At 54.1% G+C, this 66136-nt stretch overlaps 9 protein-coding genes across 9 annotated transcripts; 4 read left to right on the top strand and 5 right to left on the bottom strand.

Moving 5' to 3' along the window:
- Positions 1-12254: 12254 nt before the first annotated feature.
- On the bottom strand, positions 12255-13826 carry MIND_01252700 (uncharacterized protein; the record flags this gene model as incomplete). The annotated part of the gene is made up of 1 exon (XM_037369012.1): positions 12255-13826. The coding sequence occupies one exon, from the start codon at positions 13824-13826 to the stop codon at positions 12255-12257; it is 1572 nt and encodes a 523-aa protein (XP_037214980.1).
- Positions 13827-27995: 14169 nt separating this feature from the next.
- MIND_01252600 (uncharacterized protein) lies at positions 27996-30606 on the bottom strand. The gene is made up of 4 exons (XM_037369011.1): positions 30076-30606; positions 30003-30021; positions 28157-28189; positions 27996-28104 (listed from the first exon to the last, which is right to left on the bottom strand). Exons 1-4 carry the CDS (start codon positions 30154-30156, stop codon positions 28067-28069), a joined length of 171 nt encoding a protein of 56 aa, XP_037214979.1. The 5' UTR covers positions 30157-30606; the 3' UTR covers positions 27996-28066.
- A 2482-nt stretch (positions 30607-33088) lies between these two features.
- Positions 33089-34076, bottom strand: MIND_01252500 (uncharacterized protein; the record flags this gene model as incomplete). Its single annotated transcript, XM_037369010.1, has 5 exons — positions 33089-33643; positions 33684-33762; positions 33815-33902; positions 33965-34031; positions 34071-34076. The coding sequence occupies 5 exons, from the start codon at positions 34074-34076 to the stop codon at positions 33089-33091; spliced, it is 795 nt and encodes a 264-aa protein (XP_037214978.1).
- A 1100-nt stretch (positions 34077-35176) lies between these two features.
- On the bottom strand, positions 35177-38309 carry MIND_01252400 (uncharacterized protein; the record flags this gene model as incomplete). Its single annotated transcript, XM_037369009.1, has 14 exons — positions 35177-35210; positions 35262-35539; positions 35589-35671; positions 35722-35731; positions 35783-35895; positions 35943-36236; positions 36291-36588; positions 36642-36766; positions 36830-36841; positions 36895-37625; positions 37674-37798; positions 37850-37887; positions 37945-38042; positions 38092-38309. The coding sequence occupies 14 exons, from the start codon at positions 38307-38309 to the stop codon at positions 35177-35179; spliced, it is 2457 nt and encodes an 818-aa protein (XP_037214977.1).
- A 1088-nt stretch (positions 38310-39397) lies between these two features.
- Positions 39398-42298, top strand: MIND_01252300 (GMC oxidoreductase; the record flags this gene model as incomplete). The annotated part of the gene is made up of 20 exons (XM_037369008.1): positions 39398-39460; positions 39514-39582; positions 39636-39661; positions 39714-39784; positions 39844-39854; positions 39915-39991; positions 40040-40150; positions 40198-40462; positions 40515-40669; positions 40719-40785; positions 40839-40857; positions 40914-40933; positions 40982-41047; positions 41096-41118; positions 41170-41352; positions 41399-41447; positions 41500-41732; positions 41783-41887; positions 41939-42043; positions 42094-42298. 20 exons carry the CDS (start codon positions 39398-39400, stop codon positions 42296-42298), a joined length of 1923 nt encoding a protein of 640 aa, XP_037214976.1.
- A 4666-nt stretch (positions 42299-46964) lies between these two features.
- On the bottom strand, positions 46965-51362 carry MIND_01252200 (uncharacterized protein; the record flags this gene model as incomplete). The annotated part of the gene is made up of 10 exons (XM_037369007.1): positions 46965-47247; positions 47298-47647; positions 47830-48048; positions 48094-48399; positions 48452-48998; positions 49050-49219; positions 49266-49506; positions 49559-49791; positions 49843-51012; positions 51060-51362. The coding sequence occupies 10 exons, from the start codon at positions 51360-51362 to the stop codon at positions 46965-46967; spliced, it is 3822 nt and encodes a 1273-aa protein (XP_037214975.1).
- Positions 51363-51645: 283 nt separating this feature from the next.
- Positions 51646-53427, top strand: MIND_01252100 (uncharacterized protein; the record flags this gene model as incomplete). The annotated part of the gene is made up of 8 exons (XM_037369006.1): positions 51646-51926; positions 51975-52157; positions 52206-52308; positions 52355-52629; positions 52678-52810; positions 52859-53023; positions 53068-53225; positions 53283-53427. 8 exons carry the CDS (start codon positions 51646-51648, stop codon positions 53425-53427), a joined length of 1443 nt encoding a protein of 480 aa, XP_037214974.1.
- A 3583-nt stretch (positions 53428-57010) lies between these two features.
- MIND_01252000 (uncharacterized protein) lies at positions 57011-61828 on the top strand (the record flags this gene model as incomplete). Its single annotated transcript, XM_037369005.1, has 5 exons — positions 57011-57102; positions 57167-58488; positions 58955-58984; positions 59040-60874; positions 60926-61828. The coding sequence occupies 5 exons, from the start codon at positions 57011-57013 to the stop codon at positions 61826-61828; spliced, it is 4182 nt and encodes a 1393-aa protein (XP_037214973.1).
- A 3663-nt stretch (positions 61829-65491) lies between these two features.
- On the top strand, positions 65492-66121 carry MIND_01251900 (uncharacterized protein; the record flags this gene model as incomplete). The annotated part of the gene is made up of 2 exons (XM_037369004.1): positions 65492-65896; positions 65945-66121. 2 exons carry the CDS (start codon positions 65492-65494, stop codon positions 66119-66121), a joined length of 582 nt encoding a protein of 193 aa, XP_037214972.1.
- Between the last annotated feature and the right edge of the window lie 15 nt (positions 66122-66136).

Genomic DNA, 66136 nt, shown 5'->3' with positions numbered 1-66136 from the left:
CTTATTGGGTTGACATTATTGTAATAGGTTTTGGAAAATCTATTACATACAATGTGGGCATGAATATGGGCCTGGCATGCGACGCCGTATGTAGGTATCAGTAGGATAGGGAAGAGTGGTCGAGGAAGTGAGACTATGGGCAGCTAATCAGTGAAAACGAAAACAAAACAAAAGGGACGACGTACGAGACGATAGGGCGCGCTACGGGAGACGAGCTAAGCATGGTCAGTAGATGGAGTTGGACGGCAGCAATGTACGCACGAAGGCACCACCACCGGGAATGGAGGACGACGGCGGTTGGTCGACCTGTGGTTTACGGTAAGGGTGTGGGCGCGCCTGGTGCTTACTGTGCTGGTCGTTAGCGTTGACGGTATGCCAGGCACGACTCACAGGGAGGACGGAGTTGGAGACATTACGGTGAAGGGGAGAGGGAAAGAGAAGAGGACGAACCTGGAGCGACCGGGGCTGCTTAAATAACGTGTTTATCGATTGAAATGACGCGTCGATGATGCAGTTTTTCTTCCAGTTTTTCATCGATAGCTTTCGTTGAACCGAGCAGCATATGTAATACCCGGCAGCCCGGGCCCGACGGCTTTGTTGACACAGCCCGAGCTGCCCGAGCTGCCCAGAGTTGCCCCAGACTGCCCAGAGTCGTCTAGCGTTGCCCTGCGTTGCCCAGCGTTGCCCAGAGTGCAGAGAGGTATTCGACATGGTGGTTAGAAAGAGACCGAGGATTTGCCGGCATAGTGTGACAACAGTGACGCGGGCATCACGCGTGGCATCACCACGTGGTTGACATCGATCTTTTGTCTGCACGACGACCACAATGGCGACGGAGCAACCGCCTGACGCGCATCTGACTCCGGGGCAAAGCGGGGCGCCATTCGCGGGAGAAGATAACGGCGCCACCGTCAACGAAGCGTCGCTGCCGACAACCCTAAACCCGCAGCTGCTGCTTGGTGTCCCTGTGGCGCCCGCTGGAGCCGCTCCTGGCGCCCTGAATCCGCTCCTGTTCACAGACATGTTTCCTGCCCCACCCGCTGCCGCGAATTTCGATTGGAGCGTGCCCGTGCAGGCAGCCGGCGATGACCAGGCTTTTGGGTCTGAAACCGGCTCTGCGACCGAGCTCGAGGTGGCGCAAACGCTTGAGCAAGAGGTTGAGCAAGATGCAGGCCAATCTGGGGGAGACGAGTCCGAGCCCGAGCCTGCCCGGCCTGCACCCATGTCCGCGGCAGAAAAGCGCAAACGCAGATCGCCGTCCCCAGAAGTGGCCGAAAAGGGCTCGAAGATTGTCATTCCCCGCGTCGCGCCAACCGACAAGAAAGGGGAGCACATATCGGTCAGAAACGGTGCATGGCTGGTACATTTACCGCGGCTTTCGCTGACTAGCGTCTCAGTGGTGTGCATGGAGTGTCAAGCTCGCTCGGCGGATTGCCTCTGGCCCGGGGGCAAAACCCCCAACAGCGAGACCAACACCAAAGATCCAAAGTGCCTACGTTGCTCCAAGAAAAAAGTCAAATGTGTCGTTGCTCCAAAAGCGGTCGTCCAGAAGAAGAAGACACCCGCTCCCCCTTCTCAGCGTCGCGCCCCAGTACCAGCCACGCCCGTGGCCCCTAACAAGGTCGCAGCAAGGATCTTGAAGGTGCAGGAGCGCGAAAGGAAGAACATGCCTATCCCCCCTCCACAACGTCGTGCTACAACACCAGCCATCGGCCTTGCGGCGCGCGACAAGAAGAAAGCACCTGCCCAGCGTCGCAGCCCCACCATTGATGTTCCCGCTCGCGACACGAAGCAAATGTCTGCCCCCTCCAAAGCGTCGCGCAGCCACACCAGCGCATCTAGGTCTGAAAGCGGCTTGGAGGCGCGTCAGGCGTCAGATGGAAAAGCGCTTGAACACCCTGACCAGCCACGTATTCAACCTCTACGACGAAGCTGAAACCATTGGGGAGAAGCAACATGGCCATATACTCAAAATTTCGGCTCTCGTGAGTGGTAGCGGGAAGCAGCAGCAAATGAGAAGCAAGTTGGTCGATCAGCTGAAGCTTATGGAGAAGGACATATTCGCGTACCGGGCAAGGTTGCGTAAGGAAAGGATGAGCTTAAAACGCGCTGGTACGTGCCTACTCTGTTTAGCTTTCCCGCTTGTTGACTTGCCGGTAGAGGAGGCCTACGACAAGACGCCTACGGTCGCCCCGCCCAATGTCGGCGGCTCCGGCCTAAGCAACAAGGAAAAGCAAAGTCTTGCGCAGGCACAAGAGAGCGACGACGAGTCGGAGGAGCAGTCTGAGGAGCAGTCTGAGGAGGAATCCGACGCGAGTGAACACGGCAGACCGGCAAAGCGAGTGCGCCAGTAGAATACGCAATTTGTTGGTAGCAGAATAAGCGCCCGGCACGTGCCGAAGAAGCGCCAAACACAGCTTTTTTCTCTTTTGTTCTTGACCACCATGTCGCAATACATGCCCACGTCCGCTACTGCGTACGGCAAACGCCAATGGCCCCATCATCCTCAGCGAGTGGTAGTCATGGTAGGTGCCGGTGTCACGGCTTCTCGCCGTGCTGTTGAGCTGTGCATATAGCTCGAAGGAGTCGTCAATGGCGAGGCATATGAGAGTGGGCCCGGCGAGGTCCGTTGGGATGCCACGTTCTCGGGACCGTTTCGATGGTTCGCTCGCAAGGTGGACGAAGATATTCGCTTTCTGCGGTGAGCATGCCGCCGCGCTGTTGCTGCCGATTCAAATCGATCGTTACCTAGATTCATCTACAATGGGCGGGTACTGAGCGAGTACGACACGCCAGAGAGTGCTGGGTTCGGCCGCCAAGGTGAGTGCCATGTTGTTTCCGCGGGCAAACCCACTGACCAGTGCCAGGCACGATTGAGGTCGTGCTCGCGGACATGGTCGAGCTGCGGGCAAGTGTAACTGCCGCTGCCACTCACTGCGGTGCTTACGGGATGTAGATGGAGGGGCCTATTCCCGGAGACGAGGTCATCATGCTCAAGGTTGGCCGCAAAAAGACGTTTGGCGAAATCCGCGCGCTCTATACTCTCCGGCTGGAAGAACAATGGAGCTTGGAGCCCTTCGTGTATGTTGTCCATGCCCTGGTACTGCCGTGGACTGACCAAATAGCTTTTATCTGGATAATGTGCGTGTACAGGACCATGAGTCTCCAAAGTCGCTGCGCTTGCCACCTACTCCCGGTCAGTCTACGGCTATGCTCGGACCTGACTGACCACCCCTCAGTCGTTTTCAAAGTAATGCTCTGAGTGCTGTTTTGTTGCTAGAAGTTTCGAATAAATTTGCTGCTGACGTGATTACGTTGACGTGATTACCGGCGGACCATCGGGGGTCCCGTAAGCGCCCATAAGCGCCCGTTAATGTCAGCATCCACAGCATGCCACGCGGCCTGTCCCTTGTTCTTGACTCCCATGAATGCGTTCCAGCGTGCCCCCGCAGTATCCTTGCAGGTATCTAAACGTGTATCGCAAGCCATCCGCTGATCACGCAGTTCCGCAACTGGGACAGCACTGCGGTTATGGACCTGGTGGTTCTAAGAAACGAAAGGCTGGAAAAGGTGCTGTTGTCGTACGCAAGAGAACAGCTGGAGGAAGACATCCAATATCTTTGGTGTGTGCTTGTGCTAGTATCCAGCAGTGACTGAGCACCCTTGCAGCTTTGCCGTCGGCAACCGCTCTTTGACGATTCATCATACCCCCCAAGAGCTCGGCCTCGAAAGCGGAGGTGCGTCGCTTGTCTGGTAATCGACTATGGCTGAGCCCGGCCAGATATTGTTTATGTAGCTCGTGTGGCCAGAACCGAAATCAACGTGGGTGTCGTTGCTGCACGCTTGTACCTTCCTGACGCCACAGGTTATGTGGGGCGACACTGGCGAAAGATTCATCCATATAAGCGCCAGCAGGAAGACACGGTTCCTGCGTATGAAGAATCTCCTGGCCCAGATAAGATGCAGGGACCCCGACGAGATCCGGTGAGTTGCCCTTCAGACGTCGACTCGGCATGACCGTCTCTTCTAGCCTTTACCACAACAACATTCAAATCGGCGACCAAGAGACCAGTCGAACGCTCCGGCTACCCCCGGAGGTGGACATCCAAATGTTTGACGAGGAGAAGGAGGCTTTTTTCCCGGAATAATGTACATAAACAGCTTTTTGCCCGTAAGCGCCGATGAGACCGTAAGCGCCCGTAAGACCGTAAGCGCCGGTAAGACCGTAAGCGCCGGTTATCGCCGTCATCAACACGTGTCCCTCGCTCATTGCTCTTGACTCCCATGTCGCTGCCCCGACGGTGGAACGAGCTGCCAAGCGTTTGCTTGAAGGTATGTTGGCAGACTATCGACGTCCATCCACGATGTTGATTAAATAGTTCCGCAACCCAATCGACAACAGTGAATCTACGGTGGTGGCGATTGAAGCAAAGACACTGGCCGAGGAGCTGCGTCGGTGCGCGCAAGAAAACCTCTCAAGGAGGATATCCGATACCTCTCGTGCGTGTTGACTGGGGTCGGTGGACGTTGACCGAGCCCGCAGCAGCTTTTCCCGCCCGTGGCGTGCCGCTAACGGAGGATCATGCGCCAAAAGAGCTCGGCCTGAAGGATAAAGGTGCGTAGTGTGCCCATCTATTGGCCATAGCTGACTGGCCTAGATGTCGTCGACGTCTTGATTTCGGGGAAAACCATGCTCCACGTCGTGTGTCCCGCCTATGCCGACGCACTCTGTAATGTCCGCCATAGCTTTTCTGGGGCGAGACCGATGTCCTTGTTGCAAAAGTAGAAATCAAGCGTGATGCCGGGTTCTTGCCAGTCAGGAAGGACGTTGCAAAGGACCTCGAGATGGAGTGGCAGGACATCGAGTGAGTTTTGACATTCCCCGCGCTGCCGTCGGTAACCCCCATGCTGTAGGCTCTACTACGACAATATCCTCATCGAAGACGAGCAGACTAGCCGCAAGCTTCGTCTGCCTCCAGTAGCGACAATTCGACTATTCCCATGTAACTAGACATATGAAAATTTTCTATGCGCTGTCATTCCGTCATGGCTGTCAAGCTTAGTCATCCAATCTTTTTCTTCCTCGTACTTCGATGTCGGCCAGCTCACCGTCCAGTAGCGACATGTCCGCCAGCGAAGACGAGATGGAGGACGTTTTCAACGATAATTACATGCCTAGTGACATGGTGGAGCTCAATACTGGGTCTCCAGCGCAGGCCAAGATTCAGTACAAGGTGCGTGGCCGACCACTGCCTGTTTTTCCTCTTCATCGTTTTTCTCCAGATCCAGCGTGGACTAGGCTTCGCGCGGGTGGGACCGCAAGATGTTTCATTCCCGAAATACCACGTTTCGGCGCGTCGTCAACTGGTATGCTGAATTTATGGACAAAGATCCTAAGCGGCTACGGTTCGTCTTGTCCCAACGTGTCAGAGCTTGGACTGACGTGTCTGACAAGCTTCTGGTTCGCGGGGCGCCGTATAGAGCTGCACGAAAGCCCGGAGAGCTTGGAAATGGTGGACGGCGGTGTGTGTTACGCGCTTTTGACTGTCATACCCCGCTGAATGCAGGCTAGACGTGATCTGGGTAACGCCTGAAGCCTCCTATATGGTTTCCGCAAGTGCTAGCCTAGGCTCCGACCACACATGGCTGATTTTGTGCAGGTTACGGACGACAAAGGGGCCGGTCATGGCTTCTGGAGACTTATGCCCACGACACGCATGCATGTCGTCCAGCGAGCCTTGGCCAGAAAGCTCAATGTCCATCCTCAGGACATTCTGTGTCGCCTGCTTCTCAATATACCTCCTCCTTGCTGACCTGCGTATCAGATTCTACCATGAGAATCAGGTGTTGGATGGGCGCCGCACGCTGGCTGGCGAGCTCAACTTCTCGCCCAAAAAGTGTGCTTTGTCCGATAAATTGTGCAGTTGCTGATGACCACAATAGTGCGCTTCGTCATCAAATCGTCTTAATGCTTTGTGTTGCTGTATTGTCTTGTAGAAATCGTGCTGTGTATCGTTGTTGTTCTGTAGCCTAATGTCATAATCCAATGAATCGAAAGCAAAAAAAAGTACTGCCGTGTATTTTATCTCACCAAGGTCTTATCTAGGTTCGAACTAGTGGTAAGACTCGCACACTGAGAGTGCAATACATTGCTAGCTTACAGTGTACATGGTAGCTATAGCCCAAAGTGAGACCGAAGATGCCAGCGATCGAGACTGCGATCGATCGCGTTGAGAGCGCGTCAGCGGGTGACGTCATGCTAACCGTGCCCGGTACCTGGTTCCCGACCCCGACATGTCGCTCCTCGTCACATGTCGGCCTACGCGTTGGGCGGGAGGTCGGCAGACGATGGGCGGGAAGGAGAAGCGGCGGTGACGGCGCAGACGCGCGTCGGAGGGTGGAGAGGCATTGCCTCAGCTCGATTACCAAGTATGGCGGGAAACGGGCAAGGTCTCGGCTCGGGAGAGGGCGGGAGGGGGGGGGGGTGAAAGCAAGGCGGGCGCGGGTGGAGCCGAGACGCGAGCGTGTGGGGGCCGATGGCGTGGGCGCGTGTAGCCCCACCTTGTCCGAATCTCCCTGCGCGACCGCAAGCCGAACGAGTAAGAACTCGGTCGGCATCGGCCGACGCTGATGAGGCGGGAGGGCGGGTGGCAGTGGGCGGGAGGGGCGTTGGGCGCGCCGGTGATGCGGCACGTGGTAGGGGCCCTTTACACGAGCCCAGTTTCCCAATTTGGTGGGGAACGGGCGTGAATTGGGTGCGGGAGAGGCCGGGAGGTGGGGGGAGGGTGAAACCGGGGACGGTGCGCGCAGGAGCGAGGCTGCGAGTGATCGGTGTGGGCCTGCGTCATTGAATGACGTCACGTCGTCCGATCGCAGGCCTCTGAGCCCGAGCCCGACGTGTGACTCCTAGTCACGCGTTGGCCGACGATGGGCGGGAGGGCGGACGGCGGTGGGCGGAAGGGACCGCGGCGGGACGGTAAAGCGGCGGGGTGGAGGGATACATTACACGAGCTTAAACTCCAAATTTGGAGTCAAACGGGCGGGAATTGGAGCCGGGAAGAGCCGGGAGGTGTGGGGAGGGTGAAACCTGAGACAGGTGGCAGCGGACCGAGCTCTGGCTCGATCGGGTGGGGCCTGCGTCATTGTATGACGTCAGGTCGTCCGATCGTGGGGCCCCGATCGCAAGCCCATTGTGTGACTCCCCGTCACACGTCGGCCGACGAGTGGGCGGGAGGGCGCGACGACGACGGCGGGAAGGCGGCTGAGTTGGGCCGCGGGAGTTGGGCGGGAATGTGGAGGGGGTATACGCGACCCCGCCTGTCGAATTTGGAGCCGAGCGGGCCAGGATTGGCCGAGAACGACCGGGGCCGGGTTGGGGAGTAGGTTGGAAGCAGCGGGCGGGACGGCGGGGGCCAAGGGCTCGACCGTTCGGGCTGAAAATTTCAGCAGTTGTCGGGGCAATACGTTCGAGCTGAACGCTGCGTTTTGGCGGGCAACGAGCAAGAACTGGGGGCGGGGTAAACGGGGGAAGGTGGAAGGTGGTCGATTTGGCAAGTGGCGGCGGGCAGGAACGAAGCGGTGGTTGCCCGCGGTTTTCGCGCTATGGAGACCGATGCTAGAGCCCAGTATACTGCCGCAGTTTGGCGGGAATCGGCCCGGAATTGAGCTCGGGGTGGGCGGGACAAGTTTCAGCCCTTTGTGGGCGCTGTTTCGAACGACGCGGGAGAACGGCGGCAGCGGCGGGCTCGCGAGTGGACGCGATTTGAAGGGGAAGGGCGTCCCGGACGCTGTTCGGAAGATGGGGCGGAACGGTGGAGAACTGGGGGCTGGAGGTCGAGGACAAGTTTGGGTGAGTTGTCACCCACCTGCCGGATTTGAAGACTCACCTGCCTTTTCCAGCACCCATTCCCGCCCTCTACCTTCCTCTGCCCCCCCTCCCGACATCTCTCCCTCGCTCTCCCGCCCTTCTACGCGCCGCTACGCGCTCGTCGTCGCCCGTGGTGGTGGTTGAGAAGAGAGAAGGGTGGCGTGAGAGCCCGGCCTCGGTCGCCGATCCGGAACGCCGGGCTGGAGAAAATAGAGTGCGCGGGGGTGGTATGTGTGTTTGGGGGAGAGAGAACTGCCCGGGGATGTGGCGGGAAGGCGGGAGTGTGTGTGTGTGGGCGGTAGGTGGGCAGGCGCAATGAGCCGTGGTGGGAGACGCTTCAGCGCGTGGCTGGGCGGTGGCCTGTGTGCGGGGAAGGTGTGTGCGGGTGGGCGCGTTGGGGCCATCAGCTGTCAACCGAACATGTCGGGCTCGCGTGGTAGTGGGAGGTGCTGTTGCGGTAGAGGCCATCAGCTGTCAACCCTACATGTCCGGCTCGCATGGTAGTGGGAGGTGCGTTTGCGCAGATGCCCTCCCGCACACACGGAATTGGCTGAGCGGGCACCAACGCGTGGCAGGGAGGTGCGCTGTGCGTGTGTGCGCAGGGACGCCGCCGCTGCCGCGCAGGAGGAGGAAGAGAAAGCGGCGCCGGTGTATGCCGGAGACGGCCGGCGCTGTGCGCGCGAGGGGCGCAGGCGCAGGCGCAGGGGCCATCAGCTGTCAACCCTACATGTTCGGCTCCCGATCGATCGCTAGGTGTGGAGTGACTTGCCTGCGACGCGGGCGGAAGTGATCGGTGCGCTGTCACTGACATTTGCGTCGCTGACAGGCGCCGGCCAGAGACGTGATGGCGGGTCGGAATAGTACTAGAGTTCATTATTCTTGAGTGCCATTTAGGTACTCACACTGGCTGCTACCTAAATGAGTCTATCTCAAGCCAAAAATAAATATGTTGACCTGTAGTATCCTAGTGGTAGAGCAGTTAATCGTTATCTAGTCTTTTCCTGTATATATTTGTCAGCCTGATTATAAGCAGAACGACTGGATGCTATAAGAGAGAGAGAAAAAAATACTGATAATTCACTTGATAGGAATAGATTATCTCTGTGCCAACTTGGCTGCAGGCCTGTTACAAGCATTCAGATGACCTGGTAGGTTACTTTCAACTGTATGGTATATGGGCCCTGGAAAGTACAAATTGGTCTAAATATATAAATGGTAATGCACACTGAAATTGGCAAAGAGATATTATAGCAAATTGTGCTAACCAGGCAAATGTGGCTACTGCCATGGCAGAGTTACCTAACTGCATGGAATACGTGCTTTAGTCATGTCTGGTGATTTGCCACCGTCTCCTGAATAAGTACTAGTGTATTAAATATCAATGAGCAATGTGCAATAAAGTGTTGCATTATAAATTCACTAAAACACTAGGGATTACCCCGGGCTCTGTCAGCAATGTCACATGTGACCCTCTCATGATCATATCTGAGGTGTCTTCCCCAAAAAGGAAACAGAAACTAAGCACTCAATATACCAAAAATAATGTCTCCAAATATAATAGAGCAAGACCCACAAGAGCAAATGAGGTGACACGGGATGTGACGGATGTTGGTGGAAGGGTCGGAATATTCATTTCAGACATCCTGAGACAATTTGGATGATTTCTAATGCTTGGTCATAAGACCAGGTTAGCATTATTAAAATGTGGTTATGAATGCTTATACTAGGGCAACAGAGCGCCATATGATCGAATGAGAAATTCTGTAAACAAACAGAACATATCTGAGCCCTTCTACCCAAAAGTGAATGCTTGACTGTGCAGAATAAATTCAGGAAATATAATAGAGCAGTTTCACTATAGTATTGAGCAGCAGCAGGGTTTACGGTGCCACAACAGAGAGCAATATGACCATACAAAAAATGGAGGATGTTCAGGGATGGTATCTGAGCTCTGTTACTCAGAAAGGAAAGAAAAGTGCAGGCTTGTCCCTTGCAGAATAAGTTAGAGAAATTTAATATAGCAACCTCAGTAGTGGCAAGACTGGTGACAGGTGATGTGACAGATATAGGTGGAATTGTCGGAATATTTATTTCAGACATTCCGAGAAATTTTGGATCAATTCGGACACCCAGTGAATAGACTGGTTAGCATTTACTAGAAAGTACTAAGATATAGTTATCAATGCTTACACTGGGGCAATGAAGTGCCATATGGTCAAATAAAAGTTGAAATTGTAAACCAAATGACCATATCTGAGTTCTCCTACCCCAAAAGGAAAGGACAGTGTGTGTGCTTAACCTTGCAGAATTAAATGAGAGAAATATAATAGAGCAGCAGTGAGTAGGAGCAAGAGACAGGACTGGCAATATAACATATGTAGAGGGGATTGTTGGGAGATGTGCTATAAGCATACTGATAATCTCGTGTCACACTATGTTGTACAATTGTCACGAGTATCGTCTTTTCACTATAACATATGGCAGAAGGCATACAGTGCCACAGCAAAGGGCAATGTGACCATACAAAAAATGGAGGATGTTCAGTGATTGTATCTGAGCTCTTTTACCCAAAAGGGAAAGAAAAGTGCAGGCTCAACCCTTGCAGAATAAATTAGAGAAATATAATACAACAGGCTTGGTAGCAATAACCCAGGTGACAGGTGCGGTGACATATACAGATGGGAAGGCCGTAATATAATGTAGAATTGTTCTGACAAGTCCGGGGGATATAGTGAGTGCCTCTAGTCTCACAGGAATTATTTTATCAAGTTCACAATATTTTTATTGCTGTTAAGCAGAACAGGTGGCCAAATGTAAAAATGTTACATATTCAAATATACATATGATACAACCATCCTGATGAATATCGTCAAATACCACCCAGAGATACCCACATCAACTTTGATGTAAACGCTGGGAAATCCTTAGTTAAGGTGACTACACTCTGAAATATTGACTTCCATGAGTCCAGAACATTTGAATGAAAATCCTATCTAAAATGGTGCAAGGTACATGTCCAAGTACACTTCATCACTCAAATTTACAATCAAGTAATGACAAACAAGTGAACAGAAGGTCTACTACATAATGGAAGTGCACACTAGGTAGAGTGGTAAGCGCAGTCAGCTGGCAGTTATGCCCACCCTAAACGCCGCAGTTTTGTGCACAATGTAGCACGCAGCCGCCTGCCAGAATTGTGGAGACACCCAACGCAAGCCCCAAGACCAGATATAACAGCACATAGCACAGGACTGGACTCGGGAGATGACTGCCAATGTTTTCTTTGGGGAATACAGTGAGCGAGAGGGCATGCCGATGAGCAGAAAGGGATGGCCCACCGGCGTCTGTTCGATCGTGGAGACGTCCTGTACAAACCCCAGGACCAACTGAGAGGGAACGGTGTGTGCGTTTGCGCTGTAAATTGGACCGTCTGAGGAGACACCGTGTTCGCGCTGGACGCCGCAGTTTCATGCCGAACGGTGGGGAACTGAAGCGCGCATCGGCCGACACCGTGAATGAGCAGGGGGCGCATATGAGCTGGAAGGAAAGGCACTGGCGGCACCAGCCTCTTCTGGATAGTGGAAACACCCTGCACGAACCCCAGGACCGGATATGGAGGCAAACGGCGCCGAATTGAGCCCAGGAGACCAGTGCCGACGTGGGGGTAGGTGAAGCGGCAGCCAGGCGGCAAGAGAGAACGTTGAGGTCGTTCTGGCTCCAAATTTGACAGTTTGGCACAGCCCCCCGACCGCGCTGAATGCCGCAATTTGGCGCCAAACTGTCCAGAACTGAGCCCGTGCTGGCCGACACAGCAAGGAGGAAGGGTGCACCGATGAGCAGGAAGGGGCGGCGCTGGCGGCGCCGGCGCCTGTTAGATCGAGCGGGCATGCCATACGAGCCTCGAGACCGAGTTTGGGGTCGAACGCCGCAGAGCTGGGCCCAGGAGACGAGTGCCGACGCTTTGGCTAGGTGTGGGCGGCAATGTGGCGGCGTGAGACAACGGCGCGGCGGTTTGTGCCGCCGACTTGAACAGTTGGACGGGCACCTCGTTCGTGTCGAACTCCGCAATTTGGTGGGAAACGGCCCCGAATTGAGCGCGGGGTGACCCAGGGAAGTTGGGGCCACCCGAATTTGGGAAGTCTAGGGGCTTTTAGCTCGAGCCTCTGCTACCGCTTACTGCGGACATACTTACTTACCCAACAATTGAAACATGATGTACAGTTTCGCCTAAGAGGAGTGACGAGAATAAAAAACTCAAGCACTATTATTCGGCTCCCTTTTCAGGCCCGCAGCGACATCATAAACATGACCGCCACGACCAATACTATTACTATACTCTGGCACACGCTACACCAATAATAATTGAAAGATCTTTCGTGGTCATGGGCTACTCCCACTGGTGATGTACCCGCAGTTTAGCAAGCTGCTGTGGATTTCCGACGACCTCGACACCCCCTACGAGCCTGCGCAGCCCCCGGAGTGAGGTGGTTACTTTTTCCTCTGCCGACCAGCTCACAGCAATCTTGATCTCCGGGGCCCTGTTGCTCCCCTGGCCCTCAGGCTGCCGATTGATGCGCTCCGCAATCCAGCGGTGTATCGGAGCCATGGCGTCTCTGGACATCCCATGGACGCAGAGCTGCTTGAGGGCCGGCAGCAGCATGCCGGGGCGCTTCGCCTCGATGTCCTCGCAGCGCTCAAAGTCGGGCTTGGTGCTGCGCGGGCGGAGCTCCGTATCAGCATACTCGATCGTCACGCACCGCGCAAAGGGGAACAACAACAGGAAGTCGGCCATGCTGGATTCGCGCCACCCGCCGAACTCGACGTCGAGCAGCGTCACGTTCCCGATGCGGCACTGGGAGCGCTCGATGAGATGGCGAAATATGGTCACGTCATCGTCGTCGAGCTCCTGTGCAATCGTGAGCGAATGCAGGAGCGGCAGACAAAGATAGTTGAGGATGCTAAGGGGATCTGTGGAAGGGCCGTCGCAGGTGAGATTCTGAAGGTGGGCGAGCTCGAGCGGCTCTTCTGGAGCTGAAAACTGCTCGCTGTCTTCGAAGATATTAGCATTTGGGTTGAGGAGGGTCAGGGAGACAAGGCACGGCGTCGCCGTGAGCGCCTGAAGCGTGTCGTCGAGAGAACATTGGGAGATGCACAGCACTGTTACTGCTCTGAGCGCCGAAACCTTGATGACCGAAAGAATCGGGAAGGACATCCATAAGGTGGCGGCTGGTGTTATAGACAGATGTGTCAGCCGGGGGCATCGTTTGAATATGGACTCGGACTCCCCATTGCCAGTGGCAGTATCGGCCCGGGCAGACGCGGGAGGTTGGTAGATACAAACGTTGGACAGCGACAGGCGTTCCAGGATCAGAGGCTGATCGAAAACTCTTGAGTCTGGCGGCGGGATGAGGAAGAACAAATTCCCATTGGCAGGCCGGCGATAGGCACGGTAGTCGGACCCGACTGACGGGGAGATCCCCAGAGACACCCGGCGCCAACGAGACGCATGATGTGCAATAGCATCCATAACAGCTTCGTTAGAAGTGTTATCCACGTCGGGACGGAATAGGATGGAAATATCGAGGGGCAGCGCCCGCGACTTGGGCAGCCAAAGCGCCGCAAGAAGCTCCTCTGGCCAGCGGAGACGCACGCAGTCGAGAGCGATCCGGCTCCAAAGCGCGGCTTGGCCATGCGCAATGCGTCGCCATGCACGACACACACTGCCGATCGCAAGGAGGAAGCTCACGAGCTTGCTGTCGCCGGTGGATTTCGCTGCCCAGTGGAAAATTTCGCCCGTGACTTCCGGTGCAAGCGTGAGGACAGGGTAGACGAGCTGTGTCTCCAGCAAGGATATTTCGGTTTGCAGTGTCGCGGCCGCCTGATAGAGGTGTTCAAGCCGTCTCCGGATGTCTACGTTGCGCGAGGTAGGAGCCTGCGCCGTTGCGTGGCTCGTCGTCATCGTCGCCAAGAGCAAAGATCGGCCACGTCACATGCCCGCCAGCCAATCTTCCTTCTCTCTTTTCCACCACGACCATACCCACCATTTGCGACTCTTCCCCGCTTGGTGGCACTCGAGGTGCGCCGTTTGGGATTGGATGAAGCTGTGGAGGACGTCTAGTTTGACCTAACGGTGCGTCCTTTGTCGTTTGGCGCTTCCTGTCGCTGCTTGGCTGACCGTTCCGCTCAGCACGGGCCTGCGTGCGCTGCCTCCTGCGACGCCACTAGGAGGGAGGATGCTAGGGTGGAGGGAGCTGAATGCAAAGTGCTCAGAGCGGGACCGCGGGCCCGGACAAGAGTGTGTTATGATGCTTTTCATTCCGTCATGTGCTCACTAGTATCCTCAGGCGCAATCCGTTGCTCGGCATATCAGCACGACCTTCTACACACTCCCTATCTCCCCCCTCCGCCGCTCCCAGTCTCACGGGGCCTTGTCAGCCGCTCCCAGCTATACGATATGCCCTCGTAAATTTGGACGACCTCCTGTCGTTTCCACCTGCCACGTCGACACCCACTATCCCACCGTCCTTAACACCCATATCACCACCGGACGCCGAACTATACTGTACAGAGTATGCAGGGTGTGCATTGGCTGGAGGGCGCCCGCGAGGAAGGACCAACAGGTATGCCCGCTTGCTTGTCGATCTGTGCTGAGCACCTTGGCAGCTTCCATCCCTGCCCACGAAAACGATGCGACGGATGTCCTTCCCGTCAGGCTTCAGCTGGCCCTCGTCAACTTGGAGCAGACACAGAGGGGCGTGGGGACATACAAAGAGCGTAACAAGTCAGCAAGGTGCGCTATCCAGTCTACGCTGGTCTGCCGTGTTGGTACTAACCGTGTTTGCAGTCATTTTTGCTCCATGACTATCCTCCCCCTCGAGCTCCATTCGTTTTTTGTCTTGCACTGGCCATGCTTGACCGCGAGCTTATCGAAGTCATCCTCGTTTGGACGTGGGGGAACGCTTGCGCGGCTTGGCTGACAAGTTATGGTGAGAGCTTGACCAACATTCCACGCTACCTTTACTGATTCTGCTCAAGATCACAGCTATTACATCTGAGACATTCCTACTAATGATTAATATATCGTTTTGTTTTCCGCCTCTTCAATCTGGATCGAGGTGCGTGAAGCGTGGTCTTGCTACCTTCCTCCAAACTTACTATCTGGCTAGTTTTCGTCATTTAGACGCCTCCACGGTCTCGAAACACCTTCCTCGTTGACACAGGAAGTCGTCGGCGAAGACCACGCATTTCACTACCATCCACGACTATTTTCCCGGCGATACTCAGCCTTTCTCATCGCATAGAAATGTTCGCCAACTCGACTCGCTCTTCTGCCGCAATTTCGCTCCCAAACGCTCATCCGACAGCTCATCTTCTCTCCCCTTATTCATCGTCGAATACTTCCAAGTACTGCGCCAACCGTTCGCTGCCTTCGCCAAGACCTTGTGTTCTTGCGGCGGACATGGACCTATAGCCCTATCAAACGCATCTCATTCTTCCCCATCTGAAATCCGAGCTACTCGTCACTTTTCGCCCCGCAATCCGACGCAGAACACCATCGTTCAGCGGCTTCATGGTGCTGACTATTTGGACAGTATGGGACGAGGGGTAAGATATTGGTCGGCGTCGGCCGATATCCCGGGGGTGTGGACGACGGGAGTCGTGAAGCCCATATGCAGGCGTTCTGCTGCCTTATCTGTTGCCCATGGAGCTTTACAGCAGTTGCAAACGTCTGTCCCGCTTTCCGACCCTGCGCGTTATCTTCCACGGCACGATGTACTCCGATCATCGATATTCACTTAGCCCCTTCCTGCGCCAACGCCGTTCCGATCCTCTGTTAGACTACCTGCTAGTTTTTACATTGCTTCGTACTTTTACTCATAGTAAAACAGATGAAGTATATAGTAATGAGTACTAGTAACGGTACAAGAAACCCCGCAAGAATACATGCAGTGGTCCGTCGAAGGCGGCGTTGGAAAGATGAACGGGAATGCAGACGTCCCGGAAGAGCACACACCCTCCGCCCGTGTAAAAGCACCTTCCACACGCTCGCTGCCCTTCCTCAGGGCGGCGGAGGCCGGCGTGGCACGTAATCTGACCGTTTTTGGGAGGGATGGCCGAAACAGACGCAGATGGCGGAGGTGGCGAGCGCGGGCCGAGGAGATGGGGGGTGGAGATGGAAGAGGTGGATGGGAGGAGGTGCAATGGGTGTTTGGTGAGTTATATAGTTGTTTGGCCTTTCAATGGGTGGATTCAAGTCATAACGCGGCAGCATAGCTAGCCCAGGCTGGGCGTCGTCCGCCTCGAGGTCGGCGGGGGAGCAAATGCTTGACGCGGGTGAGGGGAGTTGGTCGTCCGTCGTTGGCTTGGCGCTGAAGAAGACTTCTCGCCTGCAGCCTTGTCCGCGACGACTCAATCTAAAAGCCCGACGATAATAAGCCAGTGCATTTGGGAGAGATGAAGTAACACACTCACAAGCTTGAGGCGCGAGTACAACTAAAGCAGCGGTGATTGCGGAGGGTACGGAAGTATCGTTTGGGGTCAAGTCTTATCGTTTGGGGTCAAGTCTGGTGTTGGGAACGTTAGAAGTGCTCGCAAGCAGCTGGGTGGTGCTACACACCTCTCTCTCGCTGACTGTAACTCCTCACATGCTGGCTCTCCCTCAGGCAGGAATTGGCTGCAAAATCGCGTCAGCTCAGCCAGAGTGGATGACAAGCAGACATACCCAGGCGGTTCTTCTCCTTCCCAAAGCTGTCTCGAGCGCTTTCAAGAGCGAGTATTGTCCGTCAACTCGGACGCGTCGAAGCTACTTCGTCTCAGTTGTTCTTGCAGGACACTGGCCCCGACACGATGGCTCTTCCTCCCAGCCCCAATGAGCTTGCACTTCCCACTCCTCTGGCCTAGCTCCTCGGTCCATTTGGGTAGCGCGCAGTACGGATGGCATAAACGGTGGCGTTTGGCGACAGCAAGACGACCGTGCAAAGCCAGAATAGCTGTATCGAAAAACGAGCGCAGGGGGTGTAGCAGTGGAGACGAATATCTGCATGAGACGGTGAGAGGAGGGCGAAAATGCAGTGGAAAAGGCGCACCTTAGAACCAGCCTCTTCCAATGCTTCCAAGACCTCACTACTAGTGCTCTGCCGGGCCACTGCCGTCCCATCGTGTCGCCCTTCAATCGTCCGCCAGCTCTAACATTCGTTTGCGACCAGCGCTTGGATGGATATTGAGGTTGTAACGAGCGGGGATGGCGTGGATGGTGGAAAGAAGCAAGAATGGCAACGCGTGACCATCCTCCTTTGAGGCTTTGACGTCGACCCAAACTCCGACATGCGAGCAACGCCTGGGCGGACAGCAAGCCGGCCAAGCATACGCAAAAGGGGCATGTCGTCCCACGGAGTGGCAAGCGGTACCAGAAAGAGAGACGCAGGTAGATGACAATGGTAAACGGATATGAGAGTCGGGGAGAGGTGGAGAAGAGAGAAGTGGCGTTCGGCCCGATGACATGTGACCCCGCCGATCTTGACTCCGCACTCCGATGAGCCGCAAGACCGCTCGCTCAACCGCCTTGTAATCGACATAAGGAGACCTGCGACGGTTCTCTCATGCCCCTTGTAGCCAGCTGGGATGCGCGAATGGCGCCACGTGTGTTTTTCATTCCGTCTTTGGTGGCTGCTGCTCAAACGCGACATCTTTATAGGACAAGCTCGGAAGTCGTCGCTGGCGGACAGGACGTGATACTGAGGGATGGCGGAGGGGATTGGATAGCGCGTTGAGCTGGGGCGCAACGTGTAATAGCTGGTAAACGGCGCGTCAACCGCCATCTCCACTTGTCAGTGTCGGCTGACCATTTCTCTGGGTGCAGACTCTCGTTAGAAACCGTCTCTTTTACACTGGTTGCTTTGGATAAGGCTCTTGGTCAAGCCAAGCCAGCTATCCCTCCTACCCAGCGCCAGCGCCACCGTCGTCGACGCCTGCCAACAATCCTTTTCAAGCCATATGCTTACCAAGTTTCACAACGACACCGACCGGCCAAGCCCCTCATAAATCCACTTCTCTCCCGCTCGTTCTTTGCGCCCTCCCTTGAAATACACATCCCCGTTCAAATATCTCCAAGTAAAACGAGGTGAGGTCGGCGTTTCGCAAAACTGACATAACACCTACCCACCGATGCCATGGAGTCGTCTCCGCGACGATAACGGCTGCACTCATTTATATGCGCGATTCAAATTCACAGTGGCGCCTTCAATCACTCAGCAACAAACCTTCTCGAAGGCCAGCGGATTCGGATAGCTATGCTGCGACTGTAACGTGCGAAAGGCGTAGGGATACGGTGCGTAAATGCGCTCCCCGTTCTCCCTGGCGCTGACCAGTGTTTGCACCTTCAAACTCCCTGCTTCAATCGCCACGTTTTGCAGCCCACGTCCTGAGACCGCGAGCTCAATGCTCATTCTTCTTATGCTCCTGGCAGCCTCCTGCATATCGCTATTCGTGTCCCAAAGCAGGAGCGACGCGGAACGCGGCGCTGGGAGAAAGGAACCAGGCACAATCATGATGAGGGAATGTGCGTTATCGTGGTGCTGCATTCCGAGTCGTGTTTGTGCTTACCATGGCTTGCAGCCCTGCGTCTTTTTCCATTGCTTTTCACCAAGTCTGCCGTTGCCATTGGTGCTTGGGAATCACCGTCGTGGAGACTTGGAGCAACTGGAGAAGTGTTTCGTGTTTGGGAGGTACTTGCAAACGAGACGGAGATGAGGTGGTTGCTGCGCCGATGTGGGTCTGGCGTGAGTCTTTTTCTCTCGCGCGACAATGCTTGGGGCCTCATTGTCCCTGTGCTTTTGCCTGCATGGACAATACTACGTCGCTGCAAACACTATTTGTCGTCATTCGACGGAATTATATCTGGTCTTTTGAATGCAAACTGTGCAAAGTTCGTCTTGTCCGTAATTTTTCTCTGATTACAGGTTTTCTGCCACTCTGAATACTTCTAGAAACATTACACGATACATACGACATCCCAAAGTCAGAAAGACATCTCTACTGAGTCAACGGCCCAAGAAAATGGTCCGCAAGGGTGCGATCCAGCTCCGCTCTTACCTCGCTCATCTTCTCCAGACACTGGTGCACCGTCGACGCGCAGCAAAGCGCATTCCCACCCGGGCCCTCCGGCGCCATTGCCGTCGCCTCTGCCCAATCCAAGAAGCGGCGGATATCGGGGCTGAACGTCTGCAGCCACATGGCCATTACCCGCTGGCGACGGATGCACAGGCGCGCTTCACGGTCCGAGTCGGGCCCGGTGCGGGTGTGACACAGACATCTACTGATATCGAGGAGGACCTGCGCGACGCGCTGGCTGGCAGACGTCAGTGACAGGTAGCCCTCCAGAAGTCGCGTCCGGTGGCGCGCGTCCAGCCCTTCACCGGTGAAGTCGAATACTGTCGGGGCCAGGACTTCGCGCGTCGGGACCGCAACTGCACACGAGCGATCCGAGCGGCACTTGTTGCGCAGCGTGAGATAATACAGTTCTCCCAGCAGCCGGCGGAAGCTGTTCGACTCGGCGATGTCGAGTGCGTTGGCGAGCGGAATCGCGCTGGCGCACACATACTCAATCAGCGTCGCCTCGACGCGGCGCTCAATTTCCGCTTTGTGCTTCTTATAGCCGGCGTACAGTTCAGTCTGGCGGAGGAAGAGGAGTATTTCGACACAGAGACGCAGCGGGAACTTGTCGTGCTGGAGACCCGTTCCTGCCGGCGGAGCGAGGATCACAGCATGCATGCGAAGAATAGAGCTGATCATTCGCACAGTCCAGCGCGCCATATCATGCAGATCGTACTTTCTAGCGAAATTATTTGCCGGAATCAAAGTCTCGAGATTAGCAGGGCTGTAGTCGAAACTTATCATATGGCTACAGGACCATCAGCTTGAGCGCGCGGCAGGCAGCATCCGACTTGCCTCTCATATGACAGAAACAAGAACGCCTCCAGGCCGCGGCGGTCGCCGACATCGTGTAGCTCCAGTGGGCTGCATTCGGTGGCTGATTCCGCGTGCAAGCGCTGCGTGAATACGGAATGGGCATGGTATGGTGCGAGGTAGTGTCGGTGCACCTATAAATCAATTATCCGAGTGAGTTTGCGAAGGTGAAGAGCGAGGAGTTAACCTTATAGAGGATGCACTCAACGCGGAGCACCATGTTCCCGTCTTCGCAGAAAAACTCCGGGTGCGGATTTGCAGCAGGAGGACTCTCTGTTAAGGAGTCCGAAGACGGACTCTCAGGCTGACGGTTGTCGAGAATGGGCAAGTCCTCGCTGCGACAACAGATTCCTAGCAGAAGCTGCAGGATCCATCCAGCTAGATAGTCATAAGTGCGACCAAGGGCCAACCGAGCTGTCGCCGCCCAAGACAATCGTGTCTCTGGATGCCCCGCTTCCTCCAGCCGCTGAACATCAGCTGCAGCCGCAGAGTTCGTGGGCTGCGCCTGCAAGCCAGAGATACCCGCGGTTTCGAGCTGGCCTCGCGCTGCCCCCAAAGGCCCCATCGAGGTTGCCTCGGTCACGGTCGTCTCGTCAGATCGAGAGTTGACTAGAATGTTGTGTGAGCCAGATATAACGAGGATAAGGAAGACAAACGGACAGGGTGGCCCGACTTCACCGTCATCTCCGCAGCCTTCCGACTCCGCCACATCCATATCCTCATCGCCGGAGCCACTTACACAACCCGACGACGGAATATCCTCCTCGTCGGAGTCAGCGTCTGCAAGACGTCAGCAGAATCCAACAGGAAATATGCACACGAACCGGGCTGACTGTACCCCCACTCCACGTCCACGTCCACATCCACGTCCATATCCTCCTCCTCAGTGTCGCCACACCCAGACCTGTCGGTGCTCGCAACATCCTCCACCGTGACTGCTTGCGCGATCTCCGAATCCGACTCAGAGTGAGCGGCGGCGTCCAAGACCATCGATGTCGTGGGATAAGAAATGAAGACGTGGGGGCAAAGGTGAAAGAGGACGGTGTGTCGCTGCACTAAATAGTCCCAGTCTCTTTCAGAAACGGAGCTGAAAGACGAGAAGAGGAACGTGATGTGACAAGTGTATGCTGCCGCGGCGTCAAAGAGATTCGGAACGGACAAAGGGATGCGGGACTACGGCTAGAAAGGGGGGAAACAATGCACCAATACCGATTGTGAAGGAACAACAACAAGATGAAAAGGTGCTGAAAGAGAGCAACGTATATATAGAAGGTTATGAAAATAGTAGATTATGACCAGTCGAAGGCTCGCCATTGTCTGTAAGAGAAGAAGTGTCGCGACGAAGAAGACAGTGGTGGTGGTGTAAAATATGGATGTGGGCGAGAATGTAAGAGATCGAATATAAGGAATTGGCGCGGCGAAGGACGCGGCTGTTGGGACGAGGGACACATGAAGTATGGCAGCTATCAGCGCACAAATCAGTTATGGAAGGAGAAAGCGTAGTTTCGACACACCGGAGTCCCCTCAAACGAGACGTATAGCGAAAACGCCAAACATCTTCCTCTCGACCAATCTTCCCATCTCCACCCGCCACATCTCTCGCTTTTCCTCCCTCTTCCTGGCTAGATGCTACATGTTGTTTGTAGGCTGCTCCATCGCCGAGCCTCGTTCCTCGTTTCGCATACGAGCTGCAGAGATGTGGGGTACAACGCCAGTGATACGGGTTTGTGGAGCGGGAGTATGAACAGCAGATACGACTTGAGTTAAGCGCAGCTTGGTTGCTTGAATTCCTAGCATTGCGGAGGTAAGCGCAGGCCCGAGGTAAAAAAGCGAGGAACACACACAATTCTCTAGCCCTGCATTCATCCTATGATTTCGACATATGCTTCTCACCTAGCCGCCGGCGGTGTTCTCCAACTTGCGTCCGTTGAGGGGAGTGTGTCTGGGGTAAGAAGCACAGTGTCCTGAAAGCCCGTCAAGCCGCCATTCAGAAGAGAAGGCGAGAGCCATACGGTGGACAAGTATCAGCCCATTGGGTCGAGAAAACACACGAATATCGAGTATCTGGGCGGACGAATAGACCTGCGACAATACGCATAAGAGTAGACCAGTTAGGAAGATGAAAAAAAGGCAGACTCGGATCCACACACCGTCTTTCCACAAACGCGAAGTCTCATTCTTCATTCCCCCTCTGGAACATCACAAGCGCGCACCACCCAGCCTTCCTAACCTTCCTCCTACGAGAGGCGCAGTCGGTCGTCGAAAGGCAAACGGGAGCCAACCGCTGGACGCGACGGTCAGCGAAAGCAGAGAAAGAAAGTTCTCGAAAACCACACCTCCAGACCCAAGCTCGGACCCAACCGGCGTCCGTCAGTATATCTTTAACACCAAGGCACCAGCCAGGGATGGCCATCGAACGATAAAGGGCGGACGGTATTGGCCATGGTCGTGGTGGAGAAGAGAGAAGGAGATCGGCCCGATGCACACGTGACAGCGCCGATCTTTGCTTAGCTCCACAACGACGACCCGCGCAAGCCCTCCTACCTTCCGCAAACGCTCTATTGCCTGTATTGCGTCGTCAGGAACACCAACGAGCGCGGAGTGCTACAGCCTGTCAGGCCCCACATCCTTTCAAGTTTCTTTTGCGTGGCGCATGCTCAAGCGCCATTTCTCTCAACGGTAGTGCCTTCAGGTCTGCGCTGCAGGTTGAGACGTGCGCTTATATGACTGGAAGAGAGTTGGGGAGAGGGACACGCGGATAGGGGTAACCAAAGGTGCGTCCACGGCATGTCTGCCTGAATGTACAGTCGCTGACTTTCTCTTCATCCACAGACTGTCAGATCTGCCCAAGCTCTCATGCGCCTTCAGCTCCATTGGACTCAGCCACATGCACACTTTGTAAGAAGGTGTATCCGCATCGGCTTCTTCATGCGCGTTTGTGCTGACAGCCAAGGCGCTTCCTGCTTTCCAAACTCCACTCTACCATCCCTCTCGTATTGCCCTGCCCCGCTGGCCATGCCTGCCCGCAAAATCACAAGCGCAGGCCGTTTGCAGCGGGTGGCCCAGGCCTTGGTGTAGCCGCATTCGTCACCCGACGCCCAGTCCATCGACGCGAAGATTTCGACTCTTCACGGTGGATCCTTTGACTCTGGCTGCGACACCTTCTCTCGTCGTCACACATTCCCTCGTCATGACTGCAGCACGTTGGAGCATATAATGGGCTGCGGCACTCGCGCTCTTTGGCTCGTCGTGTCTTCATCGCATGCTCGCTGGTCCCGCTTTTTCTTCGACAGAAAACCCGTCTTCGCAACACTGGGGGCAGAATTCTCTCACCTCTTCATATCTGCTCAGGCTCCCTTTCCTTCCCCAATTCCCGGCCGAGGCCCGACTGGCTTGACGCGTGTCCGACAAGCGATCGCAAAAAAATGTGGAGGGCTCCGACTCGGAAGAGGCGCGTTGTTTGCATCGATTATCAACGTCTTTACCCTGCTCACCTGCTATCGACGGCATGGGAGGGAACTGCAGGTCTTATCTGTGGATGACGTTAGTCTGTCGCTCGTTCATGGGTGATATCTTGCTCACGCTCAAGCTCAGTCTGCTGATCGGGCGGGGGCGATGTAATTATTCATGTAGGGGAACGGCAAACCCAGCTCTTGACTATGCCGCACGGTCACGCGTTCCCGAAAAGGAAGCTGACCATGTGATCCCGCCCTCCCGCCTCTCAAGGCTTATTTTATATTCATTGTTTGTAAATAATAAACAAGAAACAGTACCATCTCGCCCACGTGCAGTGTTAGCGGTCCATGCAACACATTGTCCGTCCAACAACGCGTTGTTTTGCAGTGTTTGCCTTCTGCTCTCCCCCTCGACACCTTCCACCTCCAACGCGCCAATGGCGTTCACAAGCTCCTTTCGTGTCGCAATCAACCGTGACCCCGATCCCGCGCTCCCTCCGTCGCTCTCGGCGGCCCCGTTAACAATGGCATTGCCCACTGCTGACCCCAGTTTACCCATGCCACCCACCTTGCATAAATTTGCGGTTGTCCCACTCAATCCCGACCCATTATCCAGCCCCGCCTCCACATTTGATCCATCCACCCGCCACGGCTTCGCTTACGATCAAGCGCATGGCTACAATCTTGTATTCGAGTCCCAGGGACATTACGAGAGCTGGTTGCTGGACCAGCGTCGGACACGCTCTGTCGAGTTTCGACACCGCCGAACCGAGTCATGCGCGCTGCCGGAGACCGAGCGAGTTTGGTTGACGCGAGCCACGTATACTTGTACACGGGATGGCGATGCTCGCTTGCATGCTCGCGAGCGGAAACGGCCCGAGCGCAAATCTAAAGACTTCAAGAAGGAGTTAGCAGGTGGCTGCAGTGCGCTAATCACGAAGAAGACGTACCCGGGTACAGACCGTGTCCTCGTCAAGTACCGCGATGAGCACACCCACCTACTCGGTGCCGACAACCTGCCCTATATGACGCTGTCGAAGGATGTACGCGAGACGATTGAGGGGCGGTTGATGAAGGGCGAGTCCGGGAAAGCCATTGTGAGTTTTCCAGCTTAATTTTGAGGTTGAAGCAGTGATATTGTTGGCAGTACAAGAGTATGAAGACTGAAAACGCCGCAACGACGTCTGTTGGAAGCCTCGGGAGTGTCAACCGGGACCAGCAGGTCAAGATGCTTGATATTAGTCGTATTGCGGCAAAAATCAAGGCCCAAGAGTATCGCCTGCACCCAAGTGACGACGAGTCTGTTATCCAGCACGCGCGGCGGCTCGCTGCAGCAGGACACTTTGTCTTCCTCAAGACCCGCCGCGATGCTCCACCCGCAGGATCTGGGCTCGATGCCGACGCATTTGTCCTCGTATTCCAGACAAGGTACCAGCAGCAGTGCTGGTACTATTACGGGCACGACCGCTTCGCTGGGGTTGACGCAACCCACAATACGACACACTACAAGGGAGTATCATTATTCTCTGTCGTCATCCGGGATGACTGGGGACGGGGCGCACCTGTAGCATTCATGGTCTCCTCAAATGGCACCGAGAAAACTATCCACTTTTTCCTCTCAAAGCTCCAGTTGTGGTCGCCAGATGTCGTCCCGCGGGTGTGGATGAGCGATAGAGACAACGCGCAAATTAATGCTGTGCTTGATGTCTACGTCACCGCTTGGCTTCTTCTCTGTCGATGGCATGTCGTCCACGCATGGTACCAGCATTTCAATGTCTCCGCATATCCGAAACTCTGGGCCTTACTCAAGGAGCTTGTCTATGCCTCAACACAACAGCGCTTCGATGAATTGTGGACCCGCATCAAGAATCTTGGGCCTATCGAATGCCCGCCGTCTGTCATTGTCTATATGGAGGAGTATTGGATGTCGGAGACCTGGCTGCCACGATGGGCGGCATACTTTCGCGTTGGTCGAACGGTGTTTCAAGAATCTGACACCAATATGCTCACGGAGGCGTGGCATCATATGCTGAAGTCGTACTTTGGCGAGGGAACTCGTAACCGCCGACTGGACGAGCTCATCTGGCTGCTAACAGTCGCTGTTGAGAACCATACCAAGGCGCGTCATCAGGAACAGCTGGCGGGTGTCCACGGCCACAATCTCGAGCAGGTCGCCCGTCTCGCGGTGCTGCAGCAAGCCAAGACGATCCTCCCAACAGCCATCGCGCCTCCCACAAACGCCAACGCCTTCTACGCTGTTTTTGCGCCATCAGCAACCAACCCGTGGGCGCTATACAGCGTGAATCGAAGCGGTTGTTCCTGCACTGACCATGAACGCATACATTTTTGCATACATGCAGCTTGTGTTGGAACACATTTCCCCGAGTCCGCCATCGACACGAGCCTACACCCACCGACTGCCCGGACATCCCTCCATCCCCAGCTGGTTGTTCCCGGACAAGCAACAGCTGATGCGCCTATTCTGCAGTCGCTGGAACCTCGTCAACTCCCGAGCATATCCGATGTTGAAACTGCAGCATCCCACCAGCTTGCCAAACAACTACTTGCCATTGCAGCGGAGGTAACGGAGAACCCACGGTCCTTGACGGAGATTACGGCGCTTCGCGAAGCAGTTTCCCATTTCCTCCGTCCAGACTCGACACTCTTGCCGGCGGCCGAAAAGATTGCTCCAAACCAGAAGAATCATTGGGGGGAAACAGCAAAGAACATGGGCTCCTCATTGGCAAAGCGCAAGAGAGACACTAACAGTGCAGAATCGGGCATTGGGGTTCGCAAGACCAAAGCCAAGACATTTGACGACCCTTTCGGCGGCGGGGAGCGTTCGGGAAAACGAGCTCGCTCGGACGCACGGACTGCACCTATGCCACCCCCACCTCCTCCCCCACCACCCCCACCACCTCCTCCGCCGCCACCTCCTCCCCCTCCAAAGCCCAAGCGAGCACCCAGGAAGAAGCCTGTCACTTCGAGACATGTGATGAGTACTCGCTCACGCGGGCGCGTTGCTACTGTCGCGCCGCTGATGTCTGGGTCAGCTGGTCCAGTATATTTGAACCGCCCTCCCGGGGCGCCGCCGCCAACGCTGTATGGCATGTAGAATTCTTGTGCAACTCTGTATTATTAATAGCAAAATGATTATTACATTTTTAGCTAATTGGAGGCATTTAATACTTAACAGCGGGACTTAAGCCTTAACGGCGGGACGGCGGGCTCAGGCGTCGGTGTCACGTGCCAGGAATTTCCTTTTTGGGAATGCGTGACCCTGCGGATTCGTTTTCAAGTGGCAAACCCTGACATACAATACATTTGCAGACAATGCTAGTAGCGTAGCGAGCAACAGAACAAATAACCAAAAAACGCATAAGTAAGCCGTGAGCGCTTGATCATGAGGGGATGGAAGACAGTGCAGATATGGTAAGGCAGACGACTGCGTTAGCCGCAGTGGAAATTGGATCCGCACAAGGACATCGCTATCTCCAGCCTTCGACACCCGTTGAACGAGGAGGGATGCGTGATATGGAAGGGGGGTCAAATAGACATCTGATTGAGTAAGGCAGTTGCAGCGTTGTTGACGAGATAGAGGCGAGAGTTGGCTGGACGATAGCGGGGTTTTCCGCCTCCGAATTTGTCTCATTGGAATGTCCTCCAGCGCAAGATACTATGGGTCAACCTCGCAAGAAGAAGCTTAAGCGCACAACGCGAAGCAAACAACGAGAGCCGGTTCAACGGATGGCCTTCCTGCATGAATAACATCCAGCGAAACGTATGGTGGAGGTCGTTCCACGGCTTGAAACCAGAGATGGCCTAGTTGTCGAGATACCGGGTGCTCTTGCGCTGGCGAGACGGAACAGGCATGATGAGAAACCCGGCGGAAGGAGCAGAGGTGGGAAAATGCCTATTGCATGCAGCGAGATGGTCAGGGCATGAGGCACTGCTTTCGATATCGGATATTCTTCAAGTTACTTTTGTGTGCCCAACGAGAAGCTGCGAAAACAAGCTCAGCGCCTTGAATTGCGTCTTTGGGAAAGAGTACATACCTGCCATTGGGGCTCGGCAATGTGCCACACTGACAGTCAGGCTCGTCAAGCAGGAGACAGAGCTCGCGAACGGGAACGCGAAGATAATTCCACAGAATGCTTCGTCGTCCGAGCACCCCCTCAAGGTCAATGTCCATTCCCTCCCTCCGTCAGTCTTGCCCATTGCCGACGCTGCCATAGCGCTATGACAAGCAAAGTCGTCCAAAGTCGCTGGTGGGGGTTTAATGTTTGCACGCTACCGCCTGGCACAAATGGCAGGCGAGTTCATTGACTCAGAGCTGGCGTCAGCAGCTCTTGACTATGCATTTCCTTTTTGGGAATGCGTGACCCTGCGGATTCGTTTTCAAGTGCGTCAGCCGTTTGGCCCGATCCGGCGCCGGCGGTCACATGACGCCGGCAGCATGGCCCGACCGACCGCAGAAGGTCGTAGCTGTCCGCCGAGGTCGGCGCATAAGCCCAGACCGTGCTGTAACCTTACGCGGACGATAAACAACCATATTCAGGCGCTGAATTATCAATTTCGAGCCCGCAGAGGAGGACAACAGCGTTGGCTGACAATGGCTGGCGCAGGCGACCGCAACTTGAGTGTCGATTAAGGGAAGAGAAAGCAAGGGTTCGCGAGGCGAGGTGGATTTTCATGCGGGAGGTGTGGTACTAGTCCGAGCAGGATGGATAGGCTTTCTTCCCAAAGTCCTCTACTGCCACAGCGTGCAGCAAACCCTGTTTCATCTCGCGACCGCGGGATACTTTGCTTGATGTCGGGCTGGCCAGTGTTATTCAGAATCGGTCGATAGGCTTCGCTTGACCACACTCACCGTAGGCCCTCCAGCGTCTCAGGCTCTGTCTTCCTACCCTTCTGCTTGATACGGGCCCGGGCCACTTGCCCGTATATAGCGTCTCCCCTTTAACGGCCGTCCCGGAGCTTTCGACCTGTCGCTGCCCAGAAAATGCACTCGATGAAGATCTTCCACTTCGGATAGGACGGCCAAAAGAATTGAGTAGCGAAAAGGAGGCGTGGTGCACATGGAGATACGCCAGCGGGAGCCACAGCTGAGGTATCGGAAGAGATACATCGAGGTCTTTCGACGGGCCGTCGGTCCACGTGACTTGCCATTTTGGGACGCGCTTTCGATTGGGTCCTACGGATGGCGCAAGGGTCGACGAGTAAGGTAGGGAGTTGAATATGCAAGGGAAAAAAATAAGGAAGCAACGGCAGTAGCCTCTTCACGTTCGACAGCAATACAAGGACCAAGTATGTGTCGCACCAGCACAAACATTTGAAGAACTGGCTCGACGATGACATTATCGACCAAAATGCGCCGGGAGAAGAATTAGGAGGGAGTATTGTCGTGTGTGGCAGATGGAGAAATGGTTTTTAGAGCTCCCCATGACGTATCCACAATGCACAACCGTCTACATGCCCGCTATCGCTGCCCAGAAAACACGCTCGACGAAGACCTTCCACTTGGGATAGGACGGCCAAAAGAATTGGGTGGAGAAGGGGAAGTGTGGGGCACATAGAGATACACCAGCGGGAGCCACAGCTGTTGTGCTGGGAGAGATACATCGATCCGAAAGGCCCTCGGTCCACGTGACTTGCCATTTTGGGAAGCGCTTTCGATTGGGTCGTACGGATGGCGCAGGCGTCGACGAGTAAGCTAGGGAGTTGAATATGCAAGGGAAAAAAATGAGGAAGCAACGGCAGTAGCCTCTTCACGTTCGACAGCAATACAAGGACCAAGTATGTGTCGCACCAGCGGAAACATTTGAAGAACGGGCTCGACGATGACCTTATCGACCAAAATGCGCTGAAATAATGATTAGGAGGGAGGGTTGTCGTGTCTTGCAGATGGAGACATGGTTTTCAGAGCCCCACGGGACATATCCACAATGCAGAATCGTCTACATGCCCGCTATCACTGCCCAGAAAACGCGCTCGAAGAAGACCTGCCGGTTCAGATAGGCCGGCCACAAGAATTAGAGTGAATGAGAATGACGTGAAGGACATGGAGATATGGCAGCGGGAGCCCCAGCTGCAGTATCGGGAGAGATACATCGAGGTCTTTCGACAGGCCATAGTCCACGTGACTTGCCATTTTGGGACACGTTTTCGATGGGGTCGTACGGATAGCGCAGGCGTCGATGAGAACGATGGAAGTTGGATATGAAAGACGGAAAGGTGATGAGGCGGCGGCAGTAGCTTCTTCGAGTTCGGACAGCAACACAGGGACCAAGTATGCGTCAAAACAGCGTAAACGTTGGAGAACGGGCTTGACGATGGCCCTAAGCATCGAAATATGCCGAGAGAAGAATTGAATGTCGGGCTGGTGGTGGCCTGCAGAAGGAGACACGGTTTGTAGGCCTCCACACGATGCATTCGCGACGCTGGATTGTCTGCTGGATGTGACGAGTCTGACCTCAGTTATCTCAGGCCAAAAAGGCGTAAAAAAGATAGCTGCGCGTATGTCTGGCTTTGAAGACGCAGGAAGGACATGAGGACGAGGGGGAGCATCGATTGAACCCGTGTTATGAGGTTTCGCGTTCGTTGTCGATGAGCGAGAATCCACTCTCGGATCTGGGTCGACATTGGCTATCTTTGGCGAAGATGTGATGGATGTGTGTCGAGGGGTGTGTTGAGGGGTATCTTGACGGTGTATATACGCCTTTGTAATATGTCTATCTGCCCTTTGGTGGTCAGCTTCCGCATTCTCAGAGCACGTAACCGAATTCATACCAGAGTTCTCCTCAGAGCGTCTCTCCTTCGCGTGCTCCCCAACCACATCATGCGGCGCTGACTTTGGGAAGACCACGGCATACCCAAGGCAGGCGCCAGCCGCTTCCACGCAGTCTACCGCAATGTTATCCGTCGTTTCATATTCGTAGCTGGCGGTGGCGAAGATTATTGGCCCCAAGGGAGAAACGACAAGGTCGGCGTGAAACAGGGATACAGGAGAGATACGAGTGCCAGAAGCGGTGCTCGAAGCCCGATAGAGTAGGAGAGGGGTGAACGAAAGGCGTTCTCTAGCTCTGAAAGCACTTGAAAGAGGCGTTGTAAACGATTGGGATGCGAATATCGTGTCGTAGAGGGTTAGACACAATGCGTGTAGCAGATGCTGTCCGACAGCTGTGTCAACGTAGCGCTCTAGGCATTGCATGGTACTATCGGCATCGCAGCAAAGAAAGAGGGCGGTATTTGAGTCCTGAGGTTGCATTGAGCCATTCGAAAAGCAAGAAAAATCCAGGCCAACGCACTAATGCCCGCCATGCATGGACCCATTCGTCCGCCCACGTTTAGCTGCCCTCTCCCTCTCCATCCCCTCCTGCAGCAGCAGCGCTTCTTTCGTCTCCATCGCAGGGTGTTTTAGGCTGGAGAATGCGTTGGGATATGTGGGCTGTGTTGACGACATGACCGCGCAAAAGAGAAGATGGATGGTGATGTCACACCACATTCTGCTTTGCTCCTCCTTTTGTTCCGCGAAACGACATACATCCTAGCGTTCCTGCAGCACATTTGCTCCGCTTTGCCCAAGCTAGCACGTCTTCTAGCCGACGAATGAAAGAATGTGTCCTCGCGGCCTCGGTTTTCTCAGTTCTGACGACAAACCCTAATCTACACACCAACTCCCGTCAACCACTCCGTTCTGCGCACTTCCTCAAGCTTGTCATCGTACTCAAGTTACTCGCGCCGCACCTGGTCCACCCTCCACCAATGTGCTCCCTCATCTCCCCGCCTCTTGCGGTCGACATCGTCTACTTATCATTGACAATGGCTGCAATTTCTTAAATTTTCTTTCCGAAGAGCCTCAACACCATCTACAAAGCATCAACTGTCTTCCTAGATTCATAGGGTTGTTTTCGCAATATACCCTTTCTCATTTACAAAGATGACGCTGCATCATACAATATCCATACATTCTCCATGTGCACGATTGAATCAATTTGAATGAAGACGAAGACCTCTACTATATGTCGATACTGATAATGTATCGATGAGTTTGCGTTGGCAGGCAGAAACAGGCAGAGGGTTTGCCCTGATGTTCCGAGAAAATCGACACCTTTCAATTCTTCTCTTGCCTCAAATTCAGACGCGAATCGCGCGGCCGCTGCGGCTGACCGCTCATCTCCGAAACGCTCAAATATCTTCGTTGTCGTTTCCTTCCTATCGTCGCCTCTGCTGTGGAGACCACCGTCCACACTGAATCCATTGCAACCTGAACCAAAGCAAGTTACAAATAAGAAACTCTGTGGCCACACCACCGCCAACCAATTCCATCTACCGGAGACGAACACTTGCCCAGTTGAATCTACATCGAGGTATGTCAATCATTGGCGCAAGCAGCAAGTCCGCAACACCACTCACCCTGCGGGCGCAGTCACGCAGCCCGAGTTGTGAGTGCTGCTCGCCTGGGCGCCGTTGGTGCAGACGTCGTGCTTCCCGCCGGACTCGAAGAACTCGATGCCCTTGGCGCCGTTGAAGGAGATGCTCCGCGCGGTCCGGCCCTGGCCGAGGAGAATGCACTGGCCCGACTTGCCGTCGGAAACTGTCTCGATGACGCCGCCAGTGCAGCGGGCACCGGCGTGCCATTTCAGCGTTGTTGCGCTCGCGCTGCCGGCAGCGCACGCGATGAGGAGCGAAACGAAGAGGTTGGTGAGCTGCATTGGTATCTAAGTACGCGAAACGGTGAATTAGCAGTTGTTGCTGCAGCTCATGTATGGCTGGCCGGCTTACCTGTGAGGAGGCTGACAAGGACAAAAACTGGCGGTATACCGATTGTGCATGCAAGCCAGTCTTTTATCTAAACACCGCCAATAAGTAAGCCAATCGTCGGCAGCAGTGGAAAGCGGAAGTGACTCCCGCCGTTTCACGTACCTAATACAACAGTCTCCCGTCTGTATGCTCGGCTCAAGCGCAATCGTTCGCCCGTTCGCAGCCGGAGTACTTAGTCCTGCGGCAAGCACACCCAGATTGGATTCGCTCCCGACGCGACAGCCGTCTGTTTGTGAATCTAGACAACCCGGGGCGAGAAGTCGTTGAAATGCCTAGTTGTCTGCGTAAATGAGTAAGACATGCCGTGGATATCACAGAGGACGCAGGCTGACCGTCATGTGGGGCCAAGGGCAGGCCATGGCATTGCAATCAAGGATGGCTTGCGCCTAGATAGACTCGCTGTCTACCGCCGCAAAGGCACCCGCAGCCGCCAACCTATACAGACGTTTTACCCCCACATATGATGCGTTCCCGAATGCATTCGCCCTCGACAACCCGCGCACAAAGAGTCTTGGCAACCAGTGTCTCCGAATCGCACAACGGCAAGAGCCTGAGTGGCCTCGGCCTGTCCGCCATGGGCATTACCGAGAATTTTCAGGCCGATGTTCATGGAGAAAAGCCATATCAGCTAGTCAGACAACAGGAGTGACAGCTTCATATGTCGGTCGCGGTAGAAGTACACGGAGGTCTCTATACTAGAGGGAGTATCGTAAGTACGAAAGAAGCGAAGATGAAGACCAGCCACCAAAAACAAGATCTCCAGTGCCTAGCAGCAATGGCGCTCCCAATTGGCATTGTTGAGGCATCGTAAAGTGCAGAAGTCAGTCAACTCAGTCATCACCAGCAGGACAACCACGAAAGCTCGGACTTGCCCGCCCTAATGACACTCTCGTTCCGGCCGAGCGAAGGCGAATCAAGTTGTCTAGCAATCGCGGTGCCCAAACGCCGGCCCCAAGGCCAAAAAACACCACCCGTATTCTCAGACATCCATTGCCCCGCGAATGCCGCGTCTCCTCCCGTACACGACCTCATTGTCACTGGCGGATGGTCTGGACGAAAAGGCGCCAACAAGGGCCTTCTGCCTCGGATGCGGCAGGGAAAAGAATTGAATAGGAGGGGGCGAGTGTGGTACAGCTTCGTAAGTGCTCGCTGTAGTGATACACAGCATGGCTGCGAAGATATATCGAATGTGTTTGGCCTGGGCAAGTGGCACGTGACCTTCTCCTTCGGGACAGAGGTCGTGGATATGGTGGATGCTGCGAGGACAGGAGACGAACCAGAGGCGGAGGGATGAGGAAGGAGTATGGGGGAAGATGTAATGCGTGGTGAGCGGCATGTGTGTTGGAGCGTTGTTTGGTGGTTGGCAAAGCCGCGAAGGGAGAGAATCTGGGTCATTACACGACCGCTTGAGCGGCCGAGGCTTATGAATTATTAATGACGTGTGCTGGTCGTGGAGAGTGTCTAAGGATGACTTGTCGCGTGTGGAGCTGGAGGCATATTCAGTGATATGTAAGTCGACAAGCCTTCCGACAAGCTGGTGAGTTCCTGCGTGGAGGCAATACGGCCACACTCACCCAGAACACATACGATTCATCGCCCACAACGGTAGAGCTCGTCGAAGAAGGGATAGAATAGCTATCGGGTGAGGTCGAGCTGACGAGTGGAGTCAGAATGTGTTAAGAAGCAAGCGGGTGCAGCCACGCACTTGTATTTCGCCAATATGACTTCGTATTTGAGCGCCACAGCAGGCCTTTTTCTCCTCCCGCTTGCCGCAAGTGTCTTTCGGGGCCCCACTGCGAAAACTCGTCAGCGACTTTGAAAGTGAGTGTGGCGGCGCCAGTTGCTTCAAACTCACCTGTTTCTGGCCCCAAATACCGACCGCTCCCGCCTGTAGTACCCCGCACATCCTTTCCACGTTGCTCCTGCCACAAGTTATTGGAATTTCAAAGACCGGTAAGAACGTGCATCGTCAGCGAAATCGGCCAGCTTGATCATGAGTGCAGCTATCCCAAGCCAAGGGATGCATCTTCGCCGTTAGTGACAGCGACGATTCACCGACAGCATATGTCGCGCGATGTAGAGTGGGAATGAAGGAGCCCGTGTCGTGGTCATCGTGGAAGAGAGGAAGGAAGATCGGGCCGAGGCATGTGATCTCGATCTTCTTTCCTCCACCACTACTCGCGACTTCACTTCTGCTCGAGCGCCTCGTCTTGGACATCTCGACGTCGGGCCGTAGCTCTCGGATTTCAAGCTGTTGTGAATAGCTTACCGTCGGTGAGCATGCTCTGCCCTTTTCTTCAAGTTCAGTGTGTGCTGAATCGGAACACGCTGACTCGGATACATAATATCCCTCAGAACCGTCTCCGGCTCTTACAAATGCGGCGCAACACTACAAGTGAGACGGCAGGAGAGTGTATGTGGATGCTCTCAGGCTGGCGCGGGATACCGAAGGACTGGCCGAAGGTGCGTGTAACACGCAATTGCTATCACCTGTGGTGTCTTGTTGACCCATTCTCTTAGCAATAACGCCATGCACACTGCTCATCACGTTCAAGTACTCTATACCAGTCCAGAGTCCACCACTCCGAGTCGCTGTGCTCCCTTTCACCCCTCAAGAGTCAAGACACGACATTTCCTAATGTCGCGAAGCACACCACTGCTGCTTCGTTCGCTATCTTCTCTGCTCTAGGCGCTATCGCCTCGACGCACCAGATACTCAACAGATATGTTTCTTCAATCGCCGCCGGCCTCTAGCTCAACCTTGCACAAACTTTCAAGCATACTCTCATATGTACCCCCAGTGTATTCTACTAGTAGCCTGGCCTGAGTGATGACGCGCAATCTACTAGAAGCTTAACCGCACGGGTACGACCGACCACAATGTCCCATACCATCCCCCTACCTTGTTCAATCTCGTTGTTGACGTCTATTGGTAGACTTGTAGGGGCCAGTTTGACTTCGGTACATGAACTGATAACTTTCACGGCTATTTATTGACAAGAAATGCTTGTTATACGACATTTGACACAATTTTACACAGGTACTACTGGTAGTCCTGTATTTGGTACTAGAACTGGAACGCAGCTATTGGGAACTCGAACCTACACAAACAATGGTCAGCGACAACTATCTTCTCTTGAGGTACGACTCACGCCAACCAAACATCATACCGCTGCTCGTCGCCGACAAGCGGCGGGTCAATCGGAATCTGGCGGTCTCCGAAGCGGCTGCTGAGCCACCCATGGAACGGATAGTCCACGCACCCATTCGGAAGGAGCAGCGGCCGTGCGCGGAATCCGCCAGGCTGTACCTTCCAGAGCGGGCCGTGCTCCTCCAGGTCCCGGCAGGCAAGATGCTTCGAGTTATTCTCCACGTATGCCTTCTGCAGCTCCTGAGCGGTGTCGAAGGGGAAGTCGTCTGGGAACCAGCGCTGCGCGGGCGTAAGTAAGTACTATCATCGTAACAAGAGCAAAGCTAACCATTCCGCTGTAGCCGTCCGTTGTAGTACCCCCATTGGAGAGACAGCAATGGATTTCGCAGAACGGGACCGTGTCATGAATGTCTACACATTACTCAGCTCGCTGGTACCCCACACACACGAGATAGACTCACGGAAGCGGGCCTACAACGCGAAATCTGAGCACGATTACTTGAGAACAAAAACAAGACTCACCGTCTCGCCCAGTCCGAGCGTCCAAAGCTGAACATGGCAAATCTTCTCCATCGCGTCGTCGCCGAAGACCAGCTGAAAGCCGCTCATATTGTAGAACTCGAACTTGTCCCAATCTATGCTGCGATTAGTATCTTCCTCCGCAAAACTAATCAAAACTGACTTCCGCCGCTTGCCCACGGAAGCTGGTCAACCTTGGTGAACCCAAATTGCAGGGCCTGTACGTCTGCCGGCGTGTGGGCCGGGAACACATTCCCAATCTGCAGCTTGTGCATCGAATGGAACGGGCCCTGTACCAAGTCCGGCATATGCTCCATCAACAAAAACACTGCACCGTCAGCACCGGCCCGAACAGAGCCGTCCGCCGAGAGGATTCTTGTGGTGGCCGCCTGGAACCGCTCTGGCGCGAGGGTGCGTTGGACAACCTTGCCGTTGGTGCTCTTCATAACAATATCCCCTGGTTATGATTTTCAGCGCTGACTTGAATCCGCCGAGAAGAGCAGAGACATACCATATAACACCTTGATCGCATCCTTTGGACCAAATCGGACCTCCACATCTGGGGGGACGGCGTAAACAATGAGGCGCTTGCCGGCCACGGTGATCAGCGGCATGGATACAACGCCTATGAGACCAAGCGTCTTTGGACGTGGGATGAGCAAGAGGACTTCGTGCTGCAGTCGTGCGGCGCGGATCTCCGCTGCAGCATCCGGAGCGAAGAACACGCTCGGGTTGATGCGGATGCTCGGGGCTTCCGGGCCGGTGTGGTATCTGGGGACGTAATACGAGATCGAGGCGATGTCCACAGGCTACTCATAACTTCATAAGTAAGGCGCTGCGAAAACTGGAAACTTGAACGCACGCGGTCTTTGCTCGTGTAGTGCGCGACTGCGAGGCGGCCGGCTGAGCGGTTGGTTATCTGAGATTTCTTGAACGTCCCCGTCTTGATATCGGTGGGCTTGTATAGGTAGACACCAGAGTTCTTCGCTGCAAAGATTTCAGTGGGATCTTGAAACTTGAACTAAGTTGTTGTTGTTGTTGAAGACGCACGTTCTTCAATGGCTGAAACGCGTGGTGAGCAACAAGGCAGGGCACTTCAAAACTTGAAATCTTACGTGCTCCCATGCAAGCGATCGCAAACGAATCGATGCCGCTGTCGTCAAAGTCCCCGACCGCCACATGATGGATCGTGCCTGTGTGTTGCGCGGCGTTGAGCGGGCCAAAGTCGTCAATCTTAACCCGAGTCCAGTTGCTCGACTGCAACAGCGACTTGGCTCCCTTCGGTGCGCCGTCCTTCTTGATGTAAACAGACACAACATTTCCGTGAAATCCCTGCGGCGTCGGAGTCAACAACGGTGCCGGCGGGAGAGGAAATCTTACCTCTGAGGTGGCAATGTAGCCAACCGGATCGTCTAGCACCCTCCCAATATCGACAGACCCGGATCCCCAGTATGGGTTTGCCCCCTGCGGCGCAAGCCCATTCCCGATTACTGTGGAGGCCCACCCGCGAGACCGGTTGTAGTACAGATACACAATACCTTCCCGTCCAGAGACAAGGATCCCGTCCAAGTCCGGGCGCAAGACGGGCAAAACCTTGACATCATGGATGAGCCTGAATTGGTTGGGAAATGGCACCGATTCGTCCCACGATGTAGGCCCCGCATTGACGTCTGTGCTATACTGAGGCGTGAATAAAATGACAGGCGCGGGGCTCTCGAGGTCGCTGGATGCCGCAATGATGGGGACGGCGAGGACTTGAGGATGCTCGTTGCTCGTGAAACGCCCGACTACGACAACTTCGGTGTCAGTCATAGCCATTGCCAGAAAGCCTGGCTTACCATTCAAGCTAGATTCATTGAGCGAAACGTCCCAGTTATGATTGCGGATGGCTTACCGATGCATTCCCGTCGAGTTCCCGATGCGTGCCGCTGCCCAAGGTGTATTATCAGGCATGATGCGCCGACCTGGATTCCGCAACCACTGAACGCGGCCCCCGTCTTTTCCGTCCTTCGGCCAGAGCTATTAATATGCTGATAAGTACACGCCGCTACAATAAAGTGCGCGACCCACATCACCCATACTTGGACCGTATCGGTCGCAAATCACAACTAGTGAGTGCCATTCCGAGTCAGCCGCGTCACAAAGCAAGGAGGCCAGAGACGCACCGTCATTATAGCCATCGCCCGTGAGGTCGACTGCGGCCATGGCGACCGGGAAGTCCATTATCTGAATGGGGACTGCAAGCCATCCTGTTGCTCCATTCCTGTGTCACCTGGTCAGCTACGGCGATGCCAGACAAGCAGAAGATGTACTCTTGATTTTTGGGATTGACATACAACATGATCGTCGCAGGCTCCTTCGCCGTGCCCAGCCCGTATCCGACCAAGTCCGGAAACAGGTCGTCGCGGTGGAAGTAGAAGGCTTGGAGCCAGTAGCCGTCTGGCAAGTTTTCGCCGACGACGATTTCGGTGGGATTAGGAACGAGTTGACCCGGCGCTGAGGCCTCTGCGAGTCGGTGGCTGCAACACATCGTACGAGTATGTGGCTGGTAGGACGTCTCAGTGGATGCTTTTATACTGACGGTGAAGTGGGGGTGCTAACCAATGCGCGAGATCGATGAACTTGAAGAAAGAAACCTGGGGCGACGTCACGACCGCAAGCGGAGGTGACAAGATTGGCTGCTGATTCTCGTAGCTCCAGAAAAAACAACCGCCAGCAGTAAAGAGATGGCCGTATATGGTTGGAGAAGCGCGTTTGACCAGCCGAAACTTCTGCCGCAGGGGGAAACTTATTTGCGGACAGGTTGCAATTGCCTCAGCGAACTTCCTGGACTGCCGAGCTTGCAAGCTTGAATATGCAACGAGTATGATGGAGAATGACGCATACCATGAAGCCATAGTTCTGCGACTCGACTTTCCATCACCCGCTCGTCAGTTTCGCCGACAGGCGATATTGGGAGACCCGCCGGTTGCTAGTGTGCCAGTGCTTGTCGAATAGAAACTTGAGAAGGAGGTCGGGTCCCGATGAAGCACACGAGAAGCAGCGCGAGATGCGTCAAGTGTGCCAGTGGCGCCGGCGCAACGCTGGCTCCTTGAAGACAGCCACACACGCACATCGTTGGCAAGAGTAGAAAAATCACGTCACCGTCACTTGTCACTTGATGTTACAATCACATGCTCAACCGGCATCGGGCCGGGAAGACGACGGTTGCTGGTACAGTCGCAGAACACACAGTCAAGTGTGCAGAGGTTCTATACTGGTATGCTGTACCTCCTCCAAGTTATGATTTGGAAGATAAAGTATGTCGAGGCAGTGAGTGATTGCCGCGGCCAAGCCGCGGCGGCTAAAATTGGTGGCATCATGATGAGCCTGGCCCCCGGGATTGGGCAAGCGCCGACTCGGAACGAGTAGCGAGTTCGCTTCCTGTTGCAGAGTTTGCGCAAGGCCCGTGACAGTCCTTCTCACCCCGAAAGCTTCAGCGATGCTTCCCAGCTTGATGGCAAGAGCCTCAGTGCACGCTCATTATAGCCTGAGACCCCAGGAACGCAATGGTATTTAAGAGTTGTCAACCCGACCTGATAGCCGCGACTAAGTATCGTCCTCTCATAGCTATCGTCAATGTCCGATTTGCCCCTCCACAAAATCCACGACACTCTGCCTCCCGGTGTGGACACGTTTGATGTAGGTTTTGATTCTGTTCTTAAGCTCGGATGTTCACTAAGTTTCTTGTTCAGGTCTTCATTGCGGGCTCGGGACCCATAGGCGCGACGTATGCACGTCTCCTCGTCGATCAAGGCTACCATGTATGTTGGCCCCTCGCTCACCGCCGTCATCGCCGGCGCTCATTCGAATTCAGGTTTGCATGGTCGAGACCGGCGACCAGTGCGTCCGCAGTAGCTTTCTTCGTCTACACCTCATGGCTCATCGTTCTCAGGGGAACTCGCATCCCGGCCGCGCACAAGAAAAATGAGATTGAATACAAAAAAGACATCGATCGTTTTGTCCGTGCGTCTGTTTTGATCCATTGTGAAAGACACAATCTCAAAGCCATCGCTCGACACTAGGAGTCATCCAGGTTCGTCATAGCATGCTGAATGTCTTTCTGCGCGGTCATGCTAGCTCATACATTGACTAGGGAGCGTTGTCGATTGCATCGGTCCCGTCGAGCACCGCCAATATGGTGCTGTCCGACCCTTCGTCCTGGCGGGCTGAGTGCGCTTCTCTTACGATCTTCCGTGACGAGTCGCTGACCAGATCCAGAGATCCGAATGCCCCGATTAATGCCATGGGCTCGAACCCCCGACAGAAGGTGCACAATAACCTCCCGGGCGAAGCTGTAACTCGATGTGTGGGCGGAATGAGTACGCATTGGTACGTGCATTGACTCTTAACGATTGGATTGACGCAATTGGGTTCAGGACATGCTCTACTCCCGAGTTTCTGGCTGGCCTCGAGCGCCCCAAGTTTTGTGACGATGAGAAAACCGATTCCGCCGAGTGGAAAGCTCTCTATGAGTGTGCTCGTCGCATGATCGGGACCTCCGACACACAGTTCGACCAATCAATTCGCCACAACGTCGTGCTGAAGGCTCTCCAAGCGGCGTACCCTGATCGCGGAGTCAAACCGCTTCCCCTTGCTTGCCATACCACGGAGGACGACATCGAATGGCACGCCGCCGATAACGTAGGCTGTTCGATTCCCGTCCACCTAGTCGCGTCTGACGAGTTTTGCCCAGATTTACGGCGACATGTTTACCAATCCCAACAAGATGAACGGTGACGGAACCCGTCGTGGCGTGTTTAAGCTGTTGCCCAACACCCTCTGCACGAAGTTGCATTTAGCGGGCCAGACTCTGCCTACGGACCCCGATCCAGAACAGATATACGTCGCGTGAGTGGGTTCGAATCATTTGGCTTTTGGTATTAACTGGAGAATGTAGCGAGGTTCGTGATCTGAAAGCCATGCTTCAACATCAGAAGAGTTCCGACTTTCATATTCGTGCAAAAGTGCGCGACTTACCCTTTCCCCCAATCATAATTGCTCAACTCGTATCACTCAGATCTTTGTGCTCGCTGCGGGTTCGTAGTCCGTTGCTTTGGTCGCGACAACATACAGCTGACACGACAAACCACAGGGGCCATTGGGACTCCCCAGGTACACATGATCGTCTTCGTGCAAAGTAGCTGAAATCACTTTGCATAGATTTTAGCAAACTCTGGATTCGGTGGAACTCGAGAGACCGACAAACCGCAACTTATCCCCCGGCTGGTGGGGGAGGAATTTGTCCTATCGCGCGTTGCTAACCAGTACTGATAGGGCTTTGGCATTACTGAACAGCCGTAAGCTGTCTTCGAGGCCTATACGGAGCATACTCACCCTTGAATCGACAGTATGACCTTCTGCCAGGTTGTCTTGCGTCAAAATTTGGTTCGAAAATTTCTCATTGCCTCGTCCCAGTGTGCTAATGACAGTGTCAAGGTCGAAGACATCGCAAATTTAAGCGACAAACCTGACTGGTGGAAGGAAGCTGTAACGAAGCACAAGAAAGATCACCCGAACGACTCGCTCCCCATGTCAGCATTTCTTTTCGCGGCACTTGGCATTGCTGATTTCGTTTAGCCCATTCATGGACAAGGAGCCCCAGGTTACTATTCCTGTGAGTGCGGAGGTAGGTTATATCAGCATAGACGACCCGCGAGGAAACTAAACAGCGCACTCAGAGACCTTGGCACGTCCAGGTCCACCGTGACGCATTCAGTTATGGTGAAGTGGGTCCGCTCGTCGATGCGCGAGTCGTGGTCGATTTGCGGTTTTTCGGCATGCAGAAAAGTGTGCCAGAGAATCGGATCATTTTCGAAACCGACGTGAGAGACGCGTACGGTATGCCCCAGCCCACATTCGAGTATCAGCCAACCCAAGAGCATGCCGCTGAGGCGACTCGGATGATGAACGAGTAGGTTTTCGAGCTTTTTTGCGGAATCATCGCTAACTTTTCCGACCTAGCATGACGGACGTTGCGAACAAGCTCGGGGGATACCTTCCGGGTGCAGGGCCTCAATTCATGGCACCAGGTCTTGCCCTTCATCTTGGAGGTAGCATTCGCGTTGGGTATGATTCAAGTTCCCTGCCAATTTTGTCAATGCCGCTAATATTGAATAGAAACGACCCAAACACTACGGTGGCCAATTATCACAGCCAAGTATGGGGTTTCAATAATCTCTACGTCGCTGGGAATGGTCTGATTCCGACGCCCTTCGCTGCGAAGTAAGCAAGAAATTTATGATTCGAGGGTTTCAAACTCACCGATATTCCAGTCCGACCCTGACGTCGATGTGCTTCGCGATTCGTGCTGCGCAGAAGATCCACACTCAGCTCAGTAAAACCCCACGCACTATGCCACCGGCGCCGGAGCATAAGATGGAGCGTACACCTGAGAGCTGGTTCAAGTGGGCAAAAGACCGCTCCGATCCAAACTTCCCCAAGCACGAAAAGGAGCCCTACGAGGTTATCAGTTTTTAGTGAATATTCTCGAGAAGATTACCACCGCTACTTACCCACTGTGTCTGTAAAAGTCTAAATGTATGCGATTTGCGCAGTTGTCCCTTTACCTGAGCGCGGGCAAGGTGCTTCGCCAGTTTCTATGCTTGCTGACAAGCGGCTTCCAGTTCTCCGACAGCTAAAGCAGCGTGTCGTTCGCCGTGGCTTCCAGCTTGGTAAGAATGCGACTGGGCAGCCGCCATCCATGAGCTTGACCATCTTGACGCGGCGCAACAACTCCCCATTGCTGCCGGAGGCCCCGGTGAGTATCCCGGACTCTGCTTGCGCAAGAGAAAGAGACGTGTGACACCGTGTCTCTTTCTCTTTTTGACCACGACGACCGCCTCGTTCTGCGTCAATCTCACGTATTCGACCTCCTCGGGCCTACACGACTCGTCAATCCTCAGTATGGGGCTTCTCCTTGTCGCAAATGCAGCTTTGGCTGACTTGCGTGGACTCTCTACTCTTCAGCCATCGTTTCATCCCAGGCCACTTGGAACTCGATGAGCTTCCGCCAGCTCGACTGGATGGAGCTACTGAGAACGCGCGAGAGTGGGAGAAAGGAACCAGAAGTTAGACTGAAACAAGGTGCGTTATTAGGCTCTTCGATTCATCTTGGTGCTGAACACCTTCGCCACAGTCCAACAACACTAAAACTGCAAACACACATCCCTCTCTGTCTCCTCCTACCATCCCGACTACTAGAATCTATATCATTAAGCTGCGCTATCCATTGTGCGTGACGGGTCCTCTCGGCGGCTTTTCTATTCTAACCTCGTTAGGTCGTCTCTGTTTCTACCAAAATGCGAGACAGATATGTCCCTCGAGATGCCTTTCCGATTGAGGCGCATACAATGAAGCAAGAGATGAAGAGGGAATAGAGCTCAATGGGTGTGTTATCCAGCGCATTCGCTTTCGTCCAACGGTTAACCACGTTTACAGCTTGTCTCCCTAGGCTCCACGCGTTTCCCTCCTCATTCTGTTGCTCCGCCGTCCGCACCCAACCGCAGACTATACACCAACTCGTTCAAGTCCGTGTAGTTTGCATTGTTGCTTTCAAACAAGGGCTGCGACCGTGTTGGCAGCACCGTTGAATCAAGAGCTCGATGAGCTATCTCGCTCACCGGTTCTCCCTTCGCTCGACTCGGTTTTGGGACCCTGCTCTACATCCGCTCCGTGGTTATGCTCGTGTAGGGCTCCGGGACTTTTAAGGGGAATATGGGAGATGAGGGGCGGAACAGAAGAGACGGGATTCTCGCGCGGGTGAAGAGCTTCAATGACATTCCAGGCTATCCTTACTGACTCGGTTCAAGGACATTTTACTTTTGTTTTCGCTACTATTGACAATTTTATTGTCCTTTTCTCCGCTGCCCTTACTCCACATGGCTTGTCGTCAGATCGCAATCCAGTGACCGAGAAATCTGTTCATTTGCACCTCCTTCATGCAGTTGAATTCATTCTGAAGTCGCTGCACCACGGAGAGCAGCCGCAACCGCGCGATACATGCTCGAATGAAGTCTTCGCTGTTACCTTTTCACTCTAAAACACGGAATACCTCAAAACATCCAGCACAGTCAACATTCCTTCCACGCTCCTTCCATATGTTGTCCAACCGCACATCCATATCCTCAGGCCCGACAGCCCCTTCCTATCGTCCTCGCTGGCGCCTTTTTTCCATTTCCTTCCATGTGCCGTCACGCGTGACATCGTCACACCATCCGACACGACGATAATACTCTTCCATGTCCTATCTTGTGGCCCTATCAACCCGATCTCGCGCTTCCTTGAAAAGTATACAATGTCCACAATTAGTGTCGCCCAGGGTAAATGGGTCTAAGCCCTTCCTTGGACGCACTTTTGCTCGGAACTGGACTTCGTCGTGTGGGCGGCCGCGAGATAGAATTTTGCCACTGTTGTTGTCGAAAATCCACTCTGGTTCTCCTGATATGCCTTTCAGCACCCGCACCGCTCGGGTCGCCACAACCAGCACAACTTCTTCGCCCTCGCCAGTCTAAACTCTCCAGTCAGATGCACAAGCTTAAGTGGGAAGGACCACGGAGGAGCTATTTTTGTGCGTTTTAAACTCCTGAGACTGAGGCTTTCAATGGGTGAAGCTATCGACGGAGTGCAGAGAATTGGAACCTGGGTTGCTGGGCTCGGTTGCCGATCCGAGAGGAACGAGGGCGTCAAGAACAGAACTCATCATTGTTCACGCTCCATGTACTACTGGCATGTAGTCGCTAACCTCCCTCATGCCATCCTCATCGGGTTATAAACCAAGAGACCGACATTTTTAAGAGTAGTTACATAAATATAATTGGCGCAAGTAAATATGTATATCCCTGGATTGAAAACGACAATGAAAAGCCTTCAGAATGTTAAGCAGCTGTGTACCGAGGTGGCTCTGCATCCATCTCCCACTCCGTCCCCCGATAGAGCAGCGCCGCCTCCAACTCCCTGACCCGGTCTCGAAGCAGGTTGTTTTCGGCTTGACCATTGCCACTAGTATCCCGGCCCTCCATTGCTTCCAACTCCTTGACTCTTGAGCACCGCCCCACGCTCGCGCTTGACTATAAATGCGGGCCCAGCAAGTGAAGCATCGCCATAATGCGACGAGACACCGGTAAAGGGCGTGGGCGTTTGAGTCCGGGTTTTCTTTTGTGCACGAAAACGCCGCCGAAGCAGGCCGAACGCATACATCAGCCCAAGAAGGAGAAGTAGTGAGCCAGCGATGAACCCGGCGATAGTGCCCCGTGAAAGATGAGCAGATGGCGGCTTCAAATCAGCAAAGCTGAGGGCGAGAACATCGTTAGTCTTCGGACATCATCGTCAAATAGATATCGCGGCCCGTCTAGGTGACAGAGTTGGTGGGTCACCAAGACCCGTTGCCGCTGCAACTGGGTTCTCGGTGTCCACCGAAGATGGGTGAGTTGAGTGCTTTGTGGTTAGGCGAGGTGCGACGCCGGGCCTAGTGGTATGCATGGAGTGTTTCCTACCACACGTGTTAGGGCGAACGACACAGCTTGGAGAAGAAAATGAAACGTACGCAGCAGTGCTAGTTATTTCAAATGCTCCGGCGCAAAATGAAGACGACGGATTCTCCAACTCGATGGATGACGGCGAAACGATGAGGTACAGGCACAACGCCCCGGGGGGTTTGTAAGCGCATGCGATTGTAAGAGATCCTGCTATATAACGGCTTTCAGTGAGATTGTTTCCCAAGTTGTCGCGGGTTGGACAAAGTGTTGTAGCCTGCTGCATTACTTCGGTCGGCATTGGCGACTCGGAGAGAGACGCTCCTCCATGTTCATCGCGGACGAGCACCATGGCAAGAGGAAATAGGGAATGCGCTACTGCGTGGCGCTGCAGCGGCTGACCTATATCTTGAGTTTTGGCTGTACCATCTCACTCGCAAGCTGACATCCCTCCCATCGTGATCATTGACGGTGGATACGGTGGTTCTAGCGCGATTGACGGCGAAAGATGTTATCATCCCAGCGACATCCAGTCAATGCCGGTCATCGAAAGAGAGGTCGGCGATGCAAATAGGCATTGGAAGTTCATGTGGGGGGGAGAGCATCTGAATTTCCTCAACGATACTGCAAAGACACAGTTTTGAGATGGTCGCGGACGATACGGAAAAACACCAGCAGTCAGTCGTAGAGGGAAATGACTCGTTTAATTTGCTCCGCGGATGCGTCTATTCAACAGGCTCTCTTGCCCACGATACACCTTGGGACTGCGCAACGAAATAAGGGCCAAGGCTCTCGGAAACCTTGCGGTAACCAAACAGCATTTTTGTCAAGTGGCCACCTTGAGGGAACGAAGCGTACGCGTCTGTCGACGGTGTGTTGTCGATGCTTCGAAAGCCAGTCAGGACGGAACGATGGCCGAGGTGAATACGACGCACGAATGACACCCTGCCAACTCCCGCATCTTCCAGCTTGCCACATCCGCGACCGAACCGCACCACTCTCCAGCGAGTTGCAAAGGCCCGAGTGAAAACAATCATCTGTCGTCAACGGTATCCTATCGTTCCGCCCTCGCCAGACAACCAACTTGAAAGTTTAGCGGTATGGAAACGATATCGATGCAGATTTGAATGAGCGAGCTCTTTTTGTAGCCTGTAGAGATGCAAAATAAGTAGGGTGAACGACAAATCAGAAGGAAGTAAGCGAGGAGACGCACCTGAGCCCCTTTCGTAGGACATCTCTAACAACTGCTTTGCTTTATGGCGATTTCACGACCATGACTGCATCGTCAAAATGACCACATTGTCGAGGCTACGAATAGGTCTGTCAACGTGGAAAAGAGTATCTGCTGATACAACGACTGACCAGACACGAGCGGGGAGCGTTTGAGGATAACCGTGAATCAGCGGGGAGAAGGACATCGCGGAGAAGAAGAGACATCAGGAAATTTGCAGCGGGCTGATTTCGGCTGGTCACGCTGACCAGCCTCAGACAGCTGGTAGCGACTATACCAGCGCTCGCCATTGCATCACCAGCAGAAGATCAGCTTGTTGGGTGATGGTCGGCGAGGGACCCGACGGCTTGTGTCCTGGCACGGTCGTGCCAGGCTACAGATCTGCGGGTGATTTGCTGACTCGTGTACCTACACTGCAATGTATTAACTTGAGCTACATGCATTAATCTGACCCATAGTCCATTGCCTCTCCCTCATTGTCTTGTATATCTGAGAACCCTCCTTCGTCATCGTCGCTGCCTTCATCATCGCGGTCATCGTCGCTGCCCCAAAGGCTGTTTTCCGAACCTAAGACTGACTCCGAGTCAGATGCATCGTCCGCAAGTTGGTCCAAGCCGACATCGTCATCCTTTTGCTCTTCAATATCCTTCCCATCGAGTGCTCCAGTGTCGACATGACCAATACCCCCTCCGATATAACGCATAATCATATCTCGGTCCGGAAAGCTAGTGAATATGTTATGAGCGCCGAGAATCAATGAGATGAACATACATACATGTTCACATAAAAGGACTGATAGTCCGCAATTTCGTCCCCGATACGAGCCAGCGTTGGCTCTAGAGTGTCGAGTAAAAAGCTGGTCTGTCCACTTTGAAAGTCAGGTATCAAATGTGCAGCGCGGATAACCTGGTCTGGATCCAGAAATCCAAACGCGTATGCATCTGTGTCGGGAACAAAGCCGACCTTGGGCAATCGCGCCTGTTTGATGCTCGACCGATAGCCTGGCTGATCTCCCATCCATCGTACCCATAAAAACTCCATCCGAGTTGCCCGCGAGAAAGCACCCGACTTCTCCATCCGGAAGACAGTCGCATTGAATATACGAAGGACCTGAGCATACCAGTACTGTAGTAATTAGACCATAAGTTCGCGTAATGCGTAATCGGGCCAAAAAAACATAGTGTTAAAATTCACCTAAAATCAAAAGAAATATTTTCGGCCCTCTCGGGTATGAAAAAATTCAAAATTAATGAACTTATGGTCTAATTACTACAGTATGGGTGTGTGTCGGGAGTGGCTGAGCGGACCATAACAAATGGATGGACGCGCGCGTTGATGACGTCTTGAGCGCGCCGAACATCGTATGTCGTGTAATTGATTCTGAGGAGCTGGGTTGAATAGATTTTGTTGTCGTGAATAATGAGTGAGCGGCGATCTTCATCAGTGTAGTCGTCGTGGTCATCCCCGTCGAAGTCCCGCTGAAGCAGTCGCCCAAGTAGATGGTCTTTTAGTTTGGGCACAAAGTTCTTGTGGTTTTGAGTCGGACATCGAATTGATCTTTTGTTACTCACCGTCAACGCTGGGTCCCGTTTGTGTGGGCTCGAGAATTCCAAGACATCGTCCGGCTTGCGTCGTACATCAGATATTGCGTAGTGAATGGCTGTTGGGCCGGCGCCATATGGATCCTCATATGCGAGGTCAATGTTGCAGCGTCTTCGACTGGTGGTCAAAGTAAAGTGGCGGCGTTGGTCATTCTTGATTGTCGAGTTAAGCCGAGTACGCTGCAAGCGCACAAGGCGTTTAGCAACTTGCTCTGTATGGTCACGCTTGTTTGTGACTGCATATAGGCGCTTGAGCTGTCGATGCAGCGCCTCGCCCTTGGAGACATTTTAACAATTATCGTTTCAAGCGCAGTCGCGAGTAACTCACATATCGCGTTGAATATATATCTGTTGGGCCGAATAGCGGGATTGTACCGGGGTAGTCTCCCATCGCGTGCCATTTATACGTGCTGAGACTGAGCGTCTTGACTTTCTTGGTCGTCCGAGCCTGCGGTTGTGCATCTGGTGGTGCCAGTGTGGAGTCACCAGTGGCTGCCGCAGATTTTGCAGCCTTCTTAGTTGCAGTCCGACTTCGCGCAGCAACTTCTTTGGGGAGCTCATAAGCCACCAAGTCGTTGCATGTAGTCAACCGGAATTCCCTCATCAGTCGACCCATCTCCGATGTCAACCGTCGCAGATGCTCGATGGTGGGCTCTGTGTGCATCCGAAGTTTTGCAAAAGAATGCCATTCAGCCAATCGAAATAGAAGTCGAAGTAGACGCTTGTTATGGGGCTCGGGGAATAGTCCATTGAAAGCCGGTATTGCACACTGCAAGAGGTCTTCAAAGTCTCGAGCCCCGAGCTTCTTCATCTCGGAGGCATTGTTTGCGAATCGACGGATTGTGTCTACGCCAAAGGTCGGAGTCTGCCGATAACTAGAGCAGAAGGTAAGTCATTGGTGTTCAGAGGTTCTGCTGAAACCATACCGGCGGTCAAGCTCAGAAACTTTGTTGACACCGTCTGGTAGCGCGTAGAGAAGGCGGATTAAATGGATAAAGAAGTTCTTCCAAACTCCGAGCTCAAATTCATGCATAAAGTCAACGACAAGCATGCGATGAAGATCAAAGTCTTGTCCAAGACGGTCGAGAAATGCATTCTGGGGTGCTTGAGACAACAACTTGAACAAGCACATTCAAACTTACAATCGTGGGCACAGACGAGGTCTCTTTGAGCAAATCCTCCACCTTGTCGGAAGTAATGCTGAGACCAAGATTGTAGATGAAATCTCGCGCAGATTTGACCTTGTCGAAGAGATATTGGCGCGCGTTGGACATGCGGGACTTGATATCGCGCACAAAGCCCATGATATGGATTTCCTTCTTGGTGACTAGACATCGAGGGCAGGGACACAGGCCGCCGTCCCGGACTGTTGCAAGAAGTACTCTGGGTGAAAGTTGTGGTTAATACATTGTGTCACAACCTTAACTACACGTACTTTTCTGGATAGTCCGCTGAGTAGGTAAAGATTCGTGGGTATACACGACGGGCCTTGCCGTCAGCACAAACTATTACAATGCCATAGCGATATGCATGGAGAAATTCGTCGTCGAGAAGAAATCTCCACACTGCATGCATTAACTCCCGTTTGCAATGCGCGAGAATGTGCCTCTTCTGCGTTCTCCACTTTGGGTGCCAATCCTTGAGTGTGTCATGAACGAAATCGGGAAGCTAGTGTCATATTATTATCAGTTATAGTCAAGCTTCGTGAAGCCGGCTTACCGAGGGAATGAACGCAATATGGTGTTCAGCGCCAGACTGGGGCTTGTCGCGGATATATTTTGACAAATTTCCAAATAGCATGTATATAGGCCACAGCTTCGCCATACCAAAATTCGCCAGATGAGTCGAGTCGGACCAAAACATCAATGCCGCAACAACTCTCTCCAGTTTGCAGTCTTGGCCATCTGGTGGCAACTCCCCACGAACGCGAACATTGTCGTGTTCCGCCAAGAAGACCTCGGAGTTGTATAATTCACTGTAAACCCGAATGTCGTCTGTTGTTCCGTGCACACGATGGAACAGCTTAAATGGTGACAGATGGAATCGAAGGGCGAGGGGACTTTTAAAGGCGGCAGTGATAACCGAAACCAAGCTGCGGTATTGGAGACCTGGGATTGCGAAGGTCTTGGGGGGTACATCCTTCAAGCCCGATGGGACCTCAATCTCGATGGTCTCGTGCTTGAAATCTTTCACCCATGGAAAGGCCTGCTCTGCAACTTTGTCCGCTTGTTTCTCAGCACGAGCGGGGTCAAAGTTCTTGGGAAGATCTCTGACATCGAAGTCAGGGTGCCTCAGTACATCGTGTACGAGTGTTTTCAGCTGACTTGCGGATTTCGTGGTATGGCCGTTGTTTTGCCACGCCATCAATAGTGAGACACTCCGATTCGATGTTGCGGGAATTGCGGTATCAGGAATGGGAGAAGGTAACGAAGGTGATTCGGGTTGGTGCGGATCAGAGAGGTCATCTGCCGAGAGCAAGGAATCGGGGTCGTGAGTTGGTCGATGAAGATAGGACCGCCAGAGGTTGAATATATTCATTGTCGTTTTGAACGTATCACGAACAATCAGCCGAACTGAAGGCAAATCATAGGAGGGGGGACTTGCTGGACCAGCGGGTTGCATTGTAGGTCGTTCGGGGAGTAGCTCTCGTAGGCGCGCAGGAATCCGAATTCGAATTGTGGGCCTGGGAGGTGGTGGGACTGCATACTCAACGTTGGACTCAACTCCAGTCTGCGCGGATTCAGAAGAGTCTGGTTGCTCGCCGCTCGGCGCCTGGGCAAGACTATGATGTTGGACAGGTTCCAACGAGCTCAATTGCAGTGGCTCATCGTCAACCAGCATGGTGTCTGTGCTGAGACCGTTGTCGTTCGCTTGCGATAGTGTTTGAATCTGTCATGAGAGTGAGATTAGATTGAGGAAACAAGCACAAGATCTACCATTGCTGAAGGCAGGTTTGCAGGTTTGTGTGGTCCCAGAAGGCGGAGCTTTCGGATAGCAAGAGTTTGAGGTCGTTTTTCATTCGACCGTATTGAAGCCGTGATGGTGCTGACCCGTTTACGAGCAGCAAATCCAAGTGGTGGGGGAGCCGAGGATGATGATGAGCCAGCCGATAGGTCTTGTCTAAATGCCTGGCCCATCCGCGCGATGTACTCCTGGTAGCCGGGGCAGATTTTGTGGTGTCGGGTTTGTGCTGATTCATCTTTTGGGTTAGTGCCACATCCTCCTCGGCATAAGACCATGATTAGAAGGACGATAAGACCAAGATGGACCCCGGGCCGCCACAGCGTTTGAGCTGGTTCCCAGCGCATTACCAGTGGACAATTTCGGTAGAGGTCGACGGAGGTCACAAGAGTTACAGGAAGAAAAATCAAATTAGAATCTGAATACGATCATGCAAATCGCCACCGCGCGTCGCGTTTTAAATCGTGACTACCTGTTGATTGCTTGGACTCAGTATAAAAGCAGTGACCCATATTTGATTGCTTACCCTTCCTTCCTTCCTCCGACCACCATTGAAAAACCATGTCCAACCGGGGACGCAGTATTGAGCGTCGTTCCTCGTCTACCCTTCCACCCTCCTCCTCGCCTCCCTCATGGTCTTCCCCATATCACCACCGTGACTACTCATCGCGTTCATCGCGTTCCCCAACGTCCCGTCACCGTCAGCGGTCATATTCGCGCTCGCGCCGGACGCGCTCCTCACGGTCACGTTCCCCCCATTACCGAGATACCAGTCGTCGGCAGCCTCTTCGCCCACGCTCGCGGTCACGGGAGCACTCATCCAACGTGTCTGTCAACAAGAAGTAAGTCGACAGCATAAATAAGAGCTTGACACTCACTACTCCGTTCAGAGAGGACTCCATCTCCCGTTTGGGTCGCGGTATTCGGAAAACAGCGGTGCTATTCGACCCACTGCAGCTGTACATCGTCGATGCCCTTGCCTACGCAAAGAATCCATACAGCGACCTGGGATACGACCGTCTTACCAAAAATCTCACCGTCGAAGAGCAGAACATACTAACTGATAAACGGAAGTAAGCCAATATTTTCCTATCCAGAATAACTACTCACCTAGGATGTAGAGGCGAAAGAATCTATGAAGGATACCTGCAAATAGCGCGGTTGGTGCCCGGTATTGACAAGAGGATTGACGGCAGCACAGGAGCGAAGGCGTTCTTTGCCTTGGTTTGAATTGCAGTTGATACTTGACCTCCGCTGATGTGAATCGCAGCTTCAGAAAGGCGCGAATGACGCGCGCAGCGAGAACGTTCGAACGATTACCAGACTGGTCGCCGAGCACATCAATATGGATCTCAGCCGCCAAAGTTCTACCTTGCGCAAATTTGACCATACCCCAAATACTTTCGAGCAACGCAATGACCGTGAAGTTGAAGTTATTGGTCGTGCGCCCATACTGAATCCAACGACGCGGAGTGGTCGGGGCTTAGCTCACGATGTTACTGGTGGCCTTTGCACATCCATTAACCATGACTGGAGCGAAGAAAGGTGAGTGACATGTGACGAGTATTTTCTCTGTCTGACACTCACCACCAGCATACGACGTGACCTTCGCGATAACAAACTTGGCCTGGCCCCGAACTATTTCTTTCGCGTCTTCTACGCCAACTACCATGGAAATGTGAAGAAGGTAGAGGAGGGGTTTCTCAAGAGCCCACTTCTTGTCAAGGTATGTCTATCCTGTTCGGGCTTTCTCTATTTCACAATTGTGCTTCAGGCATGGCTAGCTATCTTCATGGCTTCTAGTGATCAAGATGAAAATACGGCCCCGACTCGTTGCAAGGACGCCCAGGAGGCAACTTCCAAGCGCCCGCCAGTGGCTGAAATCCTTGGCTTCGATGGCCATGTGCCCCCTCGCACTATTGCATATACTGCTGTTCTTGTGCGCAACCTCTCTCTCATATATCTGATATTGACCATCTACAGGTTTATTTTGCGCTCTCTGATGTAAGCCAATGGCGTCGCAAGTTCAATGGTGTCGATCTCGACCACATGTACAACTTCTTCGTCGACTACTTTGAGGACAATATTCCGAGTTCCAAGGCAGCAAAGCGTGTTGGAGAGCTTCAAGCATGGTGGGACAAGTACGTGGATCGACTATATTCAAGTTTCTGACAGTCTATTAACACCGGTGACTTTAGGAAAACAGCGACAGCGGACGGTGCAGCAGCAACTGCTTACGAGACCGCAATCACCACTACCCAAAGTCTATGGCAGCAACGTATGGAGGAGGAGGAAGATCAGCAAGAAGAACAGGGCGACACTGAACAGGCAGCAGGCCCATAATATATTCTGTATTTTCTATGTAATATAATCCACATTGATTATTTCCCGTTCATCCCGCCTAGAAAGTGAGCCATCGACAGTGAGTACCATAACCAAATGATGTCGATATGGACAGACCATGACCCTTCGGGCAGGAAACTTGGCATGGGCTTGACAGATACACACCAGACGAGGATTCAACTGGTAGGTAATGGCTTGAGTCGCACGCGGCGGTGAGTGCCCAGTCAGCTATGGCCAGAAGCTCACCAGCGGGCGACACACTGGCCAGCACTACCAGTGATGGGACTGCTGGTCAGGACTGGCGATCTCAAATCAGCCCACTGCAAATTTCCTGATGGATCTGCAGTGATGACTAATCCCCTCGAAACTTGTTTCTAGACTGCGATGACACAACTGCTGGGCTATCTTTCTTCACTCTGGACTCTTCAATATGCCACCTAACGGCCCAGCCACTCCCGCCGGTCCGCTGGGTGGTCAGTTGACGATGGTTGCTGGTGTCGTCACCGACTTCAAGTTTCGCCAGATATAACCCAGGCCCTCGTTTCACGCGCTCTCCATACCGCTTTCATCTCAAAACCGCGCATGAATCTCTTTGTCCTGGCTACAATGGCTCTCTTCCGCGTTCTTGCTCCTGCAGACGGACAGAATCTGGCAGCGTTTCCTGTACTCGTCAACGCGACATCGCCTTTGAAGTTGGCCACCTTCCCGTCCTGCGGCTCCCTAAATTCCAGCACGTTTGCTGAGCTCAATACGGGTATCGACCTCAACGCCATCCGGTACGTTGTTCTTGCTGCTCACGCTCAAACCGATACTTCGACAGGACTGTCGTTACCTTTGGAGATTCATGGACTTCGACGGGCTGTGTGTTCCAACGTTGAGCTTTGGATCCATAGTCGCTGACCAAACGTCCCCTAGCGAATGGAACGATACCATTCCCGCCGATTCTTCACCCACCATTGCCCTCCGCTGGTTCTCGGACCTCCCAAAATCGTCGAGCAAGCAACGGCTTTCTGTGGAACGAGCGACTGGCCATGGACCTCAACGCAAAGCTGCTCGATGTGCGCATTATTCTTCTGCCATGGATGGCTTCTCACCGTATATTCAGTATGCCTGGGGCGGTGCAGTTATCGACAATTTCGCTTATAATACGACAACGCCGCTGAACAAGACGGCAATCCAGCGCTCGGATTTCGTTTCGCAAACCAAGTTATTCCTCTTGCAAGGGAATTTCTTGGATGCGCTATCGCCCGCGTCAACGATGTATGCGGTTGCATTTGGTATAAAGTGCGTTCTTCAAGTTCTTCCAGAGCTTATTTGCTGAGTGGACAGCGATGATGGCCAATATAAGATCGGTGAGCTCGCCTGATATACCGCGTCTACTGGCCGATCCTCGGTTTTTCTTAGCGGGAGGAGATATCAATGTGGCAATCAATACTTATGTCAGTCTTGTTTTCCGCGTCATTCTCAAACTAACCAGACCATAGACAACGAAACTGGCGGAACTCCAAAGCAATGGGGCGCGGAACATCCTCATTCACGGTGTAGGCCTCCTACCAGTAATCACACTCCCCACTGAGGCCAATAATCAGATGTACACGTCCCATCCGGAAACGGACCTCCTCCAAACCGCGATCTTCGACTACCTCCGCTCCGCCCACAGCACGAATGGTACCAACTTCGCGTTTGTCGACCTGAACATCCTTTTCGCTGCTATCTCCACTGCGCCGGCAGACTTTGGGTACACGGGCAACGCAACGTGTTTGGTGAGCGCGAACACAATCGTCGGCGGATGTGTGGATCCAGACAGGAGTGTTTTCTATATTCGTGAGTTGTCCTCGCTTTCTGTTAAACCGATGCAGAAAAGGCTCACAAGTCCTCTTTTGCAGCGGGTCATCCGTCCATGCAGACGCACGGGTTGATCAACGAGTATACCCAGCGCGTGCTGAACGAGTGTGTGGTCGTGTAGGCGATTCGTGCAGGAAGCAAAGTTTCAAGGACCCGAACTTGGGAGCGTCAGCATGTTGTGGCTTTAATTGAACGTGTGGTCGAGACTGCTTGTGTTGTTCTAGCGCCAAAATTTGCTCTACATATGTCCCTCCCTATGTCGGGGGCCACATTCGCGCAGGCCTGTGATGATATAGTCTGGGTGTCCCACAGAGAAACGGGACGCGGTGGAAGCTTGATGCTGAAACTGGCTTGACATAAGAGTCGGGTAATGTTTATAATTATTCGACGAGATTAATATTGCTTGACTTCGTTACTTGACGGCGGGCCGGACAAGTTCCCGCCAGGGTAAATATAGGATGTGCCTATTGGTATTCTTTCCGTGCTTGAAAGCAGCGCCACACTGGTGCCTTGACGGTCTAGACACGGAGTGAGCGAAAAAGCCCCGTATAATCAAGGTTGTCGTCGTAGTGTTGTCGGCCGAGCATCTTGCTTCCGAGATAATTTACTATGAGCAGCGCGTTGATAGAGTCGGATAGACAGGAGATAGGGAGGCTCCTCTGGCGCTTGACGGCGAAGGGAAGCAGGATGGGTTTGACGCGTCGAAATGTCCTGCATGGGTGGCGTCTTGGACAGACTGGGGCGATAGCAGACTAATAAGTAAGGTCGACCTTCGTCAATGCAGATCGCCTTGCCGATTGGTGGTCGTGAAGGAAGTACTGCCAGTGAGGGCTTGGCAAGACTGAAAAGAACCTCGCCACCAATGGCCCACCATGCGACGGATGAAACTGCGTCATATCTGTTATGTTATGTTCTTATGGCCTTAGGTCCCACATATCTTGATGCCAGGGACCGTCATTTTTACGTCGATGGTGAAAACGACGATAGTTTTGAGAGCAAGGGCTAAAGCGGGCCGAGTCGAGCGCTTGCATAGGTTTGGCGCCGATACCGCCAACTTCATCCAGTCCCTGGAATAGAACCCAGCGCGCATGGGCGCGGAGCGCGCAGAAAGGTCTGTGGAAAGAGTGAAGGGTGTCAATGATGTCATGATGAATGGTCACGAATGGCTGCCACCCACGCAGATCTAGACTGAGAAAATCTACAAGGTGACCTTGCCCTTGTGCTCTCATCGTCATTGCCCGGTCGTGGGCGCTTTCTGCGTTCTGCCTCTCTTTCTCCCCCTCCGACAGCAGACGCAGCCGCATTACATCCCCTTCCCGACCACGCGGCCGACTCGTGTCGCCGTAACCAGTACGTCTTCGAAGCTCCCGCTGGCCAGGCCTTCTTCATTGCACTCACCACCGGCAGCTTTTCCGCTTCGCGACCCGTTGCCAGCGAGGTTGCCAGCGAGGACAACGACGACGAGACAGCGCCTTGACACTTTCGGTCGATCGGTGCGTTGTCAAATTCCATCCTCATTCCTTCCCTTCTGCCCCCACGCTCATTTGTCCTCCTTAGGTTGTCCAGAACGTCCTCCGAGTTCCTTTCCTTAAAGCGTTTTGCCAGCGCCAAGCCATCTCCCCGGCCTTCCGAACCCGTTTTCCCTCCCCTCCACCTCCAGGTGTGTCCATCGGCACTTCCTTGTCCGGCAGGCTAACCTGTATCTACAGCGACCCCTGACTAGTCTAGCGCGTCAGAAATGCCACTTCTAGGTGGTCTCTTCGCGCGAAACTCTAATGGAAGTGGCGCCACCAGCAAATCCAAAAGCCCAAGCGACCTCTCTCCCTCCGCGTGCGTGTCCTGCCTCTTTCCCTTCTTTTGCCCCCTTCCCTGCCATGCTAATGCTCTGTTGCAGCTCATATTCCCACTCGGCAAGCATCAGTAGTGTCCAGCTCGGCAGCAACCTCTCCCCTCCCCCGTCTTCCCAGCCATCTCCTACAAGCGAATACGTTTCATTCGCTCCAGGCCCGTCGTCTCCAAACGGCAGAAGCTTGGCATATGCGGGCGAGCCCCAGAAGGACAAACGCGGGCTGGGCTTTTTTGGGCGTAAACGAAGCGCGACTCCTTTATTGGCTGTCGACACTGGCGAGCCTTTTGAGGCCCCCCCGCGACCCGCCTATCTCGGACGACTGAGCACGTCGTCCGATATACCGCCCTCCTCAGCTTCCGCATCAACCTCCCCCAACTCCCTCCGCCCACCTCAGAACCTCTACACATCTTCTACCCGAAGTCTTCCCCCTCCGGTAACCACTGCTGGTGCCTCTCCTTACGCTCACCAAACGCCCTCCCGAACGCGTGATAGAGACCGCCAATATTCTCTATCACCTCTTGCTCCCCAAATCAGCCCGACAAGAAGTACTGCTTCTGGTCTCACAGCCGCGTCAGGGAAGACGAGCAAAACGGGCGCGAAAAGCGGGCGCAAGTTTGCGTTTTGGGCGAGGGGAAAGGACAAGGAGGTCGAGCCATTACCCCCTTCACCCGCCAAACCCTCCGACTTCAATCTTCGAGCCTTCCGACATGTCCGCGAGGAGCCTGCTGGGAAGAACCAGCTTACGGCAACGAATCTGACGAGCTTGAGTCAGCAGATCGAGCGAGAAGGACAGGCTAGCGGGCTGGGGAGTGCTTATGAGCACGAGCATCTACCTCCTGCCCGACCGCGACCGCGGGGAGGCAGCGATGCTAGTGCGAGTAGCTCGCGCATTAGCGTTGCGGCCTTCCGAGAAGTACAGGCGAGGAGAAGCGCTGCTGGGAGTCCTGTTCTGGGCGAGAGTAGTGCGAGAGCGCCAAGTCCGGGCCCATATGGTCGACAACCGCAATCGACACAACGACCTACGCCGACTCCCGTTCAAAAGCCTGCCAAGAAGACGTCTTCTCCACCGGTCCCTTCCCCAACGACGAAGCCGCAGCCGTATACGACTGTTCATCAAAGGGCGCCAAATGCGCAAGGAAATCAGTGGGATTCTGATGAAGATGAGGACGAATCATCTCCAGGAGACTCCAGCGATGACCAGCGTAAACCACGGCCTTCGCGGCAGCAGCAGCAGCAACAGCGCGGGCTTGGGACTGCCAGATCGCAGTCTTCGTTGGGTGTTTATGGGCAGAGTGGGAGCACGGAAAAGAAGATGGGTGGGAGTACCGGAAACCTCGTGGCCAGCGCGAGTGGTGGCAATGTTGCTTGTGCGTGTTCTCTCTCTCCTTGTACTTTTCGCCTTTTGCTGACTTTGAGTCTTTTCTCCTCTTCCCCTTCATATTACACTTTACTCTCGACATTCGACTTACTCCGCGACATTTTTACCTTCTCTCCCCTACTCTATATCACATTTTGAGTTCGACATTGCCTCCCCCACATATCCCTCTTACTCGATCCGCGTTTCGATATTTCCTCCCATTTCCCCCCACCTACTCTATATTACGCCTTCGCCTTCAACTTATTTTTCGACTTTCGATCCCCTCTTCTTTCCTTGCGGTCTCCTTACTCTGTTTCTCACAACGTGTTGTCTACCTCCCTGCTCTACTCAATGCTACCTCCATCGCGCTTTTACATTGGACTTCCTTTTCGTACTCCACCTTCACGTTTCGATATTGCCCAAACACCATTAACGGATACCGCCATCCGGCACGATGCTTCTCTTCTGCCGAATAGCCAAACGGCTTTCGCTAACGCAAGAGCCAAGTCTGCCCGGGCAACGACCACCTCGCGGCCAACCTCCATTTTCCGTGGCCAATAGCCGCTCAACGCAAAACCTGCGGGGACAAACACCTCCTACGCCCGCCCTCTCTCCTTCCCGCCAAACCAGCGCCCCCACCCAAAGCGACCTCCGTTCCTAATCCTTCTCCACACACCCGTCGGCCGACAAATCCTGATGATTCTGACTCAGACGAATCCACAAGCGAAGAGTCTTCTGACGACGATGCGCCGTTAGCGACCCTTGTTGCGCCGCGCCGCCCAGGCTCGTCGTTGTCAATGGCCTCAAACGGGAGCAACCCCAATCTGAAGCCAAAGCCTCTAATCGACATAAACGAGGTCACCGGCTCGCGGCCGGTCCTCGCCGGCCAGAAGAAGACCGACGATGGGTTTACCGGAGCGGGCATGCTTGCTGTGAGCTCGAAAGCCAGCTCAAGCTCACAACTCCCAAGCCCCGTGTTGACCAGCAGGTCACCGCCGCCACCAAGCAGCGGAAGGGGTGGATTTGTGCAGTTTCCTAGCCCGCCGGGGTCGCCGGTGCGGGAGACGCCGCCGCCGGTAACTGTCAAGGCCGCCGCCGCGCCGAGGCGGAGCCCGATTAGGAAGGAGACCGGCGGGTCTGTGGCGAGCGTCAGCTTGGGTGGGCAGGATAAACGGGAGGGGCTGGTGGACCGGTTGAAGGCTGTTTCTGCCACGAGTGCTTCCGGATCGACCTCGCAGTCGTCGTTGGCGAGCACGAGCACAAGACCGACACTTGCGCCGCCCAATGCGGGCTCGCCGCCGAGCTCGTTCTCGAGTGTGACTGCAAGGAAGGCTTTCCATCGGCGCTCGTCCAGCGATATAGTGTCTGCTTCGGGTCGCTCTCCGACTTGGCTGGACGATGCGGGGAGTAAGAGCGGGGAAGCCGATGATGGGGCTTTGGGGCGGGACTTGGCTGACATGCTTGGTGGTGGTGGGCTAGCATTCTTGCTGGGCGAGGAGGCTGCGCCGCTGACGCAGTCAGTCAAGAATGCGGCGGAGAAGGACAAGGAGCATGAAGGCAACATTGTGCCAATTGTGATCAAGCAAAGGTCGCCTTTGCCTGGCTTCAGCGTTACGAGCAGGCCAGCCAACCGCTCTGTGGATTTGGGGTCTGCGTCTACAACTGGAGGAAGGCAGAGGAGCAGCACCCTGATCCCCTCGACTTCGACTTCTGCTGCTTCTTCGACAGCCAACTCAACAAGTACTTCGACTTCAAGCAGCTCGACAAACGCGTTGCCAAAGTCTGCTGCAGCTCCTTCTGGGAACGCGAGGCAACGGAGCAGCACGCTTATGACCACGCCCGCGACGACTTCAAATCTCCGTTCCGCACCCGCACCCGCTACCTTTACTTCCTTCCCCCGCCAAACCCCCTCCCAACCAATCCCTTCTTCAAGATCATCACCACCCATAATCGCACAACCGACTCCTTCACCCTCGCCCCCTTCTCTGCTTGGCCGACCACCACAACGGCCTTTTGCGGGCAACGGCGGTGTACGCGGCAACTCACCCGCAAGCTCCACAGGCACAAACGACACGGGCAACTCGAGCAGAAGCAGCGGTGCCCTTGGCCCGCTTACACCGAGAGACGGGAGCGAAGTTGGCAGTGCGATGAGTAGTGGGAATAGTGGGAGCGGAAGCGCGCCGTATGCCGCCCGGGGGACAAGAACGAGTCAGAGGGAGGAGAAAGTGAGGGACGACTGGAGCGGGGGCGCGAGCGGGCTGTTGCCGGCGCATGTGCAGAAGGCGAAGCAAAGGAGAAGCGTCAGCTTTGACTTTGACGAGAGCAGGGTGTTCGTGCTGAACGACGAGGAGCGGAGGAGGGAGAGGAGAAGGAGCGAGGCCAAGGCCGCGATTGAGGTATGTCCCCAGTCGATCTTTTTGAGTTTCTGTGTGGCTGATTTGGGATAGTTGGGGAATATCGTTAATGGCCCCGGGCCCGTGCCGGACGACGACGAAGAGGACGATTTGCCGATTAACCAGATTCGCAATGCCAACCCGATGATGCAGCAGATGCAGATGCCGATGGGGATGGGAATGCAAATGCCGATGGGGGGCTGGCCGCAAATGCAGATGCCAAGGCAAATGCCTATGCAAATGCCTATGCAGATGCAGATGCAGATGCAGGTCCCCATGATGCCCAACGCCGGCCAGTTCATGATGCCCCCGCCGTCCGACCCGAGCATGATGGCGGCCCACCAACAAGCAATGCTATATGCGAAGCAGGCGTACCAGATGGCGGTTGCGCAGCAGGCCATGGCGGCTGCGGGCGAGGAGTGGGAGCGCGGGTCGACTATGACGGGGATGAGGGGCAGCGTTTATGCGGGCAGCCAAATCGGAGGTGCTGGTGGGGGCGGCGGCGGACTGTCTCCGTTTGGCATGGGCCTCGCGATGCTCAATGCGCAGAACGGGCAGGGCCAGATGTTCCCCTCTGGCGCTAGAAGTCTCATGGGCGGCGGGGCAAGAAGCGACTATGGCGGGATGGGTGGCGGCGGGGGCGGAAATTGGAACTCATCGAGGAGCGTTTACGGAGAAGCTTTCGGGCCATCGACAGAGCGGTACCAGCAGACCCCGACGTCGTCAAGGTCGATGAGCAGCGGGAACCTTGCGGGGATGGCAAAGACCCCGGGCCAGTCGCCGGCCGGCGCGGGCCAGGAGTCGGGCTACTTTGCGGGTGCTTTGCCGGCGTCGAATTCGCGGCCGGGCCTGAGCGCGGCGAGGCAACGGACGGCGAGCAGCCCGTCGAAGCCTGGCGGGGCTGTGGGCGGACAGCGGAGAGGGGGCCCGCCGTCGAGCTGGCGCGCGGGAATGTGAAGACACCCACTACGACTACTACTCTGGACGGAACAACCAAAAAACGTGTGTATACTATATTGCTATCGGCCCGGAACGCTCTCTCTTTCTAGTAGTATTTTTCTCTCTTTTTATTTTAGCTACCATTACCCTTCTACCTTTACTCTACTTCGTTCTCATTTCATTATCGCACACATTATCGCACACACATTATAGCACACATTATCGCACACATCCACACAGACAACAGACATACACACACATCATGATACCTGCTCGCTATCTACTACGCAATACAAGCAAGAAATGAAGAAGGAATAAGCAAAGCTATTTTCGTGTAGACTGCTGTCAATGAGCTGTCGAGGGAGTAATAGAACCAGAACGCGGGTAAAAAGTCTAAGGGAATGCACCTCTTGAGCTCCACTACAGACCTGCTCTCGAGACGATCGAGAGGCTGCCAACCGCATCGTGAAAGATGTCCGCCAGCCCAAGAAGGGGGCTTCTGGAAAGTCTTGAGCTAGCCAGTATATATATATATGTGGTAGGCTCTCAAAGGCACCGCTTTGATTCAAATTCACCATCCCTCGAAGTGGCTGTATAACGTCCAAATCTCATCCAGAGAGAGTACATACAAGATATTCTGTTGCGTGGCTGACCTCACTCGTCTTTCGTGTGCTAGTCGTTCTTTGCTGCTGCACGATTGTCGCTGCTTAAATCCCTCGATCGACTGACACTAACCTAGAGCAGGCGACTCCGCAAGCATGTCCCCAACGAGCAAAGGCACACGCCGCGCCGATCCCCTGCTGACGACAGTGAGCAAAATGTCATGATAATTTCGGCTTCAATGGCTCTGTTAACATAAAATCAAAGCCGATGAGTGGATGTTTATGTGGCACGAGCTCGAGACGATGGAGACCAAATCGAGACGCCACGAATATTTGGGCGCGAGATGAGCAGTGTCCACTAGCAGGACACATACAATGTCTTTTGCGCAGCCTGATAACCACGTTTCTTCAGTATATAGTAGTATGCAAGCTTCAAGTTGTCAGCCCCTTCTGAAAGACCTTGGGCAGATATTCGCGGAGCTGCTACTCAAGGAATGCAACGAGTTTCGGTATCCTGACCTAGACGGCAGTGAAAAGCTCGAGTTCACGCGCTCGCCTTGACGAGGATACGTAAACGCCTCTCCTCAAGATTGTGACTAAATGACGAGCTCTGAAGAAATTGTCCAAGGGACATCCAGCACAATCTCGAGGGAGATACTCAAGGACGACATTTATGTGGCAAAGCAAAAGTTCGGTTTCCATTGGCAGATATATGGTCACTCAAAGGCGTGTAAGGTAACTTGACAGTCCCAGGTAGCAGCGTGAAGGAGGCAATGGTCAATCGGATAAGGACCACGAATAAGTCCCGAGAGGATAAATCCATGAAGAAGCGCACATGGCAATGCAGTTGGCGGCAGACCCGGCAGAGGCGCCGTGCCGCTAGTCGTATGTGGAGAGAACAACGAAAACGCGTGAGCCGCAAGCAAAAGCAGTGCGAGCCCTTTATGCCCCCCCGAAAAGCCTCTAGAAATATCCCAACTATGTTGGAGCACACTGAACCCATGACCATAGCGCCTTCTTTTCGCGCTACAGCTCATTTCCGACTTAGCGACCACGTTCGCGACGAAGTCCCCTTGTCCACAAAAGCGCGCTCGACAGAGACCTTGCACCCCTAGACCACGGGCCACATTAAATAGGTGTCATGTGCAGCTATGCTTGCAGCTCTAGAGCGGGTTGGTAGAGCCGCAGCACGCGCGATGGATGCGTTTTATCCTTGTCTCGGTCCGTGTCACAGGTCACGCGTGACGGCACGTGCGTGCGGGGCGGAAAGACGAGATGGAATTGGAGTGAGCGAGCGATACAGTGTAATCGCACGATGGCATTAAGGATGAGAGGTCGGAGGGATGGGAATATGGCATTGAGCCAGTAAGGATTCGTATGGTTTTGTCGCGGTTGTATTTGCACAGAATGGATTGAAGGTGGAGAAACGAGGAAGGCGGATCGAATGGGTCTCAGTCGGGGTGGCTCCGTTCTTCACATCTGGATATCTTCACGGCACAACACCGTTTCGGAGATGTTTCCAAAGTGCGGCTACAACAGGATCGCCGGCTTTTGGCAAGGAGACGACCAGTCGATGGAGGCTTGTGAATAAGCTCGCGCGGACCCTGGAAGAGACGGGACTCTTACGATGGACAGGATTGTCCAAGGTGCCACAGAAGTCGTTTTTCTTGAGAAGTATTATAAGGCGCTCTTTGAGAGAAGCAAGGGTTGGTGGAGTCGTCTTGCAGTAGTGGGAACGAATGCAGAACCTGCCAACCGTTCAGTATACCCGCGACGACAGCACGAATACGCACCGTCTAGCCCAATCTGCGATGTAATCCATCTCGCTTTGCATCTTCTTCTCTCGCTTTGTCGGAAATTTGAGGACAACCGTTGCTTTACTACAGGCCCGTGTTGCTTGGGAGAACGGAAATGCCAGAAAACGACTGGTAAGGAGACTTCAACGCGTTCCGGGACAATGGGAGGAAGAGATGACGCAGAGCAAGTGTGTGCTCTTCTGCCAGCCGACGATGAGAGCCCATCTAGGAAGATATCAACAACACGCCTAGACACAAACCGTTGACACACACGTTTTGACCCAGTCCATATTCCTCGCGTCAGCCCAGACTTGGCTTCAGTTCACAGGCGGTTCAGCGTATTGCTATTTGAGCTTGCAGATGAGTCTGACGATCTTGTTGGCAAACGCGGCAAAACATTCACAGGCGTCAACGCACCTTTAGTCGTTGACGCAGCCAAGCACTTAGTTGTTTGCGCCGGTCATGAGAATCGTAGACTGTTCTGAAACTTGAAGAACACGTCAATCGGTGAAGAAAGGAAGAAAAGTGGGGACACGCCTGCTTGTGGCCTGATGTGCTGAGTTCCCTGGGTGGCGTAGAGCGCTGGAACGCGATTGAAGAGGCATCCAAGCACGGGAAGCCATCGGTGGTGGTGGTCGACAGCAAAGAAGATGGCCAGATCACATGGCTCGGCCCGGGTCTTCGCACTCACACGAGTCCTGTATCAACTCTCCTTCTCTTATATTGTCACCACCACCGTTATTCATCTCGGCACGCAGCATACTCGTCTCGTTTTAACTCAAGATCGAATTCCGAAGTGGCGACAACCCAGCGGACGAACTTGAGGGCCATTGTTGGCTGAGGAGAGAGGAGTGGGCCCCACGCCTTTCTCTGTTTTGCTGACCTGACATCCAGAGAAAGGCCATGATGGTCTGCGCCACTGGGAGCAGAGGAGACGAGAAGAAGGGCATGCAGGATAAGTTTAATTGGTAACGGAGCAAGGTGTGTTTCTTTTGCTTGCTTTCGTTGGTATCTGTGGCTAACTCTAGCATTAGTAATTTACGCTCAGGCCACCCTGCAGTCTGGCCGCAACCACAACAAACTACCAGCAAATGGGGGACACGATGTCGGTCCAAACTCCACAGTAACGGTGCGGCGATGGGAGTTTTGGGTGGATCTAGAAAGGGCAGCGGGAGACAAACGGATGTGGATACAGGTGCGCGAAAAGTCACTCTCCTTACCCAAGGCTGTTGCTGACATTCTCCCTCGCAGGCTATTTGTCGGCTTGATTCCAGGTCGCAATCATGATACCGCGACATTCTCCAGCAACACTCTTTGTCAGACAGTCTCGGGACTCGTCATTCTTCCAGTATCTGGAAGACTTCCGTGCATATCGCTTGTTGTCAGGTGCGTATCTGACCACCCATCGCGCCTACTTGATGCTCAAGTCCTCCCCGCTATTACCACCTATGATCTTTGTTTCATCTCCGCAACGGCACGAGGAAGATGCGTTGGTGGTGGTGAAGCAGCTCGACCGTCTTCGACAGCAAAATTTCGCGGTTTGGCTAAGCGTCGTTACACTCGCGCTGGCCTGTCAAGACAGACGTCTCCTTGCCCCCATGTCCGCTGAAGAACACTTGCGGTGGCCGACGGCAATACAAACGACCCATCTCATCTGCGCTCGACCAGCTCGACAAGCACGTTGGAAGGTACGGTCTACTTTTCGCTACATCTTCCAAGTCTGAAGCGCCGTTTAGCCACATGAACAACAATATTTCCTCTCACACAACATAGCCATACCTCCGTGTCTCGTCGTCAGCTGTTCCGCTTCCTGCACGCCCAAGTCAATCGAAATCTTGGTCCACATATGGGAAGTCACGTGCACACCCGCCCGGCGAAAGACGTCCACATATCTTGCCCGACACGGCAGCTAGCGCTCTATGGAGTGT

The sequence above is a fragment of the Mycena indigotica genome, assembly GCF_014461135.1.
Source record: "Mycena indigotica strain 171206Taipei chromosome Unknown Mind.scaff0012, whole genome shotgun sequence".
NCBI classification, from domain to species: Eukaryota; Fungi; Basidiomycota; class Agaricomycetes; order Agaricales; family Mycenaceae; genus Mycena; species Mycena indigotica.
The sequence above is the reverse complement of the archived record's forward strand: the minus strand, read 5'-3'. Positions and strand labels throughout refer to the sequence as shown.

Excerpts from the sequence above, each read along its gene's own strand:
- MIND_01252600 (XM_037369011.1), bottom strand. The coding sequence starts at position 30,156 with ATGCCGTGGTCTTCCCAAAGTCAGCGCCGCATGATGTGGTTGGGGAGC. Across the intron at positions 28,105-28,156 it reads GAGACGCTGGAGGGCCTACG|CCCGACATCAAGCAAAGTAT; the intron begins GTGAGTGTGGTC and ends AACACTGGCCAG.